The sequence below is a fragment of the Panthera onca genome, chromosome A3, assembly GCF_046562875.1.
Source record: "Panthera onca isolate mPanOnc1 chromosome A3, mPanOnc1 haplotype 2, whole genome shotgun sequence".
In the NCBI taxonomy this organism is placed as follows: Eukaryota; Metazoa; Chordata; class Mammalia; order Carnivora; family Felidae; genus Panthera; species Panthera onca.
The window spans coordinates 25735079-25807167 of NC_138341.1; the positions used below are offsets into that span (position 1 = coordinate 25735079).

The 72089-nt window shown below is 39.7% G+C and overlaps 1 protein-coding gene across 1 annotated transcript; it reads right to left on the reverse strand.

Annotated features, from left to right (window-relative positions):
* Positions 1–1317: 1317 nt before the first annotated feature.
* Positions 1318–42411, reverse strand: SRD5A2 (steroid 5 alpha-reductase 2). Its single transcript, XM_060652144.3, has 5 exons — positions 42100–42411; positions 13131–13294; positions 8557–8658; positions 5950–6100; positions 1318–2960 (listed from the first exon to the last, which is right to left on the reverse strand). Exons 1-5 carry the CDS (start codon positions 42378–42380, stop codon positions 2894–2896), a joined length of 765 nt encoding a protein of 254 aa, XP_060508127.2. The 5' UTR covers positions 42381–42411; the 3' UTR covers positions 1318–2893.
* Positions 42412–72089: the final 29678 nt, after the last annotated feature.

Consider the following 72089-nt stretch of genomic DNA (forward strand, 5'->3'; position numbering starts at 1 on the left):
GATGGCTGCTCTGACCAGCTACGTGACCTTGGAAGGCATTTTAACACTGCAGGTCTCAGTGTCTCCATCTATTATGTGAATGGGGCAGAACTAGCTGATGTCTTAAATGTGCTTTGGCTCTTTCATTCTGAAAACAAACAGAACACTACAACATCTCCCACAAGGTCAGGAGGAAAACGTTCCCTCCATGAAAGTTTCAGCAAGAGCAAGACAGAATATTTTGTTAGCTAAGCCACAGGCACATTTTAACCTCTTGTTTCAAAAACCACTCCATAGAATCCTACACTAACCATATTTTTGTTGCACTCTAGTTTTAGGAGAAAAGGGAATACATTTAAGGATGAACACACCTTCCCTTCAGACTTTTATTGTACTCCATCTGCATACATATTCTAGCCCTACACAGAGAAAACGAGTTGAAAACAACGGCCCTAGAACACTGAGAGTACTTCAGTTTTAAAAGAAGAGTTAAGATTACGTGAAGTTTAATCTACATTATATTTAAATTAAGACAGTCCACATTAGGGACACCTGGCTGGGGCTGATATGATAGATTGTAGGACTCTTGATCTCGTGGTCTTAGGTTTAAGCCCCACGTTGGGTGTAAAGATTACTAACAAATAAACTAAAAAAAGAAAAGTCGACGATCACATTAACTTGAAATGACAATAGGGTATTTAAAATTTCCAAATATGTAAGTTACCTTATTAAATCAGGGTTGGCCTAAAAATTCTAGAGAGCACCCTCTTGTGGCAAAAAATGCAATTGCTGAATGACAGTTTTATCCAGAGATTGCACCTACCAGGCAAAGAGCAGCTGCCATTCATCAAGCACTTATTACAGTTCATGGACCAGCCCAGATATTTTATATGGCAATAAAATAAAAGTTTTAACAAAGGCAGTTTTCAATGTCATGGAGAGAACTGGAAGTCTTTTGTTTCACGGAGCCCAAGCTACACCTTAAGGTTTACTTCACTGAGAATGTCTCCCCCACCTGTATATTCTTGAACATGAGGGGTATCATCTAGCCTTAGCACATTCTCCAGCACCTTTTCTGCACCTTCTTGGAGTACTGAGCTGTGCCTGAGACACACTGTTAAGTTATATTTCTCTTTTGTTTTCAACTCAGAGACCCTTATTTCAAGTTGACAAAATGAAGACAGAAGAGCAATAAGGAAGCAATACTTAAAAAAAAAAAAAAAAGGAAGAAAACAAAAGGCAAACAACAACAACAAAAAAAAACCCCACAGGTCAACACCTTATAAAAATCTTTATGAGTCCAGGGATCTTTCAATTCAAACAAAATTACTTAGCATCCATGATTTGAGAGGCATTTAATAAACAGAAAAACACTTATATGATTACAATTTATATTCTTCAGTAATATATATCATTCTTAGATCTTCTGAGCATCCTGTTTCTTATATAGCGAATTTCTGTACTTAGTACCTCATGTGATAAACCTAGTGTTCATTTCTCAAAAGGGCTTGCTAAATATTACCAACACTTGCCACAAACCTGGACCTGAGGGGACAAATATTTTTGTACATTCTGATTATGAATGTTCAGCCCCTCCCTAGAGAGCCCGATGTCAAGTTCCCATGCTAGGTGACCCCTCCACCAAGGTTGCAAATTCTAATGCCTACTAGCTGATCAGTCCCCATTCTTAGTGGGCTTCATGATCTCAGATCCTCCAACTTTTTAAAGACAATTGAAATGTAGAGACCTAACTTTGAAATTTTGGAAACTTCAAATGTTGAAAAAAAGGAAGTCAAACTATGTGTGAAGCCCTGTCTGAGCCAAACAAAACAGGCTTTCTGCCCAGTTGCGTCCCTCTGGTTCAGAGGCAGAGGTTCAGCATCTGCCCACAGGGATTCTGAGGACTGCTGTTCAGTCTGCCCCCAGCAAATGCCTTCCTGATCAGATCCCGAGGATTGCAGTGAAGAAATCCCAGAAGAGGAGAGCTGCTGAGTGCTTCTGATATGCTTCAGTGTCACTGCAATTGTCTTCAGGCAAGCCATGTATGATCTTATCCAGTCAATTCCCTTCTTTTAACATTCTCTCATTACTTGGATATTTCCACAGGTTTCAGAGAATACCAGAGTTGACAATGTCTACAATAAAACACTTTTTTTTAATTCTCTCAGGAGCCAACCAGAGCCATGTCTTTCTCTTTGTGGTCATGAAAAGCCGTCCTTCAATAAAACCCACACCAGTTTTGGGGATATCTCTAACAGGGATCATGGAATCTTTCAGAAGATAGGGGCACTGAGATAATATACAAATTTGAAATGGGGTCAGTGCCTCGTTGCATCTTTAGCAAGATGAAGAGAGCCTCCTCTATTAAAAGTCCATCTCACATCTTTCATAATTAACTAAGGAAAAGGAAAGTGTGACTGAGTTTCCATTTGGGAGTAGATTTGCTCAGGATCCATGCAGCTTCAGATTTTCAATATCTGCTAATTTGTATGGGTTTAGAATATGTACCTTTAACAAAGTCTATAAGCAATGCCCTCAACTGGGAACCTCTCTGACTACAGAGATGTCTTACATTGATGTAGAGTAGGTATTCAGCCACACGTACTCAGATCACCCAAAGAAGAAAATATAGGGAAGTTCTATACTTTCTAGGAGGAATAGCTAAGAAGCAGATAGATGCCTCTGTGTGGAAAAGAGCCTTGTTGAAGCTTCAAAAGGAGATCAGGAAAGAGACCTTCTGGGACAGTGGAGTACACACTAAGTACCCACCTCACAAGATCTCCAGGACAGCTGTTGGAATGCAAGAAGCCTACTATTATGTATATGCACAGTGCAGCTTTAAAAGTTACAGGTTCAGCAGCCTGATGGTGCTTGACAGTCATGTGGGAGCTCTGTTCCTTTTTATTTGGTTTCTTTAAAAGATGAATGGAATGAGGGCTTTCCGAGATTTGGGGTAGTCCTCAAACATCTTGAGGTAGAACCTAAAAGACAAGAAAGGATAATTATAATAAGCAGTGGTCAACAGTGGAGGTTCGCTGGGTCTGAAATCCTTATGACTAATCAACCTACAGTTATTCAGGGCCTGACTCTTCCACACGGCCATTTGTCCATCTTCTTTCTCCCTCCTGCACCCTCTTCTATAAATGTTGAAGCTTCTTGTGTTGGGAAATAAAAAGTAACAGCCAGAGGACAGTGGTGATGGTTGCACAACATTATGGATGTACTTTAAGACGACTGAATGGTACATTTAAAATGGCTAAAATGGTAAATTTTATGTTATGTGTATTTTGCCACAATAAAAAAAAAAGTATAAGCCAGAAAGAATTGCTCAATGGATTCAACCGGGAAATAAGGAACCAAAGACCCCAAAGACAATGGGCAAGGTTACTCCTTGAGACCTGGTAATGTTCCCAGGCGAATATCCCCTCATGAGGCCTGGGAATGCCAAGAAAATGTTATCTTGTGTTATGGGTTGAATTGTGTCCCCCAGAATAGATGCTTGAAGCTTTAACCCCCTACCTGGAAATAGGGCCATTGCAGATATAATTTATTAAGGTAAGATGAGATCATACTGGAGTAGGGAAGGCCCTTAATCCAGTATGACTGAAGGGGAGAAGAGACACCACGACAGAGACAGGCAGGGAAGGAGGCCATGTGGGGACAGAGGCAGAGGTTAGGAATGGAGCTGTGTAAACCATGGGACACCTCGGACGGCAGGTGCAACCAGAAGCCGGAAAGAGGCAGGGAGGGATTCTCTCTTAGAGCCTTCAGAGAGAACATGACCCTACATCCACTTTGATTTCAGACTTCTGCCTCCAGAACCACAAGGAAATAAATTTCTATTGTTTTAAGACACTCAGTTTGCGGCCATCTGTTTCGGCAACCCTGAAAGATTAACAGAAGTTGTGATATGGCTTTCTCCTTCAGTGACCAGTCTGTCCTCCTAGCTAACTGAAGCTGGTAGTTCTCAGGTTATAGTCAAGATGATGCACTCTGTTAAAGTGCCTTAATTTGAACTGGGGGACACCCAGTAATAATATGCGATGAGAGGTGGCAGGTTTCCGGTGCTATGATTATGCCCTCTGGGCCTCCCTCTGGAGCAGTCTGACCTAACAGGACAGGGCCACACTTAGGAATTTGTTGTGGCACCAGCTGGAAACCTCTGGTGGAAATGCTGTCCTTCCCCTGACCAGCTCCACTGAGACCACTTCTCAGGGCTCCTCGAACTGCTGGCTGATGCCCTCTCTGCCCTCTCCCTCTCCACCTCTGGTAGTCAGCAGACTCTGCCTCAAGAGAGCAAGGGTGCTCTGCAGCCTGTCTCCACCAAGTCTAGGAGGTGGCTGGCACAGGTCATGAGGACAGCTACTGTTTTATTCATTTCTGACAGGTCTGAGTAAATTCCACTCCAAGGAAAAGAACCCATTCTTGGTTTAACCTTCTAAACTATGAAATTAATCATTAGCCCAACTAAAACACCTATGCAGGAGCTTAAGGGTCCCCCAGATCCTGGTTCCAAGGCTATTCTCCCCTTGGCTATCGCTCGCTCTCTCTCTCTCTGTCTCCAGCCACAAATGTCGTTTTATTTTTTTTAATTAAAAAAAATTTTTTTATGTTTATTTATTTTTGACAGAGAGAGAGAGACAGAGCATGAGCGGGGGAGGGGCAGAGAGAGCAGGAGACACAGAATCGGAAACAGGCTCCAGGTTCTGAGCTGTCAGCACAGAGCCCGACATGGGGCACGAACTCACAGACCGCGAGATCATGACCTGAGCCGAAGTCGGATGCTCAACCGACTGACCCACCCAGGCACCCCTATTTTTTTTAATTTTTAAATTTTATTTAAATCCAAGTTAGTTAACATATAGTATAATAATGATTTCAGCAGAATTTAGTGATTCATCACTTACATATGACACCCAGTGCTCATTCCAACAAATGCCCTTCTTAACAAATGCCATTTTAGAGAAAGGATCTGAAATTCAAGTTCAAAGCCTGGTAACAACTTAGCATGTACCTTCCTTCCCCCTGCAGTGAGACATTTAGTCAATGCTTTGGTCCCCACCCCATCCGAGGTGCAGAGTTTGGGAGGGAGGTGGAAGTTAGTAAAGCTTTAGGCTAGCCCTACAGAGAAAAGTTTCCAAACCCATACAATTCCCCAGGTGAGGGGACAGTCCTGAAATCATACCACATAAGCACTCACTTACCCTGCCTTCCCAGGAAGCCAGCAATGACCTTGGCTATGATTTATGGATGAAGGAGGTAGAGGGAAAGGGAAGTACCCATACCCAAGTAAGCCCAAATATTGCACAGATTCCAAGAAAATAATCCTGGAGTTTCCAAGGCTCTTTGATTACCTGGACTGTTAGCACCAAGCCTAGAATTAAAGAAAGTAGCCCCACAAGACCTGGGGCCAGGCTGTCCCTTGGTGGGACTGTATCCTGGCTGTCCCTCAGAATTACCTGTGAGGCTGCGGAAAGTTCCGCCCACAGAACACACTTAGAAATGTGGCAGAAGTGAAATGAACTGAAGCAGAGAAATGGAAGTGAGTTGAACTGAAGCACTCCTTGTGCCTCTTGACCCTTCCCTATAGCCCACTGCCACCCAGTATCCACCCACCGGCAGGTGAGCCTGCTAGGAGGGCACAGAGCCGCCTAACATATGAGGACACAAGGTGCTTCTCCCTGGGAAGCCTTCTTCATCAAGGCATTAGGTGGCTCCCCAAGTCACTCCCCAATGGGTTTAGTTTTCCTCATAGAAAAAAAAATTTTTTTTTTACAATACTGTCATCCGGCTAAATTCCAAGTTCAGTGAAAGCCCAGGAAGTCAGAATTTACCAGTCCAGAAAACTGTATCAATTTTACCTTATACAAACACATGTCTTAGTTTCTACATCTATCTGACTCTCAGGGCTGAAAGCCTGTTTAGAGAAGAAAGCTACTTGGATGCTGCCACCCTGAGTGCAAAGTTTACCTATGGTGGTGAAAAGCTCGTAGCCCAAGGAAACAAAGTGAGAAAAAGGCAAATGCAAGCGCTGGGAGTGACCACGTGGCCAGGGCATAGCCGATCCATTCAATTATCTCACCAAGGAAATTGGCTCCAGAAACGTAGGTAAACAAGCCACCTGCATGCAGAAGAAAGAAAGAATCATCGGAACTGGATCATTGCCACATTAAAACCACTCCTCCTATGTAGAAATACAAAAGGGAGCTACGATGGACGAGGGGCTGAGGACTTCCTTATGGTCACTGCAGTCTAGGGCAGTTTTCTTGGGGACAAGGGAAAACAAAGTGACGCAGCCTGTTGTTCTCGGAACATCCCAGAATCACGAGGAGTGGCAGCAACTTCTTGACAGGCTCCAGCCAGTCTCTAGCAACGGCTGGACCACTGGCTCCCAGACAGGACGCGGAAGAGGGGCAGGAGGTGTGGGGTTTGTTTCGTTCTATTAAGTAATGTTTCCAGGCCACCTCTCACCTTCTCCCTTCTCCCGCAGACACCCACATTGCCGCCAGCATATTTCACGCTGGCGCTCAGACAAAATGCAACAACACACAGTGTGACAATAATAAAAAACCTGAGTTGATGCCAGAAGTAGATTTGGGGACTGCGCCCCCAGCCCCCCCGCCGCCGCGAGGTCTGCTTCTGATTTTCAAGGTTTACTTTTCTATCCAACCATGTATGTCTGATATCAAAACTATAAATAGAAACCAACACATTTCCAATGATAGTAAATATATCCACTTTCTGCCCCACACTAAACGGGGAAATTCACCCAAAACTAGTTGTTTTCTTTCCACAATTATATAAAGAATATTTTGTTGTTTTCTTTTTTTTTTTTTAAGTTTATTTATTTTGAGAAAGAGGGAGAGAGAGCACACATGTCTGTGTGGGAGGGGCAGAGAGATAGGAAGAGAGAGAATCTCAAGCAGGCTCCCCACTGTCAGCCTGTAGCCTGATGCCGGGCTGGAACTCACCAACCCGGGGATCATGACCTGAGCCAAACTTAAGAGTCTGATGTTTAACCAGCTGAGCCACCCAGACGCCCCAAGAATATTTTGTTTTCAAATCATTCTCTAACATACCTTAAAGTTGGAAACTAACTTTGACAATGGAGCTTTTAAGAGCATTCTTTGCTCTTCCTTGTTTGGTTAGTGAGTGAATATTTAAAATCCCACAGCCCCTTAAATTTATCTTCCTTACAGATGACACTGCCTCAGCAGTTCCAGACCTGTGATTTTCCAGACCCTGGGAGGAACCACTGTCCTACTGCAAAGGGTCTATAAATTGCCTGTGAATGCAGCAAATGGTATTTATCAATGTATGGCATTATTTTTGTTTTATGTAGATACCATTAGGATGTCAGCAACATTAACATTTTTAAAAATGAATATTAATACCATATTGTAACTTAGGAAAATTTAGGTTCCATTTACATCAAAAAGGATGGGAGCCATCATTTTTAGGTTAAAGGAGGTTAAACCTATATAAGTACCACCTAAAATATCCAAGGATTACTTGGACTGGTTCACTCTCAGCTGCTTATGTTTGTCAACCTCACACCCTGATTTCTTGGGAACAGTTAGGGTTTCAAATATCCTGTGACTTTTTATATCTGAGAATGCATTTGTAGTTGCAAGACCTCCCATCCTAATTTGTGATTAATTATGGCTCTCCACACCTTTAAGAAAATACAAGTGGTAGGAAATATACCCCTGACTACTCACTAGACAAATCTAGGTCAACTGGAAAAGACAAGTCATACAGGATTCATCTTTATCTGCTGACTCAGGAAGGACCAACACTCTGTGTACACATGATGCTTAACTTTTTGCGTTAACCTGACTGGGCCATAAGGTGCCTAGATATTTGGTTAAACACTATTTCTGGGTATGTCCATGAGAGTGTTCCTGGAAGAGATTAATGTTTGAATCTATACACTGACTGAAGCAGATTTCCCTCCCTGATGTGGGTGGGCCTCACCCAATCCACTGAAGGCCTGAATAGAACAAAAAGGCCGAGTAAGGTAAAATTCACTCTCTCTGCCTGACTGTCTTTAAGCTGGGATGTTAGTCTTTTCCTGCACTCAGATTGGAATTTACACCACCAGCTTTCCTGGGTCTCCAACGTGCACGTAACAGATCATAGGACTTCTCAGCTTCCATAATCAATTCCATAATCAATTCCTCAGAATAAATTTCTCCATATATATATATCTGTATCCGTATCTGTATCCTAGTGGTTCTGTGTCTCTAGAGAAGCCTAACCCAGCACATGTAATCGTACCTATTGTAACTAGGTGGTAGCCTATTTCCACCTTGCCCCCAGCCTTGCACTACCCCACCTTTAGGGTGTTATGATCTCACACCTTCCTGAGGATGCCTCTGCCTTTCTTGAACTTCCAGGTTTAGATAAAAAACACAAATGTGTTGTGGGGTGGGAGGGGATGTCAGAGGCAAATGGAGATATAGTGTGTCATTTGTGCCCTCACTGCCCGCCCCCCTCCATTTGCCGTTCATAGCATAATCCCTGGGAAAGGCTCCCAAGGAAGAGTAGAAATCTGGAGGGCAGGAGAGACATTACCTTGTGGAATCCTATAGATGACTTCTCCAGGCTTCCTGAGCTGGCGCAGTATACAGTCACTATGAATGTTGATCCCCATTCCCAAAATAAATAAGAAGACACCTTAGCAAAGAAGACAGAAGGAAGAAGTTAAAAATGTATCCTGATTTTGGTGTTTTTCTCACAAGCTAAGTTTTTTTTTCTTCCTAAAAATGGAGACAAGGGCATTCAATTTCAAATTCTGAGGATGCTACAAAGAATGTCAAAGGGTGGCCAATTAGTCATGGTCCCAAATTTGGTGGAGAGGCCACATTGTTTCATAGAACTGTGTCATATGATAGAGGCAGGTGGCAGAGAAGAAAAAGGGAAGAAACACCATGGGCCAATACTTGAATGAATGAATGAATGAATGAATAGCAAGCTTTTGACTCATTCACAAATAATTAAATTGTGATTGGCAAACTCAACAAGTAATTCCAAATCCCCTTCCTTTGCCTTCCCACACTATAGAGGCTGGAAGTCTGAAAAGTGGTCATGTGACCTATTTCTGCCACAAGGATGTAAAGGGAAGTGAATGTTCTGGGTGTTTCCTTGGAAATGTTTTGCTTTTCTGATAAAAGGGCAGATGGAACAGCACCTCTTCTGTCACCCTCCTCATTCATTGCCAGATGTGATGCCTCGAGTTATAGCAACTGTCTTGCAGTCATGGAGTGAATATCATGAGGACCACATACAAACATGTTAAGAACAGTGGGAAAGAAAGTATAGAAAGTTCCTGGGATCTTAATGACATCTGTAAGCAATTGAAGGGATGCAGAAGTCACCTGCCTTTGAACATTCTTGCTATGTAAGAAATATAAATTCTTAATTATTTAAGTCATTATGAACTGGTTTTCTGTGACTCAATGCTCAGAGCATTCCTCATTGATACATCCATTCGCATGAAAGTAACATGAGCTGGACTGGGGAGACTGGCACCTAGTAAACTGGTTTCCACCACTGTCAGTCACACACACACACACACACACACACACACACACACACACACACTTGTTCCCCATTCATTGGTTCAGAAAGAGCCCTGGTCTGAGGTGAGGAGAGCCAGGATCAGGGATGCTAGGTCTTACACCCCAATGGGCACCATTACAACCCAGAAACACTCTATTTTTCCACATAGATGCCCAACCTCACCTCTCAACGATGTGTATTTGTACCGATCAAAACACATGAGGCAAAAAGCAAGAACACTTGAATTCAAAACAGTCAGATCTACTCTCACCTCATTTAGTGTGATATGAAATACGATATGATATGATTTTCAGTCTTGTCTAGTCGAAAGATCATTGGCCATGGCATGGCATCAAATGGTGACTACACTTATCTTGGTGATCTCTGAATAATGTATAGAATTGCTGAATCACCATGTTGTGCATCTGAAACTAATATAACATTGTATGTCAACTATACTCCGATAATAATTTTTTTTTTAGTTATTGGCCTGGAAGAAAAGGAAACTGGGGAGAGACACCAATGGCAAGACATTGAGAGAAGGAGGGGAGATAGCATGCACAGCAGTGGACAAAGCAGGAACCTTGGACTCAGAGTCTGTGCTGTGTGTCCTTGGGCAAGTCACTGACCTTCTCTCAGCCTCCATTTTGTCATCTGTAAAATGGAGATTCTAACAGTACCTATTTCACAAGGATGGTACAAGACTCACTTATGTGTTCATTCATTCACCTATTCATTCACTTATTCATTCAACTACTATTTACTGTTACTATGTACCAAGCACTGTCCTAAACATCAGGGATACAGTAGTGAGAAAACAGTTGAGGTGTCTGTTCTCATGGAGCTTACATTTTAGTGGAAGAAAACAAATGAATTCAAATAATTAAAATTGTTTTAATTATATAATGTCACACCAAAGCAGAAGATCATAGGATCATGAGATAGAGAATGAGCTGGGGAGGGGAAGTGGTGTCTCTACTTTAGATGAGGTGGAAAGGGAAAGCTTTTCTGAAGATTTGGCATTTGTCCTGTGATTTGAATAATGAGAATGCATAGATCTGAGGGACAGCAATCTAGTATAGGGATTAGGTGCAAAGGCCCTGAGGCTAGAATAGGTTTACCGTGACTAAGAAGTAGAAACTTTGTAGTTGAAACTTTAAGATAGAGGGAAAAGTGAGAAAATGTGGACTGGATGATAATTAAAAAAAACACAGTAAGCATTATATACCTTGGTGAGGAGTTTGGATTTTTAAGTGCAAGAGAAAGCCAGTGTCAGGTTTTAAGCAGGGAAAAATAGGAACTTATTTCTGTTTATTAATATTACAAAAGAAATAAGTATGTGGAATACTACATGTGAATTTGTAAAAATAAGAAAATCAAGACACCTTATTCCCACCACCCAGAAATTACCACCATTAAACACCTTAGTGCGTATCCTTCCAGATTTTCATCTTGTGTAGTATCTAGGCCAGATTTCAATTTCCCCAGGAAGAAGCAAAATGCTCCTTATAGCTGGGTTGAGCAAACCAAAGTCCAACATAGGACCATATCTTGTAGTTGGTCATTATCTCTTTTAAGACCATTTTGACCTCTACCTTTTTAAAACATTTTTTCAGGGCACTGACTTCTTGAAAAGACTGGACTCTTGTACCTCAGAATGCTCCCCTTTCTAGATAAGACTGGCTCATTTTCTCATGGTGCCATTTAGCTTACTTCTTCATTCGCCTTATTTCCTGTAAACTGGCATAAGTCATTTTCCTGTGTGGTTATGTTACCAGCTTGATATATAGTTAGGTACATTTATTTGTTTGTTCCCAATTTTAGGGAACTTTTTCCATTTTGATTTTTTTAAGTTTTCTTTAAATTTATTTTTTAAATTCAAGTTAGTTAACATACAGTGTGGTATTAACACCCAATGCTCATCCCAACAAGTGACCTCCTTGATGCGTATCATAGATTTTTTTTAAGTTTTATTTAAGTAATCTCTACACCCCACATGGGGCTCAAACTCACAACCCCGAGATCAAGAGTTACTTGCTCCCTGGACCAAACCAGTCAGGTGCCCCCACTTAGATTTTTTTTTTTTACCTAAGTTATGAAGTTTTGTGATTCAAAGGACACAACCATATCAAAAGAGAAGCTCTGCCCACCATCCCATTCTCTTTCCCTGAAAACCTATGTGTCACCTTTTTAGTTTTTATCAATCTGATACTCCCTTTTCCAGTTTTATACACACACACACACACACACACACACACACACACACTTCCCTCCCACCATTTTTACATGACAAGTAGCATACTATATATACTGTTCACACTTGATTTTTATATAACCACATATTCTGGAGACATCTTACAGGAGCACACAAAGACCTTCCTTGTTTTTGTTTTATTTTGTTTGTTTGTGTCTGTGGCTCCAGAACACTCCATTGTGTGCGTGTATCGGCATTCATATAACTAATCCTCCAGTCATTTGTGTTTTCTTTTTACTTCTTTTTTTTTTTTTTTTTTTAAGAGAGAGAGAGAGAGAGAGAGAGAGAGTGCACAGAGCAGAGGAAAAGGGCAGAGGGAGACAGAGACAGAGACGCTTAAAGTAGGCTCCATGCTCAGTGCAGAGCCTGATGCAAGGCTCAATCCCGTGACCCTGGGATCATGACCTGACCCTAAATCAAGAGTCAGACACTCAACCAACTGAGGCACCCAGGTGCTCCCGGTCATTTGTGGTTTCAAATGTTGACTCTGACTGCTGTGTGCAAAAGGGGCTACTGAAGGCCAGTACCAGTGGTAGGAAGCTTAGTTTGAAGTTCACTGTCGTGGTCCCAGCAAGAGGTCATCGCTGCTCAGATTAGGACAAAGTTGGAGCAGTGAGGGAGAAGTGAGGCCAGTTGGCACAGTTATGGAACTAAATGCAGCTGTACTAGGCTGATGGATAGAACTGGATGTGTGATGTAAAGAGAAAAATTAAGGATAATCCCTGTATTTTGGTTTGAGTCAAAGTAATGCACAATTGAACCTTCCCAACTTGAGTTCCTCTTGCAGATAATGAAAAAAATTCAACAATTAGTGTCTTCTACTATTTTAGATAAATGGTCAGGAAAAGTCTCTTTGAGGAGGCACAACTTGATAGAGACCTAAGTAAAGTGAGGGACCAATCTCCATGAATATATGTGGACAGAACATTCTAGACAGAGGGAATGGTCTGTTTGAAAGTTTTGGGGCCAGACCAGCTTGGCCATTTCAGGCCCAGCAGGAAGTTCCCTGAGGCTACAGCACAGTAAATGGATGGAGGCAGGAAATAGGGTTGGGAAATCGTGCAGGACCAACAATATTTGGGTGTCAGAAGCAGAGGCAGTGGTAAGGAATTTGTATTTCATCCTGAGAGTAATAGAATTCTGGAGGATTCTTGGGGCGGGGGCGGGAATGATGTTCTTCAAAGTGCTCTCCTAGTGCTTTATAGAGGAAAGACTGGTAGCAGGGAGAGAAGGGAAGGGAGTCACTAAGGGTTATTGCAGTAGGGTGGGGAGAGGTGATGGTGATTCAGGATATTCACTGGGGTGTGGGTGGGAGATGGTCAGGTGTACTCACCCAGGCTAAACCGTATGTCTGTGTACCAATCAGCAGGGTATTCAGCACAGTAAATCAGATAGTAGCCTTGGAGAAGTCCATTTCCCATGCAGAAAACAAAGCCTTTGACGAGGAGCACAACTGGAAAAGGCCTCCCTCTAGTACGCAATGAGTAAACAAATGTCCTGGGGTATATGGGAAAGAAAGGACAGGATACACTGTTTAAAAAAAAAATCAAATAAGATGAAACAATAAACAATTATATCAAGCCCATTTTTTAATTAATTAATTATTTTGAGAGAGAGAGAGAGAGAGAGGGAAGGTAAGAGAGTGTGGAGCCCAGAGCGGGGCTCAAGTACACCTGGAGCAGGACTCAAATGCACAAACTATGAGGTCATGACCCGAGCCAAAGTCAGATGCTAAAATGATTGAGACACCCAGGTGCCCCACATCAAACCCATTTTATAAAATCATTTTCCGGTGAACTTATGCAAAGAAGAATATTATTATTCAATTCTACAGCAATCATTTATGCTATTATTTATCTCGCTTCATTAAAATCCATAGTAGTCACCATTTATTACCTTATTTTATTCTCAGACCAGCCTTGAAAGTTACATTTCCTCTCCATCCAGTAGTTAATAAATTCAATCCTATGAGCCCAGAATTGGAGATCAGCTTTATATCAATCTACAAGTAAAATCCATACTATCCTGAAGAAAGGGAAAGCCTGGCCTGCCCCATGCAGCAGTGCAATGACATTTTTATAGCAGCCACTCAACGATGCATTTTTCTATGTCTCTCTGATAGACTTAATTACTGATATTGTAGCATTTCTAGAAAGTGGACTGAAGAATCTCGTGAGAAAAGAGAGAGATTCCTCTAAATGTTATGGAATCTAGAGTAATCTAGGAAGATCGAACTAAAAAAAATAGAAATAGCCTCAAAATAAAAATTTGCCAAGGTATAATTGAATGCTAGACATCAACTATATCTTCTTTGTAACTTTCCTTCTTTTATCGTTCAATATAACAATCATACAGGTAAGTTCATAAACCTATGTGAACAGGTCTTTAAGATTTTTAAAAATATTTTTATTTATTTTTGAGAGAATGAAAGAGAGACAGAGTGTGAGCAGGGGAGGAGCAGAGAGAGAAGGAGACACAGAATCCAAAGCAGGCTCCAGGCTCTGAGTTGTCAGCACACAGCCCGACGCAGGGCTCAATCCCATGAACTGCGAGGTCATGACCTGAGCCAAAGCCCAACCGACTGAGCCACCCAGGCGCCCCGTGAACACTTTAATGCATAACTATTAAATAAACACCCATATAATCACTAAGCAAGTCAAGAAATAGAACATTCCCATCACTCCCAGAAGCCTCCCATGGGTCCCTCCCTATTCATGGTACCACCATCACCCCAGACATAACCACCATCCTGATTTCTGTGATAATTTCTTTTTGCTTCTTTACAATTTTACCACATTTGGATGCATCTATAAAAATATGGTTTATTTCTGTTCATTTTTAATTCCATACGAATGGACTCATATTCTGTGATTATTAGAGTATCATTAATGTCATGTCTTTAACTCATATTGTTAATATAAGCATGTTGTTGCATATAAGCTATATAGTTCAAGCATGTTGTTGTATATAAGCTATATAGTTCATATACTTTCATGGTTGTATATTACTGTTATGTATGAATGTATCACATGTGTTTATCTATTTTACTTTGATGGATATTTGGGTTGCTTCCAAAGTCTTATAACCACTCATTATTTAATGATTTTACATTTTACTTTTAAACCTTTGATACATTTGGAATTTCTTTTGTTGTAAGAAGTTAGATAAGAATCCAACTTAAATCTTTTTCCTAATGGTAGTAAATTTACTTAATTCTTTTTTTCACTGACATGCACTACCATTGGTATTATTAAATTGCCATAAAAACTGATTCTTCTTCTAGACTCTCGATTCTCTTCCATTGATCTATTGATTGCCAGTATTACACTGTTTTAATAATTGTACTTTTAATACATATCTTAATACTAGGTGGGGCTATTTTTTAAGTAAACTCTACTCCTAATGTGGGGCTCAAACTCACAACCCTAAGATCAAGAGTTGTAAGCTCTAGTGACTGAGTCAGCCAGTTGTAGGTGGGGCTATTCTTAAATCATTACTCTTTTTGAGGCTTTTCAACTTATTCTATATTATGTATTTCTTCATCTGAACTTTAAAACCAACTCATGGAACACTCACCCCGCAAATTTTAGAAATACTCCTAGATGTAAAAATTAATTAAGGGAGGGAAATCGCAGAAGGGGGACCTCTAAGAGTTTGTAAAAAAGCATAAAAGCAAAGAAAAAATTGGCAAAAAAAATAAAAGTCAAAATCAACTTTGTCAAAACTCTGGGATTAGCCCAGACTTGCAGCCACATGGGGAGCATTTAGGCAAGAAAATAGCTGAATCTCAGGAAGGGCCACAAACACCGTGCATTTTAACTTACTCACCTTAGTCCCATTTCCCACGTTCCAGCTCAGCACAGCCTCAAAAGTAACAGCCCGCATTCCCAGGATTGGAGGGAGGAAAACAGGGCTGGAGCCTTAGTCCCAAAGAGAAGTCATCATGTTATCTGTCTGGTGGTTCCCCTCAAAAGGCTTGTCTTTTGACCACCTCACTCAACCTTACCCAGGGCTAAATGTTTCTGGGGAAGGGGGATGTTTTTGAATGTTTTACTAGGACAGTGGCCTGAGGCAACGGATAACAGGTGGGGCAGATGAAAAACTCCTCCAAAAGCTTTAAAGGAAAGATGGAGGAATGAGATGTCCATAAGGGGTTTTGAAAATCTCAGGTATGTTTCTGGGAATCTACACAGCCATGAACATGCATAGGGCCATGCACATGTTCAAAAACAGACCTGAAAATGTCCTACACTCTCACCTCTGATTGACCTTAAGGTTTGCACAAGTAGCTAACAAGGCTAAAAGCAGAGCTGTAAACTACATGGGTGATTACTGAACAAGTCCCTTAACAGACACCCAGAGGTCCTTGGCAAAGACAAGGGAGACTTAATTGGTTCCAGGTGTTTAGGGAAAGCTCTGTCCCATCATTAAGTGATCATGAGCTAACAAGCTAACAAGCAGTGACTTCAGTGGCCACAACAATAAAGATGAAGACTTCAGAGAATGAGTTCAGAAAAGTCGCTAAGCAAACAAACGACTATGACAATAGACAGCAACAACAACAAGCCCCTGGGAGGCAGGGAGAATCTGATTCCCAGAGCTGCCACAAAGTATCATCAGAAATGCTTCATTTTCAACAATCAACAGTGGGACATACAAAGAAACAGGAAGGTATGACCCATACACAGGGGAGAAAAGCAACCAAAAGACGGTGATGCTGTCCCTGAGAAGCCCTATCACTGAGCTTACCAGACAAAAACTATAAATTAACTATTTTAAATATATGAAAACATACATTAATACAAGAACTTGCCCACAAATATTTATAGCAGCATTATTTATAGTAACCAAAATGAAACAACCGAAACGGGAATGGATGCTGAATGGATAAACAAAATGTTGTACATCCATACAATGACATGTTATTAAAACATAGGAAGGAATAAAGTAGTGGTACATATGCTACATGAATGGACCTTAAAAACAATATCCTACATGAAAGAGGCCAGTCACAAAAGGCCACATATTTTATGACTCCATCCATATGAAATGTCCAGAACAGACAAATCCTTAGAGACAGGTGGTTGCCAGGGGCTGGGGGATGAAGGAATGGGGACTGACTGCTACCAGGTACAAGATTTCTTTTGGGGATGATGAAAATATTCCAGAATTAGACAACGGTGAAGGTTACACAATTTTTTCGACATACTAAAAACCATTTAATTGTACACTTTAGTATGATGAATTTTATGGTATGTGAATTATATCTCAATTTTTAAGTTAACCAAGCGAAAATTCAAGCAGTGGTGCACAGGGGTTAAATTGTAAGGCTTCTTGGGGTGCCTTGGTGTCTCAGTCTGTTAAACGCCCGACTCTGGGTTTTGGCTCAGGTCATGATCTCACAGTCTGTGGGTTCGAGCCCTATGTCAGGCTCCATGCTGATGGTGCAGACCCTGCCTGGGATTCTCTCTCCCTCTCTCTCTGCCACTCCCCTGCACTCGCTCGCTCTCTCTCTCTCTCAATAAATGAATAATTTTTTTTTAAATTGTAGGGCTTCTTCCATTTACTAGCTCTATGACCATGTCACCTAACTTCATTCGTTGTGTCTGTCTCTTCATCCACCCCCATTTCATAGGGTTGTGAGGATTAAGTGAGTCAGTATATGCAAGGTGCTTAGACAGGAACAAAGAAGAGATCAGTAAACGTGTTGTTTCTGGTAATGTGTTTATTAGGTTGTTGTTGACATTACCCTTTTATTCAGGTACAGGTGGTTCCTTTGCACTAACTCAGGTCTTTTTTGTGTGTTCCCCAGTACATTTTTAAGTTTCTTCACATAGATTTTGCACATTTTTTGTTATGTTTAATCCCACGCTTTTTAAAATCTTATTTTGTGTGACTGTCAATGGGATTTTCCATTGACCTCTATTAACTGATTGTTTTACATATAGAAGGCCTTTGATTTTTCTACTATTAATATATTAATTTTGTTCCCAACCACATCCTGAATTCCTTATTATTTATAATGGCTTTCCAGTATATTTTCTAGGATTTCCTGTAACTGTTATACTTCACTCTTAGAAGATTCTGGAAGGCTTCATTCTTTGACCGTGCTCTGGAATGACATATAGCACTAGAATTACACAGTCTTTAAAAATTTGGCAGAAGCTTTTTGTGAAATCTGTCTGGGACTACACTGCTGGGAGGAGGGTTTGTTGTTATTATTGATAATATCCCTATTTCTCTCAGAATAATTGGTTTCTTTGTCTTATCTATGCCTTCTGGGGCACTCTAGTAAGTCCTGAAAAACACATGTTTTTTATACAAAATCATGCTTAACACTCAAGTTTTTAAATGTATTTGCATAAGGCTGAGAAGATCATACTTTACGATACTTTTAAACTCTCGGTACATTTTCTTATTACTCCTTCACCACAAGGGTCTTTCTTACTATCCTTTTATAGCCACATCCTCTCCCCATTCCTGGTAACCACTAACCTGTTTTCATTTTCCACAGTTTTGTCATTTCAAGATTATGTTAAGTGGATCGAACATATGTAGTTTTTAAAGTGGTTTTTGTCACTCAGCATGATTCCTTCAAGATTCATCCAAGTTCTGAGATTTATTTGTAAGTGAAAAAAAAGGAAGCTGATAAAGAGTATATTACAAAAAGCTTGCCATCGTTTTGTAATCAAGAAAAGGAGGGGCGCCCGGGTGTCTTGGTTGGTTAAACATCTGACTTCATGAGCCCCCCGTCCGGTTCTGTGCTAACAGCTCAGAGCCTGGAACCTGCTTTGGACTCTGTGTCTCTCTCTCTCTGCCCCTCCCCTGCTTATGCTCTGTCTCGCTCTGTGTCTCAAAAAATAAAATAAAACGTTTAAAAAATATTTTAAGGAAATAATATATACATTTATTTTTTATAAAAGCATTATTGAGATAAAATTCACATATACAAAATTCACCCTTTGAAGTGCACAATTCAGTGGTTTTTAGTATAGTCACAAAGCTGTGCAGTCATCATCACCATTATCTAATTCCAGAATATTTTCATCACCCCAAAAAGAAAGCCCGTAACTGGTGGCAGTCAATTACAATTTTCCACACCCCCAACACCACCAGCTTCTGGTCAACAACCAATCTACTCTGTCTGTAAGGATTTGCTTCTTCTGAACATTTCTTACCAATGTAATCACACACGATGTGGTCTTTTGTGACTTGGTCCTTTCACTTAGCATAATGCTTTCCACGTTCATCCACGTTGTACTGTGTATCAGAACCTCCCTCCCTCTTGGGGCGCCTGGGTGGCTCAGTCGGTTAAGCGGCCGACTTCGGCTCAGGTCATGATCTCGCGGTCGGTGAGTTTGAGCCCCGCGTCGGGCTCTGTGCTGACAGCTCAGAACCTGGAGCCTGTTTCAGATTCTGTGTCTCCCTGTCTCTGACCCTCCCCCGTTCATGCTCTGTCTCTCTCTGACTCAAAAATAAATAAAAACGTTAAAAAAAATTTAAAAAAAAGAACCCCCTTCCCTCTTAAAGCTGAATAATATTCAATTATATGGATATACCACAATTTGTTTACCCATTTGTCAACTGATAGAAATATGGGTTTTTTCCACTTTTTAGCTACTAGGAGTAATGCTGCCATGAGCATTCATGACTAAATTTTATGTGAATGTATATTTTCCATTCTCTTGGGTAGATACCTAGAAGTGGAATTTGTGGGCCTTATGGTTATATTAACATTTTAAGGAACTGACAAACTGTTTATCAAAGTGGTCACATTTGCTTACTTTTGCAAAACAAAACAAACCCTAAAGGGTAAATGAGAAACTAATTTTAAAAGATACTTAGCTATAGAGGGCAGAAGGAAGGGAAAGGATAAAGAGTATAAGGGATTGAGGTGGAAATGAAACGTCACTGAATTTACCTTTTTTTTAAAAAAAAATTTTTTTAACATTTATTTATTTTTGAGAGATAGAGTGAGACAGAGCACGAGTGGGGGAGGGGCAGAGAGACGGAGGGACACAGAATCCAATGCAGGCACCAGGCTCTGAGCTGTCAGCACAGAGCCCGACGCAGGGCTTGAACTCACAGACCACAAGATCATGACCTGAGCTGAAGTTGAATGCTTAACCAACTGGGCCACCTAGGCACCCCATTTACCTTTTTATATAGCTTTGAAATATGGCCCATGTGAATGCCTTTATGTTTAAAAAGTTGCAAAAAGAGCAAACTGTAAAAGTGAGAACAAAGAGAAACATAAATCCAGTTGTATATAAAGTTGGTAACACAAGCACATACACAAAAAGAATCCTTTCAAGTGACTTTTGAACATGGTACTATGACTGTATATCCTTAGTGGGACAGAAAGAATGGCACAGAAATAACAACTGATTTTTTTATTTTTATCAGTAATAATGGTATTGTAATATAAATTATTTTATTAATATTGTCAGAGAAAGCCAATAAGTATACATGCTATTGTGATTAAGAACTAAGAACTAAGAACTAGGGCTCCTGGGTGCCCTAGTCAGTTGGGTGTCCAACTCTTGATTTTGGCTCAGGTCATCATCCCAGCATTGTGGAATTGAGCCCCACGTCGGGTTCAACACTGAGCACTGAGCGTGGAGCCTGCTTAGGATTCTCTCCTTCTCTCTTGCTCTCTCTCTCTCTCTCACCCCCTCTGCCTTTCTCCCCTGCTCACATGCTCTTTCTATTTCTCTCTAAAATAAAAATAAAGGTAAAAAAGAAACTAAGATTTTTGGTGTAAAAGAAAAGGATATGAATATAAAGTCAAAGGAAATGTAATGTTGAATTTGAATTGGAGGTATCATATAAATTCATGAGTTGTAATTCTGACCCACTCAAAGACCTAGGAGTAATGACACACCCGTAGCAATAAGCACCAGGGTCTTCATTTGTGAATGCTATTCTCTAAAAGAAGCAGGCCACCATGAAGAAACAGCTCATTCCAGATCAGAGGCAGAAAAAGTATAAGGTGAGACAGAAGTGTTTTGGTTGTGTTGGAAAGTAAGGAAACAATCCAAGATCAAAAGGGAGATGACCAGGACTGTCAAAATTACATACGTGCCAACCGGAAAGGAGTTCCACTGGCCAAATTTGTAACAAACTGCATATCAAAAAGCATAATGCCTATAGTTGATGGTTAATATCTGTAAACTGAGGATAATCTTTACTACCTCATTGGATTCCTGTAAAAATTAAATGTTTATGCAAGGAAAAATGCCTGACACAGGATAGTTGCTGAAGATTTTGTTTCTCTTCCCCTTCATACCCCATGAAGCCTTGAGGGCCTAAAGGTAGCTTAAGTTCTGGAAGGCTACAGAAAGGTTATTTGAAAAAATTTTTAAATAGTTTCTTGCCTCCCAGAGTGGCCCTGTCAGTGCCAACAATGCCCCCAAACTGGTGCTCGCATGTGAGCCATGCTTCCAGATCAAATCACATATCTGCCTCACCCCTAACCTCTAGACATTTTAAATCTGAATGCAAAGCCAAAACTCATCATATCTCATCCAAAGGAGTGTGTTATAATCAGAACAGGCTCATGGCTATAATAAAGAACTCTAAAGTATCAGAGTTTCCACATAACAAAAGTTCATTTCTTGCTCATGCCATAGCATAATGTTCAGCGGTGGTGCTCTGCTCCACAATCATTCAGGATCCAGACTCTTCCAGGCCATTTTCCTCCTCTGATGGGCAAACAAAGAGAGAGAGCATAGAGGATGGTGTATAGGTTTTCCCAAGGGCCAGGCCGTAGGCTGGAAGTGGCCTCACTGGGAAATGTAGCCTCACTGGATTTCCCAGCAGGAAAAGGAAAAGAGGATTGGTGAAACCCATCATAAGGAACAGGCTCTCGAAAGTCAGGAGCCCCAGAAGGGCAAATAATCCTTCTGATCTGAATGATTTTGCTGCTGGAAAGCTGGAAGCAGTTCAAAATAAATGTTTCAATGTAGAAAGCAATAAAAACAATGAAGATAAAGGAAAAGAGAGTCAAGTAGCCCAAGAGGTTGACAATTAGTGCTATGGAGGGTTGCAGGTGAGTTTCACATTCAGATCCCACATATGCTCTGAGACTCAGTTTTCCTGATCTGGGACCACTTTGCTTTAATTCCCTCCTACACTGCTAATGACATTTTCATTCTCTTGTGTTTGTTCTGATACAGAGACTGATAAGTACTCTGTAAATATAAAGTTTTCTATCACTGCTAAGTAAATATTCATTTTGGGGGACTCTTATTGGAAAGGGTTAACTGAAATTCCAAATTCAAATTAAATTAAAGAAACAACCTTTAAAATTACACATCTTCCATAGACCAACTCATATTTAACTAAGTCTTCTTCAAATATAAATGCTATTGCTAAGATTATCAAGCCTATTGAAGACTTTTCACTATATGAAATTTTAGATTTCATTGTCAATCAAAATAAATTCAAATTCTATATGTAAATACAAGGTTTCCATGTATATATTTACTTGCTATGTGTAGTAATAATTCCTTCCTCAATCCATGTCTCCCTTCATCCACCACCCCATTGTTTTGCTTTCCTTTACAGCAAAACTCCTTCAAAGAGTTATCTATACTTGCCATCTCTCTGTCTCTCCTCCTCTTCTTTCTTCCTTCCCCAGCCACAGAAACTGATCTTGGCAAGACCACCAGAGACCTTCATATTTCCAGATCCAAGAGTCCATTTTCGGCTCTCTTCTTATTTGACAAGTTAACCTCTCCATCCTTCTGGAAACACTTCTTCACTCAGCTTCCAGCACACCACTTTCTCTTGGTTCTTCTTCTACTTTACTGACTTCTCCTCATTTTCCTTTGCTGCTTTCTCTTTATTTCCTTGACCTGTAAATATTGGAGTGCTCCAGGGCTCAGGACTCTTTTCTTTATTTATAGCCTCTATAGATGAGACCATGTCTAGTCTCATATCTTTAAATATCATACAGAGTGACAACTCCCAAATTTATGTCACCAGACAGGATGTCTGCAGTCCTTGAACTCAGATTCATACAGCCAGTGTTCCACTAGACTTCCAGTTTAAAGGATATCTCAAAGTTAATACATCCAAAGCCCAAACCCTGATTCCCCACCCTTCCCAAAACCTGCACTTCCCTAAGTCTGCCTCATCTCAGTAAATGGCAAGTTCATTCTTCCAATTGCTGATTGTGGACCTTGAACCACTGTTGACTCCTCTCTCTCTCTCGCTCTCTCTCTGCCTCTCTCTCTCATATACCACATTAAATCTATTAACAAATCATATCAGCTCTACATTCAAAATATTTCCAGAGCCTGACTGCCTCTCACCAACTCTATCAAATAGAAAAATATCAAGAAGTTCTCCAAAAGTTGGAAACTTAACAGAATACTTCCAAATAATTTATGGTTCAAAGAGTAAGCTTCAAAGGATATCAAAAACTATATTGAACTCAATGAAAATTAAAATTACAATGTATCAGAATTCATGGGACACAGCTAAATCAGTGCTGAGATGGAAATTTGTTGCACTAAATGCATACAATTAGAAAAGAGGAAAGGTCTCAGAGCTCCCACCTTAAGAATCTAGGAAAAAAAGATCATAATAAATTCAAAAGAGGCAGAAGAAAGGCAATAATAAAGATAAAAGCATAAATCAAGGAAATTAAACATTAAAACGATAAGTGAGAGAGGAAAGGGAAGAGAGAGTTACTGCTGAGCCAGGGAAGAATCTGAAGCTCACAGATGTGGTAATTTTCCTAGGACCACATGAGATGAGATTCAAATGAGGGTCCTCTGCTTCAAAATAACTCACTCATTTCCAGTTGGAAAGAGAAATTGTGATCAACATATACAACCGGGGGGAAAAAATCCCACGTACCCTTCAAAAGAACCCAGGTTTGGTTTTCAGACATTTTAGCTCAAAGATCTATTACATCTATTGGAGTCATCCGTTGTATTTGCCACCCAATATTCATTCTTCCTTCTTAGAGTAACTACCTTGGTTCTCCTTCCCATCTTAGCCCACAAGGGGGTTCATCCTCTTCAGGCTCCTCAGCCAATTAAAACAGGGATAGCCTTATCACTCTGGTTATTTCAGAAATTGGCATGTGACCCAACAAATCCCAATAAGGTTTTGCTTACATTTTTTTTGAGAACTGTTCTTTTCCACATGTTGTGGATCAGAGAGGATATAAGCTGTTAGATCCTACAGTTGTCTTGCCACCACTAAAGGACAGCCTTTCAGAGAACAGAACCAGAAAAGGTAGAGCCAATAGCTGGAGAGAGAAACTGAGTCTTGATGGTATCTTTAGAACCATGCATCAATCTGGACCTGAAGTCAAAATTTTTCAGTCATGAGAGTTAACAAATTCAGGTTTTATGTAAGTCCATTTGAATTGATTTTTCTGTTACTTGGAACTGAAAGAGTCCTTATTAAAGCACCATCACACTGTTCTCCTTTGAAATAAATCAAACTTTTCCAAAGATAAAGCCAGGAATGGTGAGGGTTTTCAGTTGTATTTAATCATAAAATAGAGTTGCCCCCCAATTTTTCCCTTTGGAGCAGAACCCACCAAGAGGTTCTTCTGTATGCCAAAGGGCATTGGGCCAACTAATCCTCTGAGCCCTTGGTTCACTTCCCTGAGTCCTTCCAGTGAAATAATAAACACTGACAATGAATAGTCACTTGTCTGTATATACACAGGTGATACCTGTTATTGTAAATAATGGTTTTGGATATATTAGAGAGCGGGGTATGTAGGCCAAATGCAAGGGTGACTAGACACAGAATGAGCCAGTGATGCATCCCATCCAAGCTTACATTTTTTATGGACCTTGAGTCAAATGGTGGCCCCCTAGAAAAGATGTGTCCATCCCTAATCCCCAGAACTTGTGAATATCACTTTGTAGCAAAAGAGTGAAGACTGTGTTATATGGCAAAAGATGTGATTAAATTAAGGATCCTGAGAAGAGAGTATCCCGGATAGTCTGGGTGTACCCTGAATGCAATCACATGTAGCCTCATACAAGAAAGGGGCAGAAAAAGAGAAGAAAGACACACAGACAAAAGGCAATGTGAAGACAGAGAACAGAGATGTGACCACAAGCCAAAGAATGTTGATAGCCACCAGAAGACGGAAGAGGTAAGAAATGGGTTTTCCAGAGGGACCACAGCGCTGCTGACACCTTGATTTCAGACTTGTGGCCTCCAGAATGGCAAGAGAAAAAAATTTCTGTTATTTCAAGCCACTCAGTTTCTGGTGATTTGTTATAGCAGCTACAGGGAAATAATAAGTCTTGTTAGAGTAATATTAGGCCATTGAGATTAATTTCAGTTCAGACATTTGGTAGGAAATACCAGCAAAGGACACCAGACAGCTAATGTTTGTATAGTGCTTCCTAAGTTCCAAGTAATATTCTAGGTACTATGCACATATTAACCCATTTAGTTATTAATGTTACCTAGAGGGCGCCTGGGTGGTTCAGTTGGTTAAGCGTCTGACTTCAGTTCAAGTCATGATCTCACGGTTTGTGGGTTTGAACCCCATGTCAGGCTCTGTGCTGACAGCTCAGAGCCTGATGTCTGCTTCGGATTCTGTGTCTCCCTCTCCCTTTAACCTTCGCCTGCTCACACCCTGTCTTCCCCCCTCCCTCCCTCCCTCTCTCTCTCTCAAAAATGAAAGAAAGAAAGAAAGAAAGAAAGAAAGAAAGAAAGAAAGAAAGAAAGAAAGAAAGAAGAAAGTTACCCTAGGAGATAGGTATTACTATATTATTCCATTTTACAGATAAGGAAACTGAGGCACAATGAGAACTGGTATTTAGGTACAGGTAGAGCTAGTTCCAGAGTGTATGCTCTTGATCACTTCACTCTCTAGCAGTTACTATGTGGAAAAGGAATCAATCAGGCACATGGGGATTAGTCTACATCAGAGGTTCTCACTTCTGGTTGTACTTTCAAACCACCTTTAGGCTTTAGGACCCTAAAGGGGAAGAGTTACACTGAAGACAAATTATTCAGAATCTTCAGCATAGAATCTTGAACATCAGTAGTGCTTAAGATTTCCATCAGATGATTCTAATGTGAAGCCAAGGTTAAAAAACACTGACATAATAACCTCCAATTTGCACATTTAACTAATTTTTTCAAGTTGGCTTTGACCAGATGTTTGGCTTCTCCAAAGGCTATGCCTACACAGAGAAATTAGATTGCCAAACCTAGTAAAAGGTCTAATTCAGTAAAACCACGTTGTTTTTTCCTGAAGTGGAATAGCTGACCATTTCCTATTAAGGGCTGGACCATGGGAAAAATTCAGTGTTAGGTCTCCCCAAAGCAAGGATCCTGAGACTTCTTGTCATCTTGCTTTGACACCCTACAAGTGAAGATAGTCAGGTTCCATTATCTACCCCTAGTAGATATCTTCTGGTTTGAATCATCTAGTGGTCATGATCCCGTAGATCTATTTTAATTGTGAAAAACATTGAAATGATTAGCTCATGAAGACTTAAAATAAATGAAGCCATTTTGAAGTTTTCTGTTTATGTTTTTTTATATCTTCATATTTGTGTCCTGGTAGTGTTGGGGGCTCACTCACTCACTTCTCCCTCTTCCTGCCTCTACCTCAACAGAGAAGTTCAATCTGAACATGTAATGAACTACCAAAGTTTTAAGGAACTTGGAGGGTTCCTCTGAATGATAGAAAGATAATCATCATACAAGAGACATACTACTATTGATCACTATTTATACCCCCAAAGATCAAAATCTGAGTATACAAATAGAATCAGATCAACCTCTTGGCCTGAGTAACTAATCAATTAATTCGAATAACTAGTTAAACTTTTTTTTAAAAAAATTTTTAAGTGTTTATTCATGTTTGAGAGAGAGAGAGAGAGAGAGAGAGAGAGAGAGAGAGAGAGAGGTGAGAGTGGGCAAGAGAGAGTGGGCAGAGAGAGAGGGAGACAGAGAAACCGAAGCAGGCTCCAGGCTCTGAGCTATTACTGGACTATAGCTGGCTATAGTCCACCTAAAGCTGGCTCCAGCTATTACTGGACTGCAGAGTCCAGTGCAGGGCCCAAACCCATGAACTGTGAGATCATGACTTGAGCCAAAGTCAAAAGCTTAACCAACAGAGTCACCCAGGTGCCCCTAACTTATCTTTTCAAGTTGACTGTTTGAGGTGGATTTTGGCACTGTGTAGGAACACCTACTCAGCCATTCACTCCAACTGCTCTTCACGAAATAAGTAAATTGTAGATAGCGACATGGGGTGATTTTCAGCTTGAAGCACAAAATTCAGTAAGCTTTGTAGGCTCAGGGCAAAGTATGTAGACTGTTGGACACAAATACATCATCTCTCTAGGCTACAACTTTGTCCCCTTTATTTTTCATTGTTTGCAAAAAGAAATTTATGGTTTTCTAATTCCAGCTCTTTGGCTTTATACTGCAGCCCAGCTTTATTTTTTCTTTTTGTTTTTGTTTGTCTTGCTAGTTTTTAAATATAATTTATTGTCAAGTTAGCTAACATACAATGTATACAGTGTGTTCTTATCTTCAGGAGTAGGTTCCCAAGATTCATCGCTTACATACAACACCCAGTGTTCATCCCAACAAGTGCCCTCCTCAACGCCCATCACCCATTTTCTTCTCTCTCCCATCACCCCCCCACCAACCCTCAGTTCGTTCTCTGTATTTAAGAGTATCTTATGGTTTGCCTCCCTCCATCTGAAACTATTTTTCCCCTTCCCTTCCCCCATGGTCTTCTATTAAGTTTCTCAAATGCCAAATATGAGTGAAAACGTATGATATCTGTCTTTCTCTGACTGACTTATTTCACTTATGTAGCCCAGCCTTATAGGGCTTCTCATGCTGTTCAGAAACTGTTCTATATAGCCATGTAGCAATGAGGCCTATATAGTGCCATCATTCTGAGAACTTCTGAGAAACTTCTACCTTGATTTAAATATTGTCCTGGCACTCAGTAGCCCCGATCAAAGAGTACCATTTTTTTAAATTTTATTTAAATCCAAGTTAGTTAACATACAGTGTAATAATGATTTCAGGACTGGAATTTAAAGATTCATCACTTACACATAATACCCAGTGCTTATCCCAACACCCATTTATAAAGGAAACCACTTTCAAGGGCAAAATGGGTGATGGACATTGAGGAGGGCACTTGTTGAGATGAGAACTGGGTGTCGTATGTAAGCAATGAATCATGGGAATTTACCCCCAAAACCAAGAGCACACTGTACATGCAGTACATTAGCCAACTTGACAATAAATTACATTTAAAAAAAAAGAAAGGACACCACTTTCAAAAATGGATCTGCCTCAGTGCATCTCCCTCCTACATCTCCATTCCACTGTTCATGCTGATGAAAAAAGGAAAAGCCTTTTCTGAGGTCTCTGTGGCAGAATTTACCATGCGAAAGTTTCAGTCCTGACATTCATAAGCATCTGCTGCTATCTCCCACACTCTATCCCCCAACTTATAGTCATGGAGCCACGGCATGAAAAGGAACCCCCCAATCTCCTATCATGCTTAGCTCTCCACAGGTTTAGAAACTTGTACCATGGGACCCAAAGTCCATTGCACATTAAACCTGAGAACAGAAAAAGTAATAGTTACAATGAAACAAAGGAAACTATTACAGACAGAATGTTTATGTACCCCCAAAATTCATACATTGAAATCTAATCCACAATGTGATGGTATTTGGAGATGGTGCCTTTGGAGGTAATTAAGTCATGAAGGTTGAGCCTTCGTGAATGGGATTAGTGCCCTTATAAAAAGAGGCAAGAGCGCTCACTCACCCTATTCCCGCTATGTGAGGATACAACAGAAAGTCAGGTACCTAGAAACCAGAAAATGGCCATCAACCAAACTGAACCTTGCTAGCACCATGATCTCAGACTTCCAGCCTCCAGAACTGTGAAAAATAATTTCTGTTGTTGATAATCCACTCAGCTTATGGTGTTGTATTATATGAACCTGCACTAAGATCAAAACACTCAGAACAAATTGGTGGAAAGTTTAGAAACACAAACCAATGAGCTTAGCATAGTAAAACTGAGTACAAGTAGAGGCCACCAAAGTCAACACGTAAACAAGTCCTGCAAAATGTTCAAATTTTCAAAGATAAATGCTAAAACCCATTGGAGGGACTTTAGCTTCCAGTCAACATGGAGTCAACAAGGACTAGATTTACCATCCAGGCTGAACAAAAATACAAACAAGACAAATTATACAAAATAATGATTTATAAAACATTGAACATCAGGCAATGAAAGACAAAGATCCCTGAGAGACACACACACACACACACAAATGATGTGAGCCTTATAACTGATCTAGTTTACTTCGAGAGAGAGTTTTCCTCCCCAGGAAAGATGCCCTTCTCTCAGACAGAAGTTTGCAGATTTGCTGCATTGAAGAAAGAGAACTGAGATTCCAGATCAAGATATCTAGAAGTCTCAGGAGAGAGTACTGAAGATGAGAGATATACAAAGAGACTTGCATCTCAATTATTCAGCGGAATCTTAATTAATGCACTTATGTAAGGAAAGGATCACTCAAAAGGATTAAAGGGAATAGTGCCTAGTGCTTACACATGGCCAGGAATAGAGCCCCTTCCTACCAGCTAGACAGAGAAATATGGTACATTGGGTGGAGTATTCATAAAGTGCTTACCTCAGAGGAGAGGATTAATTATCCCTGTCACTAGCACTCTTCTAGAACTACTTAAAAACTCAGATCAAGTCCTGAAAGGATCAAATTATTTCCAAGTAATTCAACTGCATCCCAGAACAAAGTCAAGAATATTTATAGAAATACAAACATATTTAACATTCAAAAAGCTACCTATGACCATCCAATCAAAGATTGCCAGCCATACAAAGAAATGGGAAACATCCCCCTTCATGAGAGGAAAAATCAATCAAAACTGACACAGAAATGACACAGATGTTAGAATTAGCAGACAATGACATTAAAGAAGTTATTATAACTGTTCCAGTTATGGAATGAATAAGTCATGGGGATGAAAGATACATCATAGGGAATATAGTCAGTGGTATTATATAAGCATTATAGGGTGACAGACAGTAGCTTCACTTGTGGTAAGCATAGCATAATGTATACTGCTCAAATTGCTGTTGTACACCTAAGACTAATATAACATTGCGTGTCAATTATACCTCAATTTTTAAAAAACCACCTATTATAACTGCAATCCATGTTCATAAAGTTAAGTAGCAATATGAAGGATAGCAAAAAGACCAAAATCCCACTTCTAGTGATTGAAACTGTAATGTCTGAGTTGAAAATATCCCAGATGGAATTAAAAACATAAGACACTGCAGAAGACTATGAATTGAAGACATAGCAATAGAAACTACTTCAAATGAAGTACACAGAAAAAAATAATCCAAAAAGGAAGGAAGAAAGGAAGGAAAGAAAGAAAGAAAGAAAGGAGAGAGGGAGAGAGAGAGAGTGAAGGAAAGAAAAAGAAAAGAAGAAAGAAAGAAAGAAAGAAAGAAAGAAAGAAAGAAAGAAAGAAAGAAAGAAGCATCAGTGAGCTGTGGGATGGTTTTACACATGCATGGGCCTCACAAGTATGTAATTGCAGTTTCTGAACAATAGGAGAAAGAAGCAGGGAGATGAAGAATAATGTACAAAAATTGACCAAATTTAATGAAAACCTTAAATCCGCAGACCTAAGGACTTTAAAAAACCCCAGCATTACAGTCATGATGAAAACTACACCAAAGAATATGATAGATTACTCAAAACCAGTGATAAGAAGAAAACACTAAAAGCAGTCAGAGGTTAAAAGACACATGTACCGAGGAACAAAGATATGAAGGACAACAGACTTCTTTTTATAAACAATTCAAGCAAGATGACAATGGAGCAGCACATGTCAATTACTCAAAGAGAACAGCTGTCATTCCAGAAAGCCATATCCTGGAAATGTATATCTCCAAAAACAAAGGAGACACAAAGACATTTTCAGATACTCCAAATCTAAGAGAAATAAAGTTCTTGAGGCAAAATAAAAAATAATACCAGATATAAATAGGGATCAATCTCCAAAAGTGAAGAACATCAGAAATGGCAACTATATGGGTAAATATGTAAGTTTTTATGATTTAAATCTCCTTAAAAGATAACTGTTTAAAAAGATAATAGCAATATGGTGGAGCTTTTTATAGCATGTATATATGTAAAACAAATAATGACAATAGCATAACTTTCAAGAGATGACATGGAAGTATTTATTCTTATTCTTATACTGTACGTGAAGGGGTATACTATTACTTGAAGGGAGACTGTGATAAATTTAAGATACGTGCAATAAATCTTTAAGCAAACTAACAAAAGAGTTATAGCTAATAAGCCAAAAAAGATACAAAATGAAAAAAGTTAACAATCCAAAAGTTGGAAGATGGAGGAAATGGGAACAAATAACAGAGGGAAAAATAGAAACAACCAGCAATATTCCATAATGGAATTAAATTATAAATTAGTAACATAAAATATCTGGAAAATCCCTGAACATTTGGAAACTAAAAAGCACCCTTCCAAAGAATCTATGAATCAGAGAAGGAATAAAAAATATAAGACATTTGAAAATGAATTAACATGAAAACAACATATAAGAATTTGTGAGGTGCCATAAGCAGTTTATTTGTGTGAAATTCATAACAATACATGCCTATACTACAAAAGGGAGAAGGTCTCAATCTATAACCTTAGCTTCTGCCTTAAGAAAGTAGAAAAAGGAGAGCAAATTAAAGCCAAAGCAGGAGGAAGACAAATATAAGTATCAAAGCAGAAAACAAATAAATAGGAAACAGAAAAACCAATAGAGAAACTAAATAAACCCAAAATACAATTCCTTGAGAAGATTAATAAAATTGATAAAGTTCTAACTAGACAGATTGGGGCAGAGTGAGAAGACAAAAATTACCATTATTAAGAATGACAGAGGTGACATTCCCACAGATTCTACAGGTATTAAAAGGATATTTATCAAGTAACATGATTATATTTTAAGGGATCTTCAACATCCTAACTCAAAGTATCCATATGGAAAGTGACAATTTCAGGAGTTAGTGACATCATAGCAGCTTAGTAGAAGAAATCTTACACATGAATGGTGATTCTTCCTTCAAAGCAAATCCCTCAAAGCAGTGCCTACTTGTAGGAGTGTCTTGATCTCTGTGGCATTTAATCGCATGGTCAGTTTGCAAGGTACTTCTTAAAATCTTAATATCAGTGTTATTTCTTCTATTAGGTTTAGTAAGAGTTAAACCATATTAGAAGAAACATATAACATATTACAAGAAAAAACAGAAGCCTAAAGTATCAGCTATTTATATCACTTTGTATTCCAACCTTTATCAATGTTAATTCATGCATGTTGATGTGGATTTTTCAGAGCGTACTCTTTATGGGCTACTTTTTTTTACTAAATGGCTTTATATGCTTATTTTCATCATATAATCCAAAAAACTAATATTTTTAAGTAAACATGATATTCAATCATATTGATTATAATCAGAACTCAATTATAGGGCATTTAAGTAACTTCCAGTATTTCGCAGTTGTAAATAATAACATAACTTTGTATAAATTGACTTATTTTAGATTATTTCCCTTGAGTAGTTACCCTAAATGAAATTCCTGGGCCAAAAAAAAAAAAAAAAAAGTGAACAATTGTTCAGCGATTGGTAAACATTGCCAGATTAGATTCACAGAAACTTAGAACAATTCTCAGTGACACAGGGCCACACATACATATAATTTTCTCACTGGCCTACCTGCAGTTCTTTTCATCCTTATTGAGGTATAATTAAGAATCAAGGGCACATATTTAAAGTATGTAATTAAGTATGTAATTTGATAAATTACTATCGTGATATCAATAATGAACATATTCATCACCAACAAATTTTGCTCATACCCTTCATAATCCCACCTTCTATCCCTCTTTTTCCCTAGGAAACCACTGATACTTTTTTTTTAATCTTTATTTATTTTCAAGAGAGAGAGAGAGAGAAAGAAAGAGAGAGAGACGGAGCATGAGTGGGGGAGAAATAGAGAGACAGAGGGAGACACAGAACCTGAAGCAGGCTCCAGGCTCTGAGCTGTCAGCAGAGAGCCTGACCAAACTCACGAACCACAAGACCATGACCTGAGCCAAAGTTGGATGCCCAAAGGACTAAGTCATCCAGGTGCCCTAAGAAACCACTGATACTTTAAATACCACAGATTGGTTTCAATTTCATATAAATGGAATCATAACGCATGTATTCTTTTTTGCTTGGTTTCTTTTATCCAGAATAATTATTTTTAGTTTCATCCCATGTTGTACCATGTATCAATAGTTAATTCTTTTTTTTTAAGTTTATATATTTTGAGAGAGAGAGCATGAGCAGGGGAAAGGCAGAGAGACAGAGAGGGTGAGAGCGAATCCTAAGCAGGCTCTGGGCTCAGCACAGAACCCAGAGTGGGGCTCAATCCCACAAACCATAAATCATGACCTGAGGCAAAATCGAGAGCCCAACTGTCTGAACTCCTCAGGCACCCCAAAAATTAATTCATTTTTTAAAATTTTCTTTTAATGTTTATTTATTTTTGACAGAAAGAGAGAGAGACAGAGCATGAGTGGGGGAGGGGCAGAGAGAGAGAATCCGAAGCAGGCTCCAGGCTCTGAGCTGTCAGCACAGAGCCTGACGTGGGGCCCGAACTCACAGACTGCGAGATCATGACCTGAGCCGAAGTCGGAGGCTCAACCGACTGAGCCACCCAGGCGCCCCCGAAATTAATTCATTTTTATTGATGAGTATGATTCTATTATATGATTACACCTCAGTTTGTGTGCTTACTCACCTATTTATGGACGTTTGGGTTGTTTCCAGGTTTTGGCTATCACAACTAAAACTGCTATGAGCATCTTCATACAAATCTATGTATGAATATGTGCTTTTATTTCTATCAGGAAAAGAGCTAGCAAAAGGAATGGCTAGGTCGTATGGTATGTTTCTGTTTAACTTTTTAAGAGACTGTCAAAATGTTACTCAAAGTGATTGCCATTTACATTCCCATAAACAATGTATACAAATTAGTATGGTCAGTCTTTAATTTTAGCCATTCTAGTGGATGCATACTGGTATCCCACGGGGTGCTTCAATTTATATTTCCCTAATGACTAATGATGTTGAGCATCTATTCATGTTTTTATTTTCCTTTATGTTCTCTTTAGCAAAGTATCTGTTCATATCATGAGATGCAAGAGCAATTCATTAGAGAAAGAAAAGTATTTTCAGGAATGATACTAAAACAAATGGATATCCATACCAAAAAAAAGAACTTTGATTCACACTTCTAAGCCTATATAAAAGTTAACCCACGATGGATCATATGCATAAATGTAATACCCTAAACTCTAAATCTTTTATTTATTTATTTATTTATTTATTTATTTATTTATTTATTTATTTTTCCTTAATCTTTTAAGGAAACATAAGAGAAAATCCTTGTGACCGTAGCTTACACAAAGATTTCTTAGAGATGACACCAAAAGCACAAAAACAAATAGAAAAATTGGGTGGTATTAAAATTTTAAGCTTCTGATTTTTCAAAAGACATGGGCAGGAGAATGAAAACTACAAGCCACACAGACTGGGAGAAAATATATGCAAAGCATGTATCTGGGGAAAGTATTTGTACCCAGAATATATAAAGAACTTGCAAAACTCAATAAAAAGAAAACAAAGGACCCAGTACTCTAATATTTAGATTTGTTTACCAGATATATGACTTTGGGCAAGTAAAAAACATTTATGGAGAGACTGAAGTGAGAACTCGCACTGCTGTTCAAAGAGAGCAAATAGGGGCAGGAGAGAGACAGACACTGCACACAGAAAAGGATCCTGGGATGTTTCATGGTCAGCTATGTCAAAAGCATATTGCCTATTTTCTTCACAGTAACTTCTAGGGTCAGCCTTGACAACATAGAATTTTGAAAAGAGCTTGGAGCCTGATTAAGGTTTGGGTAGTAGGATTGGATATTATGGCATACATTTGAAAGATATTTGGTATTAAAAAGAGGAGAAGCATTCCAAGTCAATGTACATAAAGTGCTGGACAATTTTAAGTCATAAGCCATCAGGCCCCTTTTCCTGACTGAACATCACATGCCCACCCACAAATCTGGGAATAGACCATTCTTTGAGGGCCAGACCAAGTGCCCGCCCATTACTCCCACTCACTCCCACCAATCACTGCACTCAGGTGGAGCGCTGTCATTTGTGAAATAGTATTAATAACAGCAATTGCCTCAAGGACAAAATGAGAAAACCAAAGTAAATGTTGTAACATCATTCCTAGAATCCCCAGAGCTCAATAAATATTGGGTTCTCCTTTCCTTTGTCCCCTTCCCCAACCAAATAGAAGGCAAATTACATTGCTGGCCCCACTTCAGAAAGTTCTTTAATTTAGAGCTCCTACGCTGAGCTCTTATTAAAGGATTCTGGGTTGAGCACAGTGACTTTTGAAACAACCTGAGTCCAGATTTGGATGGCCCCTTTGCCATATGTGGCAGGGAGTCAAAAAGCAGAGGGGGAGGTGCTCCATGCTCCAGAACCAAGTTGCCAGGCTCTGGCAAAAATCAATAGGTAGACAACTTTTCTATATACCTAGAAAAGAAAACACTTATGTCCTCCCTCCTGCTTGCTGAGAGCCCATCATCAGAGTATCCCTCTTGGCCCTTCCACTGTTCCTCACTCATTCCTCCTCAGCGAAGAAGTGAATTGCCTGATTGGTAAACGTACAAACTTACAGCACCTCTCAGGAGGTGTACACAGCTCAGCCCTTCTCTCCCTCTGCTGCCTTTTGAAAATAGGCTCCACAGAGAAAGACCTATGGTTGTTCAGCTATGGGTGTTGCTGAGTATTTTTGAGGAATAGTGTTAGGAAGCTCACATGATCTAAAATGTAAGCCACGTTCCCCCAAATCAACTTTAATTAACTCTACTAACAGTGGTGATTGTTGCCTAAGTCTTAGGTTTATCTCTCAGTTGGTTCTGAACTTGGGTAGGAGGAGGGAGTGTCCTCTATTCAATGCACACTCAAGCACAGACAAGACATTCAGTGACAGGACTGTGCCCCCCCCCAATTAGGTATCTCCCTCAATTTGCATTTTCCCACCTGCCCTAGACCTCTCAGACTGACATTGCCACCACCCAACTTTCACACCAGAAAGAATGATAGACACATAATGATGATTCTTTCTTGCCTTCCTCCTGGAGACCAAGCACCGGGAGGTGCTTCTCTGTGTCTCCTATGGGACCTAGCATGCTTCTGAGCATGTGGAACGCTGACAAAGAATCAGAAGGCCGAGTTTAAGCACCACGCTTCCCCTTCCTGGCCATGTGATGCCATATACATCACTTCACCAGTTTGGATCATTGTTTCCTTATCTTATTTGTTCATTTTAAACAGCATTACGTGAGATTTAAAATGAGCAAGAACGTCCTTTCTTCAATGTGGCAAAAATGAAATGGTCAAGATCTCTTAAAGCTTGTTTACATTTTTGGCAAACAGAGCTCTATATTTTTCAGATGTGCTTATGATGTCATCCCATTTAGATGTAAACTCCAAGACTCCTCCTATTTCCCACAGGGTTCAGATAAAGGACTTGGAACCTAGGAATTCTCAGTAAATGATGTCACTACCAAATTCGCGTTTAAATGCACCAGAAATTTTCTAGAATCTGCCCATTGCTTTGCTACAGGATTTAACAAAATTTTATTATAGTATTACCTGAAATACAATCAATTTACTGATTGTAAAGCTATGCCATTCATGGTTTTCTTAAGGAGAGGCCGGCAAAAATTAACAGTCCACAGGCCAGAGAAGGAACACAACCACATTCATTTGTGCACATATTACCTGTGGCTGCTTTCACGCTATAACTGCAGAGTAGAGTAGTTGCAGCAGAGACTATATGCCTGCCAAGCCCAAAAGAGTTACTATCTGGCGTTAACCCTCATTCTAAAGAACCCTTTAGTTACTCCTACTTGATCAAATTATGCTTCATGAATGTCCTTAACTTATGATCAAGTGACAACAAAAATGTGGCTCATCCTGCTTTTCTTCTCAATCTGCTAGACGGTTTCCAGCGTAGGCATCACTCAACACTGATTCTTAGCCAACGAGTAGTTTCCTTCATAAGGATTTTAGAGGGGTTTTTTTTTTTTTGAGTTTTTATTGTTTTATTTTACATGTAAGGACACATTTTTCTTTTTTTTTTAATTGAAATAGATTTATACACAACGTTACATTAGTTTCAGGTGTACAACATAGTGATTTGACAAATTTATATATTATTCTATGTTCACCACAAGAATAGCCACCATCTGTCACGATACAATGTGATTATACTACCATTGACTATATTCCCTGTGGTGTACCTTTCACCCTGGTGACTTATTCATTCCATTACTGAAGGCCTCTATTTTCCATTCCCCTTCACCCATTTTTCCCATTCTCCTCATCCCCTCCCCTCTGGCAACCATCAGTGTGTTTCCTGCATGAGGTTGGATTACTTCTGAATATTTGAGATATCAGCACTGCTTGTGAGATTGGAGAAGCATTGGCAAGGCACATCCGGAGATTCGAGTCCCAGCCCCCTCTTTGCCCCTAATTATTGGTGCTTTATTTCTGTAAAATGAGGATGCTGGATGAAGTTTCCTTAGAGAAGATAATCATGATCCAGTGTGTAAAGTGCCTCACAGAAGGCCACACTGGCTGCTATGAAAGCCCAAGGAATGGTATCACCCCTGGATTTACAGAGGAGGGACTCAGAGAAAGCTTCTTGAAGGAAGTGATCCCTGATCTGAGTTTTGAAGAATAAGGGAGAATTCATGCTTCTGGAGAATGAACTGACCCATTGAAGCAAAAATGCATCTTATGGAAGCCATCATTTTATTTGGCTAATTGGGAAATGCCATCTGTTTCAACATCTAAACCCCAGGAAAGATCTAAATTTAAACAGACTCTAAAGTACACACTATGCTGTGCTTCTGGATGGATACATGTCAGGAAAAGTCACACTGCAAGCAATTTTTCACAATATAGTCACCTTTTTTGTGAAAAGAGCCTTCTTTTCCTTTTTCAGCTAAATACCAAAGTCACATCCAAGTCTTGAAAAAGACATCAACTGCCACAGGCATAGGTGGCATAATGATCATTGCATAGGACACAAAGGCTTCTCTGGAAACATGAGGATTAAACAGACTGTGAGCAAAGGATCATCCCAGGGCTGTAGGCAAGGTCAACAGAGATAACTCTGACTTCAAAACAACTTTGGCAGTGGGATTAGGCAACATGCTTACACAGCAATCTTTTCCTGTGGCTAGACTATCTAAACATCCACAACAATAGATTCCAAAGGGAGGAGAGCTGTCTCATTTGACCGAGCCATGCAATCTCAGCAGTAATTTCTAAGTATTCACTTGCTCTCCTACAATCCTGACTGCCTGTACTAATGTCAGAGGTAGAATCCATTCACACATTCAACAGATTTAGTGAGTACCAACTATCTACTGGCACTTTTCTATACACTGGGGACACAGTCATGAAAAAATAAGACAAAAATCCTTGCCCCTGTGAAACTTACATTCTAGCATATCCCCTTTGTAAGGAGAAAAGTGAAAAGAGTTTTAACTTCTATTCAATAGGACATATTGCTGTTCTGAATAGTCCTGAAGGGACAGTTTGCAAAAGATTCTAAGCCACACTTGAGCCAGCCTTCCTCCTGAGCCCCTGTCCCTTCATCCTAGTTTCCGTGTCACAGCAATTTACAGAACAGAGTAAAGTCAAGGAAGCCTGATGCTTTCTCCTGAATGTACCCTTATTATCAAGCTACATAACTCCTAAAGCCTCAGCACAAAAATGTTCATAGCCTTTGAACCACCTCTGGGAATCCTGACTGACAAAACACTCTACGTTCTGAAAAGAAGGTAGGTTGCAAAGACATGATTCATAGATTTAACCCCTGCAAAAAAAGGAGGGGGGCAAATTGAATGTCCAACTATAAATTAACGGATAGGTAAATTATTGTTTTACGTGAGATGAAATCACAAGCAGCCATTAAGATTATATTTACAAAGATTCTATGATAATGTGGGAAAACACTTATTATAAAATGTTAGGTTATCAAGCAGAACAAAATCTATTTATATTCAATATAGCAAGCCTGTGTAAAAATCTACTAATAAAAATAAAAGCCTTGCTAGAAATGTTCCAAAATATTAACTACTGATATACTTAGGTGTGGAAATTATGGGTGTTTTTCTACTTTTTGTATTTTGTTTTTTCCTTAGTGAACATTTATTATTTTCAGAATAAAAAAATATTAATTGTAAGTCTAAGTAGGTCTTTAAAAGGTAAAGACAAGGCAGCAAGAACAAGCATAGAAGAGTTTATCATGGTAGCAAAGAACCTGACATCTGAATTCAAACTCTCTGGGTCTGAGCCATGGCTCCCCACGTTACTGTGTGGCCTTGGGCAAATGATTTAACCTTTTCTTCCCCCAGTTTCTCACTTGCAAAATGGGGGTGAAAATAATGCTGATCTACATAAGTTGGATGAGGATTAGTAGATAATCCACAGAGTGTTCAGCAGAGTATAACACCTTATACACACTCAAAATGATAGCAGATCCAGTACTCCAGTGGCCTTGAAGAAAGAGCTCACACAAGGGGAAGGTGAGCAAATATCACATCTTCATGCCTCAAGAACAACTAACTCAGAGCTGTGCTTTTAGTGGGCAATTTTCCCTCCATCAGAATCCATCTCTAAATCCTTTACTTTTATTTTTAAAATTTCCCCTGAGATACAGGAGTGCTGATGCATAGGGCCACATGTACCCCAATGTTTATAGCCTCACTTTCAACAAGAGCCAAATTATGGAAAGCCTAAATGTCCATCAACTGACAAATGGATAAAGAAGATGTGGTTTATATACACAATGGAATACTACTTGGCAATGAGAAAGAATGAAAACTGACTATTTGCAGCAACATGGATGGAACTAGAGGTATTATGCTAAATAAGTCAGTCAGAGAAAGACAGATACCATATGTTTTCACTCATATGTGGATCCTGAGAAACTCAACAGAAGACCAGGGGGGAGGGGGAGGGGGAAAAAAGTTACAGAGAGGGAAGGAGGCAAACCATAAGAGACACTTAAATACTGTGAACAAACTGAGGGTTGAATGGGGGTGGGGGAGAGGGGAAAGTGGGTGATGGGCATTGAGGAGGGCACCTGTTGGGATGAGCACTGAGTGTTGTATGGAAATCAATTTGACAATAAATTATGTTAAAAATGAATAAAATAAAATAAAATAAAATAAAATAAAATAAAATAAAAAAGATTTCCCGTGAAAAAGATGGACAGTACATCGATACTCATTTTATGGGTAATTACTTCCTTGGGTTTTTTTTTTCTTTTTTAATGTACTGGTCATCATTTATTGTGCAAAGTGACTTTTAATTTTAAAAACAAGTCTAAAAATTATATTAATAGGACTGTTAGAGAACACCAATCATTACTTTAAGATGAAATGACCTCAAAAAAATACTGTCTGTGGTGCTAACAGACAGTTGTTAATTTGAAGATAAAAGCCATTGTTGTAGAAGCATACTTTTTGGTCAAATGTCAATTCTAAAAACAGTGAAATCAAAAGATCGTCTCTTATCTGTTTGTTTGTTTTTTTTTTCCAGTACACATGAAACCATTTAAATCTGGGCAAAATGACATGGTTGTTTATTAAACCTGCACCCTGACCACAACAGACTTTTTGTAAATATTTGCACAAGGGACACCCATTTCTGAAATTTTAATTCTTAGTTCTTGTTGCTTGCCAATCCTCATCTTTTTAAAAGAATGAGAATTCACTTTCAATTGTATAAATATTAAATCTTGACCAATAATAAAAGATCCGGAGCATAAGATAGGTTAACATGGTCTCTCTACAAACTCCTGCTCCAAAAAATGAGGCATCCTTATGGAAAAGGATTGTGCCTTTCAGCTTCCAGAGGCATTCTTTATCCTAAATTCTAAACTAAACTTCCTTCATCTTTTGACTCCAGAAATAATCTACTCAAAATTAGTCTGTGCTTGTGTTCAACTTCTTGATTTGGTTTGGCAACTTTTCTCTGCCATGGACTCTGTTTTCGTCTTGCATGGACTTTGTGCCTGCTTAACGTGGTGAAAACGTCTTGAACGGTGGAGTTTCACTGACTTAAGAGTTTCATTGAAACGGTGGAATTGCATTGACTTAGATTTGAATCTGGCCAGGCATTAGCTGCATCGTCTTCCTGGAGTCCCTTAACCTTTACTCAGCATCGGCTTCTTTGTCTGCATAGTGGCATAACTAATTACAGATCTCGCCAGGTTACAATGGGGCTGGAAGAGACACCAGATGCTAAATGACGGGACGCGACAGGCAACTTACTCAGGTGCTCCTTCCCTCCCCAGGGGGTCTTTTTTGAGGGTCTGCAGTCAGTGTCCGAATGCCCGAAGCCTCTGGTTTCGGTCCCATCTTTCCTTAGACCGGAAGACAAAGTTGTCCCGAATTTGGGATTCTTAATTTAGAAGAACATTTGAGCTCTAAGTTAACTTCGACTCATTCACGCTTATGTCCCAGGGTAACTGACCAGGTAGATGAGTTGGTGGCGAGCGCAGCCCCTTAGGGCTGAGAATTGGGGTTCCCGCTCAGGCCAGGGGGTTCCCACACGTTCTCTCTCCCATCGTGGAAGTCCGGGTCAGGCTCTGCCCACCTCCCTCCTCAGACCCACAAAGGTGAAGTTATCGGTCCCTCCGAACACGGCCTCCTCCGGGAGATGCCAATACGTAGACTCACTCACGATCCCAGGACCAGCCCGCCCCCCACCCTGCAAAGGAAAAGTGAAAGGGGACGGAAACGGAGTGGGGGGGTGGGGGGTGGTGAGCCGCCACAGGTGACCGGGCGCGCGCGCGCGCGCGCGGAGGGAACGGTGGATGCCCGCAGCTCTGCCCTGCCTGAGCTTGCCAGCCCACCTCCCGCTCGCCGGACCTGCCTCCCCGCGGCAGCCGGAGGGCCCCAAGCCAGCCCGAGGGGCTCGCGGGGCCGGGGCAGTGTCCCGCGACCGCTCCTCGCCTGGCCCGCGCCCCGCCAGGTGCTCCCCTCGAGCCGGGCTCCGCGCTCCCTCGGCGCTCGCTCCTGGACGCCGCGCCCGCAGCGGGCAAACGCTACCTGTAGAAGTAATGTCCGCAGAAGAGGCCCAGAAGCACGGTGGCCGGAGGGCCGAAGAGAGCGCGCGGCTGCCGGGCGAGGATCCCCGCAGGCACCGCGAAGGATGGCAACTCCTGCAGGAACCAGGCTGCGCGGGCTGGCAGGCGAGTAGCCGCGGGCATTGCGCGCTCCGAGTACTTCCCGTAGCTGGAGGGCTCCGCCAGGTACAGGAGCAATGCCCCCAGGGCGGCCAGGGCGGCACTGCCCGCCAGCACCGGGCTCTGCTGGCAGGGAACCCGCATCGCACCGCGTTCCCCACCGATGGCCGCAGCCCACGCAGAAGAGAGCGCGGTCTCACTGCCCCTTTATGGGGCGCGAGACGCCACCCTGCGTCCGCCCCTTCGGCTTTGGCCCCCGCCCCTCCATCCTGCTTTCTTCTTGGCGCGGCCAGCCCTGGCTCGGCTCAGCATCCATGCCCTTTTCGCATGGCTGGCGCTTGGGGAGGCAGCCGGGGAGCAGACGAGGACGAAGGGATCCCCCACCGGACCCCGCCTGGGACTAGCCCTCGTCCGCGCCTCCGCCCGTGCGCCCACCCTCCCCACCATCTGCCACTGGCCTCCCCTTTAGATTGCCCTTCGAAGACCTGTTCCTTACCCATCACCCTCTGATGCTGCCGCTCCTAACACCAGAAAATCAGAAGAGAAAACCACAGGGACGATTTAGCCGGGGTCGTGCTCCCGTCCCAACACACTTCTGTTCCGCAGCCACGCATCACCTCCATCCTCAGATCATCCCAGGATCTCTCGAACCCCTCCGCTTCCCTACGCGCCTACACTCCCTGTCCATTCCCACCCAACCCTGCACCCATCTTCCGACCCCGGGCTGATTTCCAGGCACTTCCCGAGCCCGTGAGCCCTTCTGCGCGGGGGCTCGGCGCTCCTTCGCTACTCTCAGCATCAGAGTCCCCTCTGCCCGCACCACGCCCCCAGGGCCTTCATTCCTTCGTGGTTTCTCTCTGCTTTGCTGGGTGCACCCCTCAGTCAACGAGGCGCACGTCCACTGAGCACCAACGCATAAGCAAGGATTGCGGCCGGGAGTAATGATCCACTCGGTCCGCCCTAGCTTCTCCGCCACCCCGGGACCCCTGGAGTCTGCCCGGACTCCAGCTAAAGTCTAGGGCTTCTGCCGTGGGACGCCCTCTCCCCACTCCTGGAGTGGATGAGTCGGGCTCCATATGGTGGTGCCACTGGAGATGCTACTGTGCTCTGAACATCCAGACGTGGTTCTTTCTTCCTTCTGTTTTCCACCCTCCTCTCATCCTTCACCCCACTTCGTTCATTATCTATTTCTTCTACCTGCTCAGATTTAGTATCTGGAACCTCTTTGGCTGCCCTCCTTCTATGTTTTGTGCCCCCTTTTAATGTCTTCTGTCTTTCTTTGACTTGGCTTCCTCCAGGTTGGCCTTCTCCTCCCAAGTGCTGTTGACCTCATGCCTCCATTTTCTTGTCCCACCCCAATAGGGATTACTCTATCCCTATTAATTTTCCCCTCTGGTCCCTATGTCAGGCTCTACCCCAGTCTTCCCCCTACCCCAATCTTCCCCCACACATACACACACACTCCCCTTTCCTTGGCTATTTCTTCATCCTTCTCTCTTCATTCTTCACCCTTCACTGCTTCTCAGGAGCCCCAGTCAGTATTCCCCCATCCATTCCTTCCCTGTTCTACTGTCTGTTCCATGAAAGGCACACGGTCCCATCTGCCCAATTTAAATGGTGTTTCCTGACACCTGGGACACTTTACAAATTTGATGAGAATCCCATCTTACAGATCTAAGAACCTTGATAAACTCTAAGCAAGAAGAACACATACCTCCAACTCACAGCCAGCAAATTGCTGGCAACCAGTGATAAAGAGGAAAATCTTTAAACCAGCCAGGAAAAAAAAAAAAAAAGACCTAGAGGGACAAAGGTAATAAGTACAACAGATTTCTCAGATACTATGCAAGCCAGAAGAAAATGGGATAATACAATTAACATCCTGAAAAAGAGTTTTTATCAACCAAGAATTTCACATCTAATTAAAATAGCCTTCAAAAATGGAAGTGAGATTGGTTTCCAGACATGATAGACTAAGATTCTTCTAGACAGACAGACACACACACACACATGCACACAGCAGAAAGTGATGACAAAACCTGGGAGGAAAGAAATCTGCTTGAAGTTACTACAGAGTGAACAGCAGCAAACATGCTCAAGGGGAAATCACCTTCACATGGAGGAGGGACATGGACAGCTATGGCCCTAAGTTCCTATTTTTTGACACTTTTAGCCTGGGCTAAATGCAGTCTGAATAATGCGCACAGCAGCAACAAAGACACATGTGAAAAAAAACTACCAGAGTCCTAAAACAGGAAGAGCCAGAGAGGGCAATCCCCCAATTCTGTCTACCCATATCGCTGGATGACTCCTTAACGGCACATTATAGAAGAGACTCAAAGCAACTCTGCTCAGACAAAAGTTCTGAATGACACAAGAAGTTCAATCCCAGCCCAGGAAATCACCAGCTAAAACAAATGAAATATTCATAAGAGAAAAAGAATATAACCCATCATCTCTACTATTTAATATGCATAATGTCCAAAATTACCTGACATAGGAAGAATCAATTCAATGAAACACATTCTCGAGAGAAATAAAAATCAATCAAATCCAATATTACAGTGAACCAACCTTAGAATTAGTAGACAAGTATTTTAAAGTAGCTATTATAATTGTAATAGTTTGTTAGGGCTGCTATACCAAGTATCATGGTGGCTTAAACAACAGAAGTTTATTGCCTCACAGTTCTGGAGGCTAGAAGTCTAAGATCAAGCTGTCAGCAAGGTTAGTTCCTCTGAGGGCAGTGAGGGATAATCTGTTACATGCCTCTTTTCTAGTTTCTGGTGATTCACTGGAAATCTTTGGCATTCCTTGGCATGTAGAAACTTCATTCCAATCTCTGCCTGACTCTTCACATAGGCTGCACCCTGTGTGTTTTTATCTGTGTCCAAATTTCTCCTTTTTATAAGGATACCAGTCATATTGGATTAAAGGCCCACCCTACTCCAGTATGATCTTATCTTAACTAATTATATCTTCCATAATCCTATTTCCAAATATGATCATATTGTTATGTACTTGGGTTAGAGTTCAACATAGAAGTTTTGAAGGAGACACAATTCAACCAACAGCAGTAATTAACCTCAGTAAAGTATAAAACAAAACATATCTTCAATGCATGAAATCACAGTGTAGAAATGGGAAATAGTGAGATATTGAAATGATTTTTAAGGATGGAAATTCTAGAACCAAAATTACAATTTATGAAAGAAAAAATTATGGGATAGACATAACAGCTGAACAAAGATGGAAGGAAGAATAAGCAAACTCAAAGATAGATTATTTGATAAAAGGCAGAAGTTTACAGATTCAGATTATTCAGTAAGCAATAAGCAGAAAAACACAAAAGCCCATGCTGAATCAAATCATATTTAAGTTACTGAAGATCAAAGATAAAGATGACATCTTAAAAGCAGCAATAGAAAAACATCATACTATATATAGGAGGACAACAATCTGATTAATAGCTAACTTCTTATCAGAAAACTTGTGAATCATAACTGAGTGGAACATCTTTTTTTTTTTCAATATATGAAATTTATTGTCAAATTGGTTTCCATAAAACACCCAGTGCCCATCCCAAAAGGTGCCCTCCTCAATACCCATCACCCACCCTCTCCTCCCTCCCACCCCCCATCAACCCTCAGTTAAGTGGAACATCTTTAAAAGCTGAAAGAAAATCTCTGCCCATAATTCTACCTATATCCAACAAAAGTATTATTCAGTAATGAAGGTGAAATATGGATATTTTCAGAACAAAAGCTATGCACATTCAAAACTTCAATACAATAAATGGTAAAGCTCTTGTGGCTGAAAGGAAGAGATAACTGATAAAAACATAAAGGATGGTGAAATATGAGTTTATAAGTTTGCAAGATTTCTTATTTTTTTAAGTGAAGCAGTACATTACAACTATAACTACACCATGATAGTTATGAATGCATGTTGAAATCCATAGGGAAACCCTATAAAAAATTTAATAAAGAATAACTACTGTGTATAAGGGTGAATGTTAACTAGACTTACTGTGGTGATCATTTCACAATACATACAAATATCGAATCATTATGTTGTACACCTGGAATTCACATAATGTTACATGCCAATTATACCTCAATTAAAAAAAAAAGAATAACTATTAATTCAACAGTAAAATCAAATAAAAATCTTTAAAAAAATAACCAAATAACCCAAATGGAGGGGACGGGAAGAGAATAACAAGAACAAAACACAGAAGAGTTAAATTGTTGGAACAGCTTGGAAAGGAAAAAGTGAAACTACATCTATTCATAAATGACATGATCTTGTATATAAAACACTAAGAAATCTACCAAAAAACTATTAGAACAAATAAGCAAGTACAGCAAGGTTACAAGATACAGGATCAATATACAAATATCAATTGAAACTAGCAATGAGAATCTGAAATGAAATTACAAAAACAATCCATTTATAACAGCACCAAAACCCCCCAAATACTTAGTAAGTTTAACAAAAGTTTAACAAAAAAAGAGTAAGACTTATGCACTGAAAAATATAAAACATTGTTGAAAGAAATTAGAGAACACTTAAATAAATGGAAAGATATCCCATGTTCATGGGCTGGAAGACTTAATATCGTTAAGATGTTATACTCCCTGCTATAGACTGGATTGTGTGCCCCTAAAATTCATATGTTGAAGCCCTAACCCCCAATGTGGCTGTATCTGTTTCTGAAAATAGGGTCTTTAGGAGGTAATTTTTAAAAATATTTATTCATTTATTTTGAGAGAGAGAGAGAGAGAGAGAGAGAGAGAGAGAAAGCAGGGGAGGGACAGAGAGAGAGGGAGAGAGAGAATCCAAAGTGGACTCCACACACTGTCAGCGCAGAGCCCGACGCAGGACAGACTCAGTCTCATGAACCATGAGATCATGACCTGAGCCATAGTCAAGAGTCTGATGCTTAACTGACTGAGCCACCCAGGCACCCTTAGGGTCTTTAGGAGGTAATTAAGGTCCAATGAGGTCATAATGATGGGACTCTAATCAGATAAAGGACTGTGACCTTATGAGAAGATCTCTTTCTCTCTCTCTCTCTCTCTCGCTCCCATGTGAAGAAATAGTGAGAAGTCAGCCATCTATGGCTCAAAGAGCTCTCACCAGACACCAACCTTGCTAGTACTTTGATCTTGGACTTTTAGTCTCCATAATTGTGAGGATAAATTTAAGTTTAAGCCACCCAGTCTATGGCATGTTGTTATGGCAGCCTGAGCAGAGTAGGACGCTCCAAAAAGGTCTTCATATTCAATTAAATTCCTATCAAAATCCCAGCTGACTTTTCAGAAATGGAAAAGTTGATCCTAAATTTCATATTCAAATGCAAGGGGCCTGGAATAGACAAAGCAATCTTTAAAAAGAAGGAAAAATTGAAGGACTTATACATCCTGATTTCCAAACTTATTACAAAGGAACAGTAATCAAGACAGTGTGGTACCAGCATAAGAATAGATATATACATCAATGTAATAGAATTTAGAGTTCAGATATAAATTCATACATCTATGATAAACTGATTTTCAACAAGACTGCCAAGATGATTCAATGGGGAAAGAATAGCCTTTTAAAAAAATGGTGTTGGTACAAATAAATAGCCCCCTGGAAAAGAATAAAGGATGGCCCTGTGGTTGGCAGAGGGGAAGCCCTGAGTTGTCTTAGTTCCTCCAACTTATTTTGCATAAACCAATTCAATTCAAGATAAAAATGCTAGGAAGTATAATTGGAGCTATAGGTCAAAGCTGTGTTCTCCAAGGCAACTTTACAAAACTTTACAAAACTGATATTTTGATGTTTGTTGTTACTGTTTTTGTTTTGCATGAAAGAGCAATTTTTAAAGGTTGATTCCAAAAATAAATAAATATTCCACTAATAGATGAATGGAATAAATATCTAAATTTTTAGATTCAAATGTTCTCATTTATATAACCAAAAAATGCATTTTATCTGCTTGGAAAACTCCTAATCATTCTTCAAAACCCAGCTCATATTTATCTCTCCTATGAAGCTTTGCCAGGAAGAATTAATCATGCCCTATTCCATTTCCATGGTACTTTCTGCATGTCTTACTGTATCATTTTCCACAGTTTTCACAAGCTTCTCTTTTTTTTTACTTGAAAGGTTTATTTTTTTTTCTTTCTCCATATTTTTATTTAAATTCCAGTTAGCTAACATACAGTGTAATATTAGTTTTAGGTAAAGAATTTAGAGATTTGTCATATACATATAACACCCAGTGCTCATCACAACACGTTTCCTCCTAAATTCCCATCACGCATTTAGCCCATCCCTCCTACCTACCTCTGTACCCATCAGTTTGCTCTCTATAGTTAAGAGTCTGTTTCCTGGTTTGCCTCTCTTTTTTCCCCTCCTATATTCATCTGTTTTATTTCTTAAATTCCACATATGTCATATGGTATTTGTTTTTTTCTGACTTATTTCACTTAGCATAATACTCTCTACCTCCATCCACATCATTGCTAATGGCAGTGCTAATGGCACATCATGCTTGGATGCTCAGTCTGAGACCATGGAGTTGGTAGAAATCAGTGATTTTTCAGAACATTGGAAGGTGCCCACAGTTGGCACTAGTGTATTTTTTGTCCGTTCAAAGCACCTATGGACAGTCCTTTGCTTTTCCATACAAGAGTAAACTTAGGAATGCTTAGCTTCATTCTAGGTCAGGCTGCTTGCAGATACAGACCCTTTACTCTGGAGCCTTCCTGTCAGTTACATTAAGTACAGTCTATGACAAGAGTTTCTTCATACTGTACTACAGTCAACATCTGTTAGTGATAGTGAAAATTGTCCTACGCAATAACCCTCCTCTCTCTTGTCTCCCTTACACCAGCCATGAAGGTTTTCAAAGTTAAGTGCAGGGTAATTTGTTTATTTTTCTTTATATTTGGTATTTTGTTTATTATTTTGTATTATATTACAATTTTGGTATCATTTTTATATGAATATTTTTGGGTTGTGGAATAAATCATCTGAGTTTCTTTTTTTAATGGGGAAATTTGCCTTAACATACAAGTGTTTTGGATTACAAGCATGTTTCCAGAACAAATTATGCTCACAAACCAAGGTTTTATCAAAACTTCTTTATCCATTCATCAGTTGATGGACATTTGGGCTTTTTCCATATTTTGGCTATTGTTGGTAATGCTGCTATAAACATCGGGGTGCATGTATCCCTTTGGATCAGTATTTTTGTATCCTTTGGGTAAATACCTAGTAGGGCAATTGCTGGATCATAGGGTAGTTCTAGTTTTAATTTTGTGAGACACCTCCATACTGTTCTCCAGAGTGGCTGCACCAGTTTACATTCCCACCAATAGTGTAAGAGGATTCCTCTATGCATCCTCACCAACACCTGTTGTTTCCTGTTGTTAATTTTAGCCATTCTGACAGGCGTGAGGTGATATCTCATTGTAGGTTTGACTTGTATTTCCCTGATGATGAGTGAAGTTGAGCATCTTTTCATGTCTCTGTTAGTCTCTGGATACTTTCTTTGGAAAAATGTCTATTCATTTCTTCTGCCCATTTTTTGACTGGGTTATTTGTATTTTGGGTGTTGAGTTTGATAAGTTCTTTATAGATTTTGGATACTAACCTTTTATCAGATATGTCACTGCAAATATCTTCTCCCATTCCATAGGCTGCCTTTAATTTTGTTGATTGTTTCCTTTGCTGTGCAGAAGCTTTTTATACTGATACAGTTCCAATAGTTTAAATTTTTGCTTTTGTTTCCCTTACCTCAGGAGATATATCTAGTAAGAAGGTGCTATAGCTGATATCAAAAAAGTTACTGCCTGTGTTCTCTTCTAGGATTTTGATGGTTTCCTATCTCACATTTAGGTCTTTCATCCATTTTGAATGTATTTTTGTGTATAGTGTAAGAAAGTGATCCAGTTATTTTTTTTTTCAAAGCAATCTACACATCTAATGCAATCCTTATCAAAATACCACCAGCATTTTTCACAGAGCTGGAACAAACTATCCTAAAATTTGTATGGAACCACAAAGGACCCCAAATAGCCAGAGCAATCTTGAAAACGAAAAGCAAAGCAGAAGAGATTACAGTTCCAGACTTCAAGTTATAGTACAAAGCCATAGAGATCAAGACAATACGGTAAAGGCACAAAAACATCCATAGATCAACAGAATAGAATAGAAAACCCAGAAATGAACCCACAACTATATGGTCAACTAATCTTTGACAAAGCAGGAAAGAATATCCAGTGGGAAAAAAGACAGTCTCTTCAACAAATGGTGTTGGAAAAACTGGACAGCAACATACAAAAGTTTCTGTTTACATGGCAGTTTCCCCTGAAGAACGTAAGCTCCTTGGGGCACCTGGGTGGCTCAGTCGGTTAAGCGTCCGACTTCAGCTCAAGTCATGATCTCGCGGTCCATGAGTTTGAGCCCCACGTCGGGCTCTGTGCTGACAGCTCAGAGCCTGGAGCCTGTTTCAGATTCCGTGTCTCCCTCTTTCTGTCTCCTCCCCTGCTCATGCTCTCTCTCTTCTCAAAAGTAAATAAACATTTAAAAAATTTAAAAAAAAAAGAATGTAAGCTCCTTGAGGGCTTACATAACATTTAAGATAATAAGGCTTGAAGTCCAAATGTTGGCTCTTTTCTCTACTGTTAATAGTTGTATAACCTTGAGCATCAGATTAAACTCTCTGACAATGATTTTCTACATCAGTAAAATGGGTATAATAATACTATCATGAGCAATAGTTTTTAAGATATAAAATGACAGAGGGGTGCCTAGGTGGCTCAGTTGGTTGAGCATCTAACTCTTGGTTTCAGCTCAGGTCATGATCCCAGTGGGATCAAGCCCCGCATCGGGCTTCACGCCAAGCATGGAGCTTGCTTAAGATTTTCTCTTTCTCCCTCTGCCCCTCTCCCCATCATGCTCACACTCTCTCACTCTTTCTCTATCTCAAAAAAATAAAAATTTTAAAAAGGCATATGGCAGAAACCTAATTCAAATGATCTTAACCCAAACAAAACAAAACAAAACTTTGTGTTCATGTATTCATAAGTAGAGAATTCAAGAAGTGGTTACAAGGCAAGACTGGATCCAAGGGTCCAAACTTTGTCACTAGACCCTCCTACTCATCATCAATTAACTCTGATTTCTTCTGCTTCATTTTCAGGAAGGGTATTCTAGCAGCTCCAGATTCAGTCAGGCCTTAGTTCTTACAATCTAATAGATTCCTCTTGAAGAAATCATTCCCTTTAGAGAATTCTATCTCTGCTTATGTCATATGCCTGGAGAGGAACCGGCTACTTTGAATGGGGTAATTTTGTGCCCATCCTACGGCCCGGAGGCATCCAATGATAATCCCATTAAACCTAAAATTCACATGGTTATGTGAATGTGTGTGCACACATACACAGGGCTGGGAGTTAGTCACAATTTAGTGCGAAAACTAATAGTACTCAAACTACTTCAAGCAGAAAGGCCCACCTTGCAGAAAATTGCAGAATTGTTGGAAGGGGCTGCAGTAGCTAAAGTCAAGACAGTGCTGCTGGGCTTCAAATTCACCTCACCATTGACTTCATACAAGTGACACACAGAGGTCAGCATCTTAGTGTGGCCCATGAAGTTGAACACACACTGGAAAGTGGGTTCTGGCAGCTGTAAAGACTCATTTCTGCACAACACCCCCAAAACGACCACCAGGACAAGTAGGCTGGCCTTCACCTCCCTTTGACATTCTAAGCCTCATTGGAGTACATCTCATTAGCAGGAGCTAAATCACGTCTAGAACCCTAATTGCAAAGGAGTGTTAGTCAGACTACTCCTTATAATACAAGCAGATCCTAGGGGGGAGGGACATGGATACTGACTACCAATAAACAACACTGAACACTGACAACCAAAAGTAATAGATAACTGGTTTTCAATATCTATTTTAATGTATACTTCACAGTTTTACACTTGAGCAACTGACACATATGAACTACAATTGCTCATTTTTCCCATGTGCAATACTAAATTCTTACTGTACTTTCAGTGTAGGGGAAGAGTTCACATCTTAGTTCCCATTATTATTGTTATATAGTAGCTAAAAATTGTTATAAACAAAATATCAGAACCTCTGTCACTTAACAACTTTAATTCATTCCTGAAAAATGTGCTAAGTTAAGCGATTTGACATGGGAAAGAATTCCATTAATCTTAATGAGAAAAGTCAAGATGAACTCCAAGCCAAGATTCACACAAAAAAGTCAACTGAACATTGAAGTAACTTCATATACATAATACATAGAAATTTTTAAATGAATAAGTAAAGTTCGGATGTAAACTGTAATTTAGACAAGGTTTACTGTACTCGCTAAAGAAGGCAAAGAAAACCTGATAAGAAGTGGTAATTGATGTAGAAGGCTACAACAGAGTAATTCTCTAGTAGGCACATTTTTCATTCTGTACCATTTTGTTTGTATTTCAACCTTTTGTCGCTTTGTGGTTATCTTACATTCAAAATATGCTCAATGGAAAGAAAAACACAAATTGAACAAAATAAAGCTAAGTAAAAGAACATCTTGAAATACATGGAATCATGTGCACATATATGAGACGGAAAAACCGCACTGCTTCTTCACCCTGCTTGCTTAGCATATACACAAAACACACACTGTCTGGGGCTCATCCAAAGATGTTGAGCAATTCAAATCTCTTCTGCTACTTCCTGATTAGAAATTGTTCTGTCGGGTAAACTGATGAGTCTTTGCCTAAAATCATAATGTTGAAATATTACTTCTTAGCATTTATTTAGCGTGCTTCATCGTGAAAATATATACAAAAAATCATCTAAAACGTGGTCTATGTTTTCAATAGCATGTTCCAAGGGCCTTAATTGAACGGTTGTTGTGTAAGCTAAGTCTGTCCTTGAAAAATTCAAAGCAAATAATTTCGAGTAAATTCACTTGCAGTTAGAGAATTACCTTATGCTTAAAATATCACTTTAATAATTAAATGAATTAATGTATGTAAAGTACTGGGAACTGGGTTTGACACACAGCAAAGATTTATTAATATTTGATAATATTAGTCTCAAATTATACTTTATTTATATTTTAAACTCATACAGTTATTAATTGTGTGATGTTACTTGCTCAATTTCCAATCAATTTAAAAACCTTACTGGTGAAACTTATATACACTAGACTGGTTTTGGGGCAGGACAACAGAAAACAACAGTGGCCCAACACCAATCTAATAAGCAATAGCAGTCTACCAATGGGGAAAAGGCAAGAGTGTATAAAGAGTTCCCTCTGTGGTGTAGGCATATACAGGAAAGGCTAAAAGCTGAGACTGGACCAGAAACATTGGTATAAACTTCCTCACATCCTAGCCTTCACCCAACACACAGGATAACACAGAGGGATTTGAAACAGTGATGCACTAAAGACAGCCATAGCAGCAATAATGGTCAAACCTCATTTTCTGAATAGACTGACTCCACTCACAAACATGAACAGCCAAGCAGAAGAAAATATTCTTCTCATTCTCAGGCATAAATATTATTTACCTCAGTTCTAGTGTTCTACTACAATGTCAAACATTCAACCAAAAAGTATGAGATGCAAAAAAACAAGAAATAAACAACCCATGACAAGAGATCGTGCAATCAACAGAGACAGATTCTGAGATGACTCAGATATTGGACCTACCAGGCAGAAAATTTAATGTAACTAATTAACATGCCAAAGCATATAGTGGAAAAGGTGAACAATGTGAATGAATAGGAAATTTTCAGAAGAGTGATGGGAAGTACAAGAAGTTAAATGGAATGCTACAAATAAAACACATGAAAACAGAAATGAAGAATTGTTTCAATAGGCTTATTACTAGACCGGATTCTAAGAAAAAAAAATTATTGAGCTTGGATACAGGCTTACATAAACATCTTACAGATATAACAGTCTATTTTAGGCTGATAACATTGTTTCTTCAATCACATACAAAAACTCTATGCTGTTACTTCTCCTCCTCCCACACTTGATGCTATTGATGTCACACTTTATATCTTTTTATATTGTGCATCCATTCACAAGTTATTGTAGCTACAGTTACTTTTCATACTATAATATAGTATATATAAAAAAACAAATATATTAGAGGGACATGGATACTGTCCATTGGATACTGTCATTCTTTTTAAATGAATAAGTAAAGTTTGGATGTATAAACAACCATTTTGGTTGTTTATATATTCTAATATAAAAACAAATATATTAGAAATAAAAGAGATTCACACACCATTACAGTAGTAGGGTATTCTGAATTTGACTACATATTTACATTTATCAGTGAGTTTTACACTTTCACGTTTCATGTTGTTAATGACTGTCCTTTTGTTCAACTTGAAGAACTCCTTTTATCATTCCTTATAAAGCAGGTCTAGTGGCAATGGACTACCTTAGCTTTTGTTTCTTGGGAAATATCTTTATTCCTCTGTCATTTGTGAAGGACAGTTTTACCAGGTATAGTATTCTTGACTGGCAGGGTTTTTTTTACTTTCAGCACTCTGAATATATCATCCCATTCCCTCATGGCCTGCAAGGTTTCTGCACAGAAATCCACAGAGAGCCTTGTAGGGGTACCCTTGTATGTGAGGAGTCATTTTCCTCTTGATTTTTTAAAATTCTCTTTGACTTTTAACATTTTTATTATCATGTGTCTCAGAGCAATCATCTTTGGGTTGTTCTTGCTCAGGTTCCTTTGAACTTCCTGTACCTGGAGAGCTCTTCTAAGGTTTATGATTTATCTTCTACTGAGATTCTCATGATGCAAATGTTAATTTGCTTGATAATGTCCCATAATTAACATAGGCTTTCTTCATTCTTTTTCATTCCTTTTTCTTTTTGTTCCTCTAAGTGACTACTTCCAAATGATCTGCCTTTGAGCTTGCTGATTCTTTCTTCTGCATGATTACATCTGTTGTTGAAGCACTCCATTAAATTTTCCAGTTCTATCATTGTATTCCTCAGCTCCAGGATTTCCATTTGGTTCTTTCTTATGGTTTCTACTTCTTCTTCAACTCTCTAATTTTGTCCATGCGTTGTTTTCCTGATTTCATTTAGTTGTCTATCTTCTCTCTTGCATTTCACTGAGTTTCTCTAAGATTTTTATTTTTAACTATTTGTTAGGCAAATCATAGATCTCCACTTCTTTGGGGTCAGTTATTGGAGTTTCATTAATTTCTTTTGGTGGTGTCATATTTGTCTGATTCTTCATGATCATGAGCAAACATTTCCATGAGCAAACATCTCGAATTTCATGATCATGAGCAAACATCTCTTTCAGTTTTTACAGACTGGTTTCAACAGGTATTGACTGTCTCCTTTCTATTCCCTAGGCTGATAAGATTACCTCCAGAATCATAGTCATGCTGGGACGGAGCAAGTTTTGAGGTTGTCACTGAATCCGCATGGGTGATGGGATCATTACCAGGGCATTGGGGATGCATGGATCCAGTCTGTCCCTGGGTGGATGATACTGTTTCCAGTACTTTGTTCAGTAGGATGGTGCTGGGACAAAGGTCCACAGTTGGATCTGGAGACAGTGGACCTATTATCAGCTGTGTAGACAAGTGTGGTTCCAACCAGGTCCCTAGAACAGCTCCTGCCTTGTCAATGGAAGGGCTCCTGGGTGAGAAGGAGTGGCCCTGAACCATGGCTGAGAGGGGTTGTAATAAAGTCCTAGAGATGTTTCAGATTTCATAGTTAAGACTGAGGTCTTCAGACCTGGCTCTGGATAGGTGTGTGTGTCTCCCACTAGGTCCCTGGGAAGGCTGGACTGCTCCCTAATCATGGCTGAAGTGGTTGAAGTGGTTGGGGCCATGTATAGAGATGTTTCAGGGTCTCATGAGGTACAGACTCAAGTCTCCCACCAGGTCCCCATGCCACCAGGTCCCATGCCACCAGGACTGCTCATGGACTGTAGCTAGGAGGGCCTATAGTCAAGTATAGGGTCCTTTCAGAATCTACAGTCTGACCAAGTTTAGCAGGTTTATTTCCAATGTTTCCTAGACCATGGCCAACAGGGACTGGAGCTGGTTCATATGCCACTTCAGGGTCCACAGCTGGGACCAACACCTGTATATGTATTATCTATGCACAGGTGGGCATGACTCCTCCTAGGTCCCTAGGTGCATGGTGCTGGGGACAGGACCAAAGCCAAATGTGACTGAAGCTGAGCTCTCAGGGGTATACAGCTGTTTTCAATCTGTAGCCAGGACCACAGCTGCCAAATCAGCCACCTGGATGTGAGCCTACCTTCTCAAAATGGCTCTCCTTAGCCTTAGACCACCCTGGGGTTTTTCAATCTCTGTACTGGATCCCAAAACTCCCACAAAGGCACTCCTGTCCATGGATGGATGCCAAATTATCACTGTTGAGGGAAAATGTTAGTAAGGGATGTCTCACTTGGCCATCTTGCTGACGTCACTCCAGAATTACTTCATTCTTTCTCACAAATGCTAAGAGTTTATTCTATGGATGTGCCTAACTTTTTACATACATGAAGACTTTCTGCCATTTTGCTATTACAAATAACATGGGGTACTCATGTGTGCACATTACCCTACACAAGGATAAGTGTGTTTGTAGGATGAATTCCTAGAAGTAGAATCGGGTCAAAATGTGTATGCCTTTTTTATTTTGCTAATGGTATCAAATTGCCTTCCTTACAGGTTTTTAACAATCTACACCCCCTCCTCAGCAATACATGAGGATTATTCATTGGGAAGCTGATATGTGAGGATGGTTGAATTGCCCATAATGTAAATTTAGCACATGTCAAATGCAACAGCATAGTAAAGGCATTAAAAAATGAGTAAAAAGGAGATCCAACATGGTGGAGAACTAGGGGGACCTGAATTTTCCTCATCCCTCAAACACAACAGTGTTGAGGCCAAAGAACTTTCTGTTCCAAGAGTCCAGGCTTCAGAGTGACAGAGACATCTCCAGTGACCCATGGGGACAACCTGGTGGGCCATAGGTATGTGATGGCGAAATGGGAGAGAGAAAATGGCGACAGAGGAATGGAGAGCAGGGATCCCGTTCTGCAGAGAGACAAAGAGAAGAGAGAGAGAGGCTGTGGAAATATAGGACTATATCTGGACAAGAGAAAAACCACAGACTGGGAGAGAAAGAGAGAGAAAGATCCAAACTCTAACTACGGGGCTTCCTCCAGACTGGGGCTGGCTGCCCAGTTCATTCACCTGGGGCGGATGGGAGCCAGCCCTGGGCTCAGTAACTAGTTCAGAGGCACAGTCCACAGAGGGAGAAAGCAATCCCCTCCCTTGAGTGCTGTGGAAAGATGGTATATAACCATTTGAAGAACAAAGGACCCTGCCTGCACCCACCAGCCAAAGACCATTTATCAGTGGCACAGAGCGGCACTTCCCTGGAACCAGGGCTCACGGAGTGGGACTCTTTAAGACATCAGGTTTAAATCCCAGCCGAGTGCCAGGGAGACAGGGGAGTCAGCAGAAAGGGACAAACCTCCTCATTTGCACCCACGCGGCAGTGGGAGGAGGTCTTCCATAGGTGGGGTGAAGTGTCACATCCCTGGAACCCCGGGCTCGCAGAGTGGGACTCTTCGGGACATCTGGGTTTGAATCCCAGACAAGCCCCAGGGAGGCATGGGATACTGTGGAGCAAAAAACAAAAACAGCCCGCTGGAGCCTGCACAGCACTGTGACAACTGCCTGAACAGAGTGGTTTGGGACACCCAGTCCAGGGAGGAGAGACTGGGGTGTCACCATTTTTCTCCCCATCACCAGCAAGGTGGGGCTTCAGGGAAGGGACAGTGGGCCCACAGTGGAAGCGGGACCCGCCTACACCAAACCACACCCCTTCATGCCTGGTAACTGCATATCTACGGGAGTGGGATTGATGCTGACAAACCAGATAGCCGAGCCTCCAGACCAGTGCTGCTACCAGTCCCAAGGCACCCAGCAGCTTTGCATTTTCTGATTTAAGTCTTGGACAATTCTTACTACATATATATTTTCTTTTCTTCTTTTTCTCCTTCTTATTTCTTCCCTTCTTTAGTCTGGTTTTTCTGGTTGTTGGTTTCTTTAAGCAGACATATCTAATCTATTCTCTTTATACCTGTACTATAACTCCTTCTTTATTTTTCTCTCTCTCTCTGGATTAAACCATATAGTTTCTCTGGTCAATTTTCTTTCCTTTTTCCCCACCCCTGTCATTTCTCTCTTTATATGGAATAAGGCCTTTTCAACCAACACCACCCCCACCCAGTTTTTTTTGTTGTTTTGCTGTTGTTTTTGGTTTCTTGTTTGTTTGGTTGGTTGGTTTTTCTTAATTTTTCTTTGTTCTTTTTTTGTTTGTTTTTCCAGGGCTACTTTGACAAACAAATCAAAGTACACCTGGTGGAGGGTCCAGAACATCGCTACAAGTAGGGAGATAACGTAACCAAAGTCACAAAAACAGAGAGTAAATAAGACACTCCAAAAAACACCTCTTGAAGGGCAAGGCCCTAGACAGTGTATAACCCCTCTTTAATATAGTAGTTCTCACAGGTGCAGGACATATAAGAAGCTTTTAAATCACATAAGGGACAGAAAACTAGCCAAAATGATGAAACAGAAGAATTATCCTCAAAAGAAATTCCAGGAAGAAATGACAGCTAAAAAATTGATCAAAACAGATATAAACAATAGAAATGAGCAACAATTTAGAATAATAGTCATAAGATTAACAGCTGAGCTTGATAAAGGCACAGAAGAGAACAGAGAATATATTGCTGCAGAGATCAAGGAACTAAAAAGCAGTCATGATAAATTAAAAATGCTGTAAATGAGGTGAAAAATAAGCTAGAGGTGGTGACAGCAAAGATTGAAGGGGCAGAGGGGAGAATGAGTGAAATAGGAGATTAAATTATGGGAAAAGATGAAGCTGAGAAAAAGAGATAAAAAAAAATTCTAGACCACAAGGGGAGAATTAGAGAACTAAGTGATTCAATGAAACAATAATATTTGTATCATAGGAGTTCCAGAAGAAAGGGGGGTGGGGCTGAAGGGGAAGGAAACAGACATTGAAATCCAGGGGCACAGAGAACTCCCTTCAGATGGAACAGGAATCAATCTTCTGCATGACATATAATAGTAAAACTGGAAAAATACAAAGATAAAAAGAGAGTTCTGAAAGCAGCTAGCGACAAACAGGCCTTAATCGACAAGGGTAGACACATAAGGGTAGTAGCAGACCTATGTACTGAAACTTGGCAGGCCAGAAAGGAAATCTTCAATGTGATGAACAGAAAAAATATGCAGCTGAGAATCCTTTATCCTGCAAGCCTGTCATTCAGAATAGAAGGAGAGATAAAGGTTTTCCCAAACAAACAAAAACTGAAGGAATTCATCACCATGAAACCAGTCCTACAAGAGATCCTAAGGGGGACTCTGTGAGTGGAATGTTGCAAAGACCACAAAAGACCAAAGACATCACTAGAAGCTTGAAAACTACAGATAACACAATGACAATAAATCCATACCTTTCAATAATAACACTGAATGCAAATGGACTAAATGCTCCAATCAAAAGATATATGGTATCAGAATGGATAAAAAAAATAAGACCCATCTATTTGCTGTCTATGAGAGACCCATTTTAGACCTAAGGACACCTTCAGATAGAAAGTGAGGGGATGGAGAACCATCTATCATGCTACTGGAAGTGAAAAGAAAGCTGGAGTACCCATACTTACATCAGACAAACTAGGTTTCAAACTAAAGGCTGTAAGAGAGATGAAGAAGGGCATTATATCATAATTATGGGGTCTATCCATCAAGAAGAGCTGCCAATTATAAATATTTATGCACCCAATTCAGAGGCACCCAAATATATAAAATAATTAATCACAAACATAAGCAATCTTATTGATAAGAATGTGGTAATTGCAGGGGACTTTAATGCTCCACTTAACAGCAATGGACAGATCATCCAGGCAGAAAATCAATAAAGAAACAATGGCTCTGAATGATACACTGGACCAGATGGACTTGACAGATACATTCAGAACTTTTCATCCAAAAGCAGCAGAATACACATTCTTGTAGAGTACACACGGAACATTCTCCAAGATAGATCACATACTGGGTCACAAAGCAGCACTCAACAAATGCAAAAGAATTGAGATCATACCATGCACATTTTCAGATTACAATGCTGTGAAACTTGAAATTGACCACAGGAAAAAGTCTGGAAAACCTCCAAATGCATGGAGGTTAAAGAATATCCTACTCAAAAATGAATGGGTCAACCAGGCAATTAAAGAAGAAATTTAAAAATATATGGAAACACATGCAAATGAAAACATGACAGTCCAAACCCTTTGGGATGCAGCAAAGGCAGTCCTATGAGGAAAATACAATGCAATCCAGGCCTACCTCAAGAAACAAGAAAAATCCCAAATACAAAATCTAACAGCACACCTAAGGGAACTAGCAACAGAACAGAAAAGAAACTGCAAGGCCAGCAGGAGAAGAGAAATAATAAAGATCAGAGAGAAATAAACAATATAGAATCCAAAACAAAAACAAAAACAAAAACAGTATAACAGATCAATGAAACTAAGAGCTTGTTTTTTGAAAAAATAAACAAAATTAATAAATCCCTAGCCAGGCTTCTCAAAAAGAAAAGAGGGAGAACCAAAATAGATAAAACCATGAATGAAAATGGACTTATCACAACCAACCCCTCAGAAATACAAACAATTATAAGAAAATACTATGAAAAATTATATGCCAGCAAACTGAACAACTTGGAAGAAATGGATAAATTCCTAGACACCCACACACTTCCAAAACTCAAACATGAAGAAATAGAAAATTTGAACAGACCCCTAACTAGTGAAGAAATGGAGTCAGTTATCAAAATTATCCCAACAAATAAGAGTCTTGGACTACATGGCTTCCCTGGGGAATTCTACCAGACATTTAAAGCAGAGATAATACCTATCCTTCTCAAGCTGTTTCAAAAAAATATAAATGGAAGGAAAACTTCCAGACTCATTCTATGAAGCCATCATTACCTTGATTCCCAAACCAGGCAGAGTCCCCACAAAAAAGGAGAATTACAGGCCAAGATCCCTGATGAATATGGATGCAAAAATTCTCAACAAGATACTAGCAAATCAAATTAAACAGCATATAAAAAGAATTATTCACCATGATCAAGTGGGATTCATTCCTGGGCTGCAGGGATGGTTCAATATTTGCAAATCAATCAATGTAATACATCACATTAATAAAAGAAAGAATGAGAGCCAAATGATGCTGTCAATAGATGCAGAAAAAGCATTTGACAAAATTCAGCATCCTTTCTTAATAAAAACCCTCCAGGAAGTTGGGATAGAAGGAAAATACCTAAGCATCATAAAAGCCATATATGAAAAGCCCATAATTAATATCATCCTCATTGGGGAAAAACTGAGAGCTTTCCCCCTGAGATCAGGAACACGACAGGGATGCCCACTGTCACCACTGTTGTTTAACATAGTGTTGGAAGTTCTAGCATCAGCAATCAGACAACAAAGGAAATAAAAGCCATCAAAATTGGCAAAGATGAAGTCAAACTTTCACTTTTTGCAGACAACATGATACTCTACATGGAAAACCTGAAAGACTCCACCAAAAGACTGATAGAACTGATACATGAATTAAGCAAAGTGGCAGGATACAAAATCAATGTACAGAAATCGGTTGCATTTCTATATACAAATAATGAAGCAACAGAAAGAGAAATCAAGAAATCAATCCCATTTACAATTGCACCAAGAAGCATAAAATACCTAGGAATAAACCTAACCTAACCAAAGACATAAAAGATCTGTATGCTGAAAACTATAGAAAAGTTATGAAAGAAATTTAAGACACAAAGAAATGGAAAAACATTCCATGCTCATGGATTGGAAGAATAAATATTGTTAAAATGTCAATACTACCCAAAGTAATCTACACATTCAATGTAATCCCAATCAAAATTGCACTAGAATTCTTATCAAAGCTAGAACAAACAATCCTAAAATTTGTACGGAACCACAAAAGACCCCAAATAGCCAAAGTAATGTTGAAGAAGAAAACCAAAGTAGGAGGCATCACAATCCCAGACTTTAGTTCTACTACAAAGCTGTAATCATCAAGACAGTATGGTATTGACACAAAAACAGACACGTAGACCAATGGAATGGAATAGAATAGAGAGCCCAGAATTGGACTCACAAATGTATGGCCAACTAATCTTTGACAAAGCAGGAAAGAATATCCAACAGAAAAAAGACAGTCTCTTTAGCTGGGAGAACTGGACAGCAACATGCAGAAGAGTGAAACTAGACCACTTTCTTACACCATACACAAAAATAAATTCAAATGGATGAAAGACCTAAATGTGAGATAGGAAACCATCAAAACCCTACATGAGAAAACAGGCAACAATCCCTTTGACCTCAGCCACAGCAATTTCTTGCTCAACACATCACCAAAGCTAAGGGAATTAAAAGCAAAAATGAACTGTTGGGACCTCGTGAATATAAAAACCTTCTGCACTGCAAAGGAAACAATCAACAAAACTAAAAGGCAACCAACGGAACGGAAAAAGATATTTGCAAATGTCATATCAGATAAAGGGTTAGTATCCAAAATCTATAAAGAACTTATCAAATTCAACACCCAAAAACCAAATAATCCAGTGAAGAAATGGGCAGAAGACATGAAGAGACACTTTTCCAAAGAAGACATCCAGATGGCCAAAAGACACATGAAAAGATGCTCAATGTCACTCATCATCAAGGAAATACAAATCAAAACCACACTGAGATAACACCTCACATCAGTCAGAGTGCTAAAATTAACAACTCATGAAACAACAGACACTGGCGCGGATGTGGAGAAACGGGAACCCTCTTGCGCTGTTGGTGGGAATGCAAATTGGTACAGCCATCTGGAAAACAGTGTGGAGGTTCCTCAAAAAATTAAAAATAGAACTACCCTATGACCCAGCGATTGCACTACCAGGTATTTATCCAAGGGATACAGGTGTGCTGCTTCGAAGGGGCACATGCACCCCAATGTTTATAGCAACACTGTTGACAATAGCCAAAGTATGGAAAGAGCCCAAATGTCCATCGATAGATGAATGGATAAAGAAGATGTGGTATATGTATATACACAATGGAGTATTACCAGGCAATCAAAAAGAATGAAATCTTGCCATTTGCAACCATGTGGATGGAACTAGAGGATATTATGCTAAGGGAAATTAGTCAGAGAAAGACAAACATCCTATGACTTCACTCATATGAGGACGTTAAGATTAAAAAAAACAGATGAACAGAAGGGAAGGGAAACAAAAATAATATAAAAACAGGGAGAGGGACAAAACATAAGAGACTCTTAAATACAGAGAACAAACAGAAGGTTGCTGGAGGGGTTGTGGGAGAGGGGATGGGCTAAATTGGTAAGGGGCATTAAGGAATCTACTCCTGAATCATTGTTGCACTATATGCTAACTTGGATGTAAACAAAAAGTTTAATTATTTAATTAATTAATTTTTTAAAAAGAAAAAAATGGTAATAATAGCCCCTATAATTAAAGACAAATGCAATGATGAAACAAATAAATGTGTGTAAAGTGCTAGAACAAGGTCAAGCATATAAAAAGTACTACAGAAGTGTTAGCTGTTTTTAATAAGGTTTTACTCTACCTGAATTTGATTTTGTATAGGATATGAAGTAGAGATCCCATTTCATTTTTTCCCATTTAAGGAGCTAATTATTCCAGCAATATATAGTTAATGGTCTATCCTGTTCCCACTAATGTGCAGCATCACTCTAACATATTAAGTTTCCATAAAGGTCTACTTCTGTGCCTATATATATATATATATATATATATATATATATACTTAAAATGCCCATACCACACAAAGCAATCTACAGATTCAGAGTAATCCCTGTCAAAATTCCAATGGCTTCTATAAACATCAGGGTGCATGTATCCCTTCAAATTATTATTTTTATATCCTCTGGGTAAATACCTAGTAGTGCAATTGCTGGATCATAGAGTAGTTCTATTTTTAACTTTTTAAAGTTTATTTATTTATTTTGAGAGAGTGTGCACAAGCAGGGGAGGGACAGAGAGAGAGGGGGAATCCCAAGCAGGTTCCGCACTGCCAGCACAGAGCCAAATGCAGGGCTCAAACTCATGAACCACAAGATCATGCCCTGAGCCAAAATCAACAGTCAGATACTCAACTGATTAAGCCACCCAGGCACCCCTATTTAACTTTTGAGGAACCTCACATACTGTTTTCCAGAGTGGCTGCACCAGTTTGCATTCCAGTCAGCAGTGTAAGAGGGTTCCCCTTTCTCTGCATCCTCACCAACACCTATCATTTCCTGTGTTATTGATTTTATTCATTCTGGCTACATGAGGTAATATCTGTGTGTGTGTGTGTGTGTGTGTGTGTGTGTGTGTGTGTGTACAGATGAGTATTATGCTAAGTGAAATAAGTCAGTCAGAGAAAGACAAATACCATATGATTTCAGTCATATGTGGAATTTAGGAAACAAAACAAATGAACATAGGGGGAAGAAAAAGAGAAGAAAACCAAGAAATAGACCCCTAACTATAGAGAACAAATTGATGGTTACTTAGAGAGGATAAGTTAAACAGATGATGGGGATTAAGGAGGGCACTTGTGATGAGCAACAGGTGTTCTAAGTGCTGAATCGCTAAACTCTACACCTGAAACAGATACTACACTGTATATTAGTTAAATAAAAACTTGGGAAAAAAAGAAAAATTCCAACGGCATTTTTTTACATAACCAGAACAAACAATCCTAAAATTTATATGGCACCACAAAAGACCCCAAACTGTTATGGAAATTTTGAGAAAGAAGAATAAAGCTAGAGGCATTACACTTGCTGATTTAAAACTATATTACAAAGCTACAGTAATCAAAACAGTATAGCATTGGCATAAAAACAGACATATAGATCAGTGAAACAGAATACAGAATCCAGAAATAAACCCACATATATGCAATCAATAAATTTATGACAAAGGACCCAAGCATATAGTGTGGAAAAAGGACAGTCTCTTCAATAGTGTTGGAAAAACCAGACAGACACATGCAAAAGAATGAAACTGGACCATTCTCTTACATCATAAACAAAAATTAATTCAAAATGGATTAAAGACTTGAACATAAGACCTGAAACCCCAAAACCGCTAGAAGAAAACACAGGCAGCAAGCTCCTTGACACTGGTCTTGGTGATGATTTTTCAGTTTTGAAATAAAAATTAAAGGCAACAATAGCAAAAATAAACAAGCTACATCAAACTAAAAAGCCTCTACACAGCAAAGAAAGTATCAACAGAATGAAAAGACAACCTACTAAGTGGGAAAAAATATTTGTAAATCATGTATCTGATAAGGAGCTAATATCCAAAATATATAAAGAAATCATGCAACTCAATAGTAAAAAACATACAAACAGATACACACACAAATAATCCAATCAAAAAATGAGCAGAGGATCTGAATAGACATTTTTCCAAAGAAGACATACAGTTGGCTACAGGTTCGTCATGCAGCATTAGGGAAATAGAAATCAAAAGCACAATGAGGAACTAGAGGGTATTATGCTAAGTGAAGTTAGAGAAAGACAAGTATCATATGACTTCACTTACATCAGGACTTTAAGACATAGAACAGATGAACATAAGGGAAGGGAAATAAAAATAAGAAAAACAGGGACAGGGAAAAAAACCTAAGAGACTCTTAAATATGGAGAACAGAGGGTTACTGGAGGGGTTGTGGGAGGGGGGATGGGCTAAATGGGTAAGGGGCATTAAGGAATCTACTCTTCAATCATTGTTGCACTATATGCTAACTAACTTCATGTAAATTAAAAAAATAAATAAATTTTAAAAAACCACAATGAGATATCACCTCACGTCTGTTAGAATGGCTCTTATAAAGAAATAACAAATGTTGACAAGGATGTGGAGAAAAGGCAACACTTGGGCTCTGTTGCTGAGAATGTAAATTGATGTAGCCACTATAGAAAACCATATAGAGGCTCCTCAAGAAATTAAAAATACAACTACTATATGATCTAGCAATCCCACTTCTGAGTATTTATCTGAAGGAAACAAAACACTTGAAAAGGCATATATACCTTCATGTTTATTGCAGTATTATTTACAATGGCCAAAATATGGATGCAACCTAACAAAATGTGGTAATTTTATTTATATATGTATAGGAATATTATTCAGCCATAAAAAAGAAGGAAAACTTGCAATTTGTGACAACATGGATGGACCTTGAGGGTATTATGGCTAAGTGAAATAAGCCAGATAAAAGAGAGGCAAATATTGTATGGTCTCACTTATATGCGTAGTATTTTTTTTTTAATGTTTATTTATTTTTGAGACAGAGAGAGACAGAGCATGAACGGGGGAGAGTCAGAGAGAGGGAGACACAGAATCTGCAACAGTCTCCAGGCTCTGAGCTGTCAGCACAGGGCCCGATGTGGGGCTCAAACTCACGAACCGCGAGATCATGACCTGAGCCGAAGTCGGACGCTTAACCGACTGAGCCACCCAGACGCCCCATGTAGTAGTATTTTTTTTTTAAATGAACTCATGGATACAGAGAAAAGTTTGGACTGGAGGTAGGGGTGGGAAAAAGATAAGTAACTTCCAATTATTAAGTATATAATACCTAAGAATGTAAAGTACAGCATGGTAACTATAGTTAATACTACTGTATTATATATTAAGTAGTATTAAGATACATCAATAAAAAAAGTACAGCATGGTAACTATAGCTAATACTACTGTATTATATATTAAATAGTATTAAGATATATTAATAAAATACATCTTAAGAGTTCTCATCACAAGAAAAAAAATGTTGTTACTATATGTGGAGATGGAAATTAATTAAATTTTCTTGTGATGATTATCCTACAATATATATAACTATCAAATCATTATGTTATGTACTTGAAACAAACATACTGTTATATGTCAATTACATCTTGATTTTTTTTAAGAAGTGGGGCACCTGGGTGGCTCAGTTGGTTAAGCATCTGACTTGGGCTCAGGTCATGATCTCATAGTCCATGAGTTTGAGCCCAGCACTGGGCTTTGCACTTCCAGCTTCAGATCCTGTCTCCCTGTCTCTCTGCCCCCCTCTCCCACTCTCATTCTCTGTCTCTCTCTCTCTCTCTCTCTCTCTCAAAAATAAATAAACGTTAAAAAAAAAAAAAAAGGCAAAGTGTTGCCTTGTTTGACCTCAGTTGGGAACATGCATATTGGGCAACTCATATTTTTCATTACTCTGTGCATGTAGTGAGTGACCACAAAAGTGCTACAAATACTGATTTAGGGCTTACAAATAAATTTCAGAGGGAGGCAAATTTGAAAACACAAAATTTACAAGTTATGAGAATTAACTATATGTTTGCCAAATTAGAAGGCAGAACATAATTTATTTGATAGTTCATTGGCTTGATTTATAACTTTTAAATATTTACACATATGGAATTGGGACTTCAATTTGACTCTTCCCCAGATGCTAGGGAAAAGGCCTGTTCTTCATCCTAAGGGCCAACCCTGGTCAGAATTGTGAAGCAGGCAAAATTTGTGGCTAATCCCTCTAATCCATACATTTTGGGGCCTGTAATACATTCTTTTAATTCCTGTCCTCTTATTCATAAATCATTATTACCTCCCTATGCTTAGGGACACACAGACAAACATACACACTCACATACGCATCATTGCTTTCTTCAGAAACTGACTCTACACAGAATGGAAACCTAAGCTAGTTAGAAAAGAAAACTGACATTAGTCTCTAATGTTTTGTCCCCCTCCCTGTTTTTATATTATTTCTGCTTCCCTTCCCTTATGTTCATCTGTTCTGTATCTTAAACTCCTCATATGAGTGAAGTCATGGGATACTTGTCTTTCTCTGACTAATTTCACTTAGCATAATACCTCTAGTTCCATTCACATAGTTGCAAATGGCAAGATTTCATTCTTTTTGATTGCCGAGTAATACTCCATTGTATATATACACCACATCTTCTTTACCCATTCATCCGTCAATGGACATTTGGGCTTTTTCCATACTTTGGCTATTGTCGATAGTGTTGCTATAAACATTGGGGTGCATGTGCCCCTTCGAAACAGCACACCTGTATCCCTTGGATAAATACCTAGTAGTGCAATTGCTGGGTCATAGGGTAGTTCATTTTTAATTTTTTGAGGAACCTCTGTACTGTTTTCTACAGTGGCTGCACCATTTTGCATTCCCACCAGCAGTGCAATCAAATGAATTCTTTTATGATAATGGACTACTCAGCTCTATTAAACTATGCTAATAAGCTATTGCTCCCAGGGGATATCAAGTTTCAACTGGATTTAATTTTTTTTCTGGAAAACCCCTGAAGAATGACTCAGGATTTAAACATAATAGCGTATCTTTCTGGAAGATACTTGAGGGTTACACAGAGCTTTCAAATCATATCACCAAATTAGAATCTGTTCCATGGGACATTTTATGTATTAATGTGATCCTTTCCCCTAGTAGTCAGCCAAAAATATCATTAGAAAGAACAGGAGACATCCCTTCTGTGTCCTAAAGGGGAATGGAGAGTCCATTAGTCAGGCAGAAGGGCAAACATCAAAGGATATAAGCTATGGGGTTGGACACATACCACAGCTCTGCTGAGCCAAGTTCACTGTGTTCTTGGAGAAGCAGGTCCACATAAGGAGGAAACTGGGTCAAGAGTAAGGGCAGATGAGGTCTAATAAAGGAATTGTGCATGTAGGGAGAAGGAGCTGAATGAATCTAGAAGCAAGGAGCTCTAAACCCACCTCTTCTTAAAAACACTCACTTCAAGTCCCCTGCCTCTGGGAAACCAATTTTTCCTTGGAATACCAAAAAAACAGTGGTTCTTACACTTTGAAATTTCACAGACTATGCTTATTTCTTTTAATTGGGATACATGAATAGCCAACTTTTTACTTTGTTAATTGAATACATTTTTTTAAAAACCTAACATTTGTCATTATAATAATTTCATTTAAGAAAGTAATATTTCCACATCAAAAAAGTAGAACAATACAATTACAGAATAAAGGAGAGTCTTTTCCATTCTAGAAATAACAGCTGATGGCCTGACACTGACATTTTGTGGCACTCCAGTGGAAATGTCACCGCAGACTGGCACAGTCCTGGAGATGAGCAGCTGAAATCTCTTTTCCAGAACCAAGCTCAAACTCCAGGCTCACTGTCCCAGGGCCATGTTTGACACTGGGAATCTAGACTAGCTTTATGGTCAGGAGGAATCCCTATGGCTTCTTCGAACAGAAGCTTGTGGCCAGTGTGGATGTCCACAGTGAGCTTCATTGTGCTTTCTCCAATAAGCCTTCCCTTAAACCTCTGCCTTTGATGCTAATCAGAATTTGGGGTGCCAGGGTGGGTTCAGACCTCAAGCAGAACCTGGCCAGAAAGGGCTTGATATCAGATGGTTCTTACCTGGAAAGTCACTCACGCGGCCTTCCTATCCTGAAAGACAGGGCCTGCCTGGAGCCCAGCGGGAAATGTGTGCTCAAAGCACAACGGCAGCTAGTGTTTCATAGTGTGGTTCATTCTTCCAGGAAGCAAGGTTTTTCGCCGCAGCCAGTAGACCAGTGGAAGAGACAAGCTAGAGAGAGCATGTGCACAGGTGCCAGCTGAGGGTGTGTTTCAAACACCCTTTTGGCATCTCATTGTATCTGACTGAGAGGCAGTTAGGCCAACAAAGGTTTCAGCACAGCCCAAGAGGCTAGGTGGGCTCTGACGATGGGCATCTGGATGGGAGGACGTGGGTGAGCCATTGTTGATCCATAGTCAAGGTGTTTTCCTGCTTCCTGAAGTATTATTTAGTTGAGATCACATAGGTCTGCTTTGGCACTCAACTTTGGTTTCCTGATTCTGGATTAACCATAAGACAACTTGACCTATTTCTAGCTTCTGGAAATTTAATTTGGAGCTGAAAACATACTGGCATATGTTTCAAAGTTCTAGTATCAACTATTGATCTGATATTATATTTGAGTATCATCACCTCACGCCATCTCACCTCACATCACATCCATGTGTCTCAAGCTTGCTGTCTGTGAGGTCAGAGCAATAACTCTAGAAGCCACTTGTGGTATAGCCATTGTTCCAAATATATGTACCATTCTATATGCCTTTTTATGGATAGGTTTATCCTACATGGGCACCTAGAGAGAAGACAGCTTTGCCAAGGTGATGGGTAACATGAGAGTCCTATTCAAAATGGTCCTTCAGAGATGGAGGCACTGGTAAAAACCATGGAGAAATGACTGACAGAGCCAACACAGCCTTAAGCAGAGCTTCCTAAATGACTTCTGACCAGGGAAAACTTTCTCTCAGTCATAGCCCCACTGGGATTCCCTGTCTGGGAACCACTGGCCAAGATCACCCCCCATTTGCTCAGTGTCTGGCTGGTAGCTACAGAACAATGCCCCTGGGACTGTGAACTAAATTACCATCTAGAAGTTGAACTAGAAACAGTCTCATAACATCTTTACCTAAAGGGACATGATAATTGCTTAGTCAAAGCAGGAAGAATGACCTAGGAATCAAATCAAGGTATGAATAAACTTGAAGGAAAAAAATTATCTAATCAACCATACTAACGTACGCGAAAACATGAAACCAAAGAGCAAGTTTTAGTAAATGTTATTTGCCTCCCCCCCAACCCCAGTCCAAAGGAGGTATAGTGAAGACACTGAACTGGATGAGTTGATGGTCTGATCACATTAACATACTCTACCCTCCCAATCTACCCAACATCCTTTGCTCTGGTTCAAAATTCACCAGGCAAAATGCTGGTAATGGTTTTGATTCTTTGTCTCCTGAGGAGAGGATGCTCTGAACACAGGCACAAATATTTGAGGCCTGTGGACAGGCATGTCCTCCTATTGAAAACCAAATAAATAAATAAATAAATAAATAAATAAATAAATAAAAGGCATTCTGGTTTACACAGAAATCTCTTGTGAATTTTGCTTGGGTGGATTGGGCCTGGATGGTCTTGTGGTCTCTGGAATTACAGACAAAACCGTTTATTTGTCCTACAAGATTGACTACAATTTGAGGATCCCACTGAGACACCACCTGAAGGCTCAGCCAGCCTCCCTCTATGCCTTTTTGCCAGCAGCAGCCTCTGACATCTGCACTCACTACTCATTTGTCTCTTCCGTAAGTTGCCCTATGTTATAGGTGCCATGACACCCCCAATTTTTCAAGTAAAACACAATCTGGTCCTTTAAATGTTTATCCAAGTAGTTTGCAAGGTGCATGAGAACAGAAACATCTAAAAACCTCTTATATCCCCAGGGAAGGACCTGAATAGAGTCAAGGAATTTGGAACGACTCAGTAGGAAGTAGGGTAGGTTGGAAAGAGCTTGAACTCAGAATGATGACAGTTGGGGCCCAGCTCTACCACGAATGAATTCCTTACTTTTTCTGCATCTCGAGATCTTCAGCTGTAAAGGGAAGGATCACCTGGAATTTTCACTCTATACTACAGTGGATCTGTATATAATCTGCTGAGGTTAAAAATTAGAATGTCAACTATTTAAATACCAAAGTGTCCATTTCCCCCCAAATCTGGGGTTTCCAGGGAAAGATACAGTTCTATGGAGCTTCAGGCTTTCTTCTAAGCCCCAAGTT

What these genes read in the sequence shown, in the direction of transcription:
- SRD5A2 (XM_060652144.3), bottom strand. Translation starts at nt 42,380, where the DNA reads ATGCGGGTTCCCTGCCAGCAGAGCCCGGTGCTGGCGGGCAGTGCCGCC. An exon ending in AGACATACGGTTTAGCCTGG is followed by an intron (nt 8,659 to 13,130) that starts GTGAGTACACCT and finishes TTCTTTGCTAAG; the next exon opens with GTGTCTTCTTATTTATTTTG. An exon ending in CATCTATAGGATTCCACAAG is followed by an intron (nt 6,101 to 8,556) that starts GTAATGTCTCTC and finishes TTCTGCATGCAG; the next exon opens with GTGGCTTGTTTACCTACGTT.